At 41.3% G+C, this 72,089-nt stretch overlaps 1 protein-coding gene and 1 pseudogene across 3 annotated transcripts; both read right to left on the bottom strand.

Moving 5' to 3' along the window:
* Positions 1-33,515: 33,515 nt before the first annotated feature.
* On the bottom strand, positions 33,516-71,531 carry Gm3325 (predicted gene 3325). 3 transcript variants are annotated; one of them, XM_011244594.3, is made up of 4 exons: positions 61,045-65,682; positions 40,149-40,275; positions 39,903-39,963; positions 33,516-38,540 (listed from the first exon to the last, which is right to left on the bottom strand). In XM_011244594.3, the coding sequence occupies exons 1-4, from the start codon at positions 61,087-61,089 to the stop codon at positions 36,470-36,472; spliced, it is 2,304 nt and encodes a 767-aa protein (XP_011242896.1). In that variant the 5' UTR covers positions 61,090-65,682; the 3' UTR covers positions 33,516-36,469. The 3 variants fall into 3 exon arrangements, with proteins under 3 accessions (XP_011242896.1, NP_001365438.1, XP_011242898.1); NM_001378509.1 differs by lacking the exons at positions 39,903-39,963; positions 61,045-65,682 and adding an exon at positions 71,404-71,531; XM_011244596.3 differs by lacking the exon at positions 39,903-39,963 and having other exon boundaries at positions 37,574-38,540; positions 61,045-65,684.
* Gm6478 (predicted pseudogene 6478) lies at positions 51,473-52,307 on the bottom strand (annotated as a pseudogene).
* Positions 71,532-72,089: the final 558 nt, after the last annotated feature.

The following is a 72,089-nucleotide window of genomic DNA, read 5'->3' as shown; positions in this document are numbered from 1 at the left end:
AGATAAGTTATTGCACCTGGCCCCTCCTACAACCAAGAAAGAAGCACAACGTTTAGTGGGTCTATTTGGATTCTGGAGACAACACATCCCTCACTTGGGTGTGTTACTTAGGCCTATTTACCAAGTGACTCGGAAAGCTGCTAGCTTTGTGTGGGGCCTGGAACAGGAGAAGGCCCTTCAACAGGTCCAGGCTGCTGTGCAGGCTGCTCTACCACTTGGACCATATGACCCAGCAGATCCGATGGTACTTGAGGTGTCTGTGGCTGATAGAGATGCTGTTTGGAGCCTCTGGCAGGCCCCTGTAGGTGAATCACAGAAAAGGCCTTTGGGATTTTGGAGCAAAGCTCTACCATCATCTGCAGACAACTATTCTCCCTTTGAAAAACAGCTCTTGGCCTGCTATTGGGCCTTAGTGGAAACTGAACGTCTGACAATAGGACACCAAGTCACTATGCGACCTGAACTACCCATCATGAGCTGGGTACTATCAGACCCTGCAAGTCATAAAGTGGGACGTGCACAGCAGCAGTCTATTATCAAATGGAAGTGGTATATACGTGATCGGGCCAGAGCAGGTCCTGAAGGCACAAGCAAGTTACATGAAGAAGTTGCTCAAATGCCTATGGTTTCTACTCCTGTTACAATGCCATCTGCTGCCAAGCATGCACCTATAGCCTCATGGGGTGTTCCCTATGATCAACTGACCGAAGAGGAGAAGACTAGAGCCTGGTTTACTGATGGCTCTGCACGTTATGCAGGCACCACCCAGAAGTGGACAGCTGCAGCATTACAACCCCTTTCTGGGACAACACTGAAAGACACAGGTGAAGGGAAATCTTCACAGTGGGCAGAACTTCGGGCAGTACACATGGTATTACAGTTTGTTTGCAAGAAGAAATGGCCAGATGTACGATTATTCACTGACTCATGGGCTGTAGCCAATGGATTGGCTGGATGGTCAGGGACTTGGAAAGATCACAATTGGAAAATTGGTGAGAAAGATATCTGGGGAAGAAGTATGTGGATAGATCTCTCCAAATGGGCAAAGGATGTGAAGATATTTGTGTCCCATGTAAATGCTCACCAAAAGGTGACTTCAGCCGAGGAGGAGTTCAATAATCAAGTGGATAAGATGACCCGTTCTGTGGACAGTCAGCCTCTCTCCCCAGCCATCCCTGTCATTGCTCAATGGGCACATGAACAAAGTGGCCATGGTGGTCGAGATGGAGGTTATGCTTGGGCTCAGCAACACGGGCTTCCACTCACCAAGGCTGACCTGGCTACAGCTGCTGCTGATTGCCAGATCTGCCAACAGCAGAAACCAACACTGAGTCCCAGATATGGCACCATTCCTCGAGGTGACCAGCCAGCAACCTGGTGGCAGGTTGACTACATTGGACCACTTCCTTCATGGAAAGGACAGCGTTTTGTTCTTACTGGAGTAGATACTTATTCTGGTTATGGATTTGCCTTTCCTGCACGTAATGCCTCTGCTAAAACCACCATTCACGGACTGACAGAATGCCTTATCTATCGTCATGGTATTCCACACAGTATTGCTTCTGACCAAGGAACTCATTTCACAGCCAGAGAAGTAAGACAGTGGGCCCACGATCATGGAATTCACTGGTCTTACCACATTCCCCATCATCCTGAAGCAGCTGGTCTGATAGAAAGATGGAATGGCCTTTTGAAGACGCAGTTACAGTGCCAATTAGGTGGTAACAGCTTGGAAGGTTGGGGCAGAGTTCTTCAGAAGGCAGTATATGCTTTGAATCAGCGCTCGATATATGGTACAGTTTCACCCATAGCCAGGATTCATGGGTCCAGGAATCAAGGGGTGGAAAACGGAATAGTTCCACTTACTATCACTCCTAGTGACCCTCTAGGAAAATTTTTGCTTCCTGTCCCCATAACTCTAGGTTCTGCTGGCCTAGAAGTTTTGGCTCCAGAGAGGGGAGTGCTCCTACCAGGAGCTACAACAAACATTCCATTGAACTGGAAGCTCAGACTTCCCCCTGGTCATTTTGGGCTTCTAATGCCCTTAAACCAACAGGCTAAAAAAGGAATAACAGTGTTAGGAGGGGTGATAGATCCAGATTACCATGGGGAAATTGGATTACCTCTTCACAATGGTGGTAAGCAAGATTATGTCTGGAGTGCAGGAGATCCCTTAGGGCGTCTCTTAGTACTACCATGTCCTGTGATTAAAGTCAATGGGAAACTACAACAGCCTAATCCAAGCAGGATGACAAAGGACGCAGACCCATCAGGAATGAAGGTATGGGTCAATCCTCCAGGAAAAGAGCCAAGACCTGCTGAGGTGCTGGCTGAAGGTGAAGGAAATACAGAATGGGTAGTAGAGGAAGGTAGTTATAAATACCAATTAAGGCCACGTAACCAGTTGCAGAAACGAGGATTATAAAGTAATATGAATGCCCATTGTAAATTTACTAATGCGTTTGCGATTGTACGAGGGATAGTTATATCATGTTAGGCGTATTTACAACCTTGTTATTGTTTCATGTGAACATGAGATATTATTTGTGTCAAGTTGACAAGGGGTGGATTGTAGTGGCTATTCCTGGTTGTCAACTTGACAATATTTGGAATGAACTACAATTCGGAATTGGAAGGCTCACCAGTGACCCTTATCTGGAGGCTTGGAGATCCTTATCTGGATCTTGGTTTGAAGATCTTGAGCCATAGTGGCTATGGATTCCAGAAGATTGAATCTCCGAGTTTAAGGAACACACCTTTAATCTGGGCTACTCCTTTCATCTGGGATTAAAGGTGTGGTGGAACACACCTTAATCTGGGCTACACCTTCTGCTGGAGACAATATAAGGACATTGGAAGAAGGGAGTCTAGCTCTTGCTCCTGCTCCTTCGCCTGCTTGCTGCGTGAGACTGAGTAACTGCTAGATCCTTGGACTTCCATTCACAGCTGTGACTGAACGATTGTTGGGAATTGAGCTGCCGACTGTAAGTCATCAATAAATTCCTTTATTATCTAGAGACTATCCATAAGTTCTGTGACTCTAGAGAACCCTGACTAATACACAGGTTTTGCTTAATTAAAGAGATAAACAGCCCTTCGTATAGAAAAAAAAAGGAACAATCTTAGATGGCCTTAAATGCTCTTGAGACTGCCCTAATGTTATCCCCAGCTATGGGACTCCTAGATGTGACTGAGAACAAAGGTATTGCCAAAAGAAGTTCTTACTCAGAGATTGGGACCCTGAAAAAGACCTGTGGCATACTTGTATAAAAAATTAGACCTGGTGGCTGTAGGATGGCCTGCTTGTCTGCACATAGTGGCTTCTGGTCAAGGACGCAGATAAATTGACTCTGAGACAAAACTTGGCACATGTCCTAGAAAGTGTGGTTCAGCCCCCATGACCGATGGCTGACTAACGCTCTTAAAATCATTATCCAACTGTTCCCCTGACCGATGGACACATTGTCAGAGCTTTTTTTGACTGAACGAGTGACCTTCGCTCCCCCTGCTATCCTCGATCTCACTACTGCCTGAGACTTCACCTACTCATCATTGTGCTGACATTCTGGCAGAAGGAACTCATACTCGAAATGATCTGAAGGATCAGATCAGCCTTGGCCTGAGAGTTCGAGCTGGTACACGGATGGCAGTAGCCTCGAGGTTAAGGGTAAGCGGAAGGCGGGGACAGCAGTGCAGTGGTGGACAGAAAGCAAGTGATCTAGGCCAGCAGCCTCCCTAAAGGGACTTCAGCCCAGAAAGCTAAACTTGTGGCTTTAATACAAGCTCTATATATACAGACAAAGAGAGCTGTTGACATCTGCAGAGAAAGACCTAAGATGCTGTGGCTAAAAAAAAAAATCAGGTGGCAAATCTAACCGCCCAGGCATCCTAAAGAGCAATGATCCTGACAGTCTAAAGACTATCAAGTTATAGACAAATTAAGACTGGTAAAAGAAACCCTGTATGACATAGTAGAAACTGAAGAAAGAAAACTAGTCCTCTCATGAGAAGACAGACCTGACATCTACTGAAAAATAGACTTTACTGAAAAAATATGTGTATAAATACCTTCTGGTTTTTGTGAACGTTCTCAAGATAGATAAAAGCTTTTCCTTGTAAAAAAAACGAGACTGATCAGATAGTCATCAAGAAGATTGTTAAAGAAAATTTTCCAAGGTTCGGAGTGCCAAAAGCAATAGTGTCAGATAATGGTCCTGCCTTTGTTGCCCAGGTAAGTCAGGGTGTGGCCAAGTATTTAGAGGTCAAATAAAAATTCCATTGTGTGTACAGACCTCAGAGCTCAGGAAAGATAAAAAAGAATAAATAAAACTCTAAACAGACCTTGACAAAATTAATCCTGGAGACTGGCACAGACTTACTTGGTACTCCTTCCCCTTGCCCTATTTAAAACTGAGAATACTCCCTCTTGATTCAGTTTTGTTTTACTCTTTTTGAGATCCTTTATGGGGCTCCTGTGCCCATCACTGTCTTAAATAATGTGTTTAAACCTATGTTGTTATAATAATGATCTGTATACTAAGTTATAAGGCTTACAGGTGGTGCAGAAAAAAGTCTGGTCACAACTGGCTACAGTGAACGAGCTGGGTACCCCAAGGACATCTTACCAGTTCCAGCCAGAGATCTGATCTGCGTACACCTGCGTCATGCTGAGACCCTCAAGCCTCACTAGAAGGGTCCCTGCCTAGTTCTGTTTACTAATCCGCCTTATTCTGTTTTTGTTCCCATGTTAAAGATAGAGTAAATACAGTATTCTCCACACAGAGATATAGACTTCTGAAATTCTAAGATTAGAATTACTTACAAGAAGAAGTGGGGAATGAAGAATAAAAAATTACTGGCCTCTTGTGAGAACATGAACTTTTTACCTCGGAGCCCACCCCCTCCCATCTGAAAAACATTTTTGAGATAAAGGCCTCCTAGAACAACCTCAAAATGAACCGGGTACATTGCCAAATGATAGGACATGACTCCTTAGTTACGTAGATTCCTTGATAGGACATGACTCCTTAGTTACGTAGATTCCTTTGGCAGAACTCCCTAGTGATGTAAACTTGTACTTTCCCTGCCCAGTTCTCCCCCTTTGAGTTTTACTATATAAGCCTGTGAAAAATTTTGGCTGGTCGTCGAGACTCCTCTACCCTGTGCAAAGGTGTATGAGTTTCGACCCCAGAGCTCTGTGTGCTTTCATGTTGCTGCTTTATTTCGACCCCAGAGCTCTGGTCTGTGTGCTTTCATGTTGCTACTTTATTAAATCTTGCCTTCTACATTTTATGTATGGTCTCAGTGTCTTCTTGGGTACGCGGCTGTCCCGGGACTTGAGTGTCTGAGTAAGGGTCTCCCTTCGGGGGTCTTTCAGAAGTATATCTAATTTTCTCAGGAATTGACACATTGATTCCCAAAGTGGTTGTACCAGCTTGCAGTCCCACCAGAAATGGAGAAATATTCCTCTTTCTCCACATGCTTGCCAGCATCTACTGTTGCCTGAGTTTTTGAACTTACCCATTGTGATTGTTGTAAGGTGGAATCTCAGAGTTGTTTTGCTTTGCATTTCCCTGATGACCAAAGAATTTGAACACTTCTTTAGGTGCTTCTTGGCCATTCTAGATTACACAGTTGAGAATTCTTTGTTTAGCTCTGTAACCCATTTTTTACACACAGACCATATGGTACTCAGGGGAATGGAAAACAAGGGTGTGGATGCTTCAGTCCTGCATAGAAAAGGGAACAAGATGGTTCAAATCGGTAGAAGGAATAGGAACCTGGGAGGTAGAGATGACAGGGAAGAAAAGGGGAGAGGGCAGTGTGAAGTATTGGAGGGGACAGGAGAGAATTACAGAGGATTAGGAAATTGAATAATATTATGTACCAGTGGGGGATGAGGAACTGGGGGTAGCCACTGGAGAGTCCCAGAAGCCAGGGAAGCAAGAGGCTCCCAGGACACAATGGGGACAACTTTAGATCCAACAGGGATGACGTTAGCTGAAATGAGAAGCAAAAGAGAGATAGAACCTGTAGAGACCACTTGCAGTAGATTGGCATGGCCTCCAGTCTAAGGATGGAGCCACCCACCTATTTCAAAGTTTTTAACCCAGAAATGTCTCTGTCCAAAGGAAAGACAGGGACAAATATTGGAGTAGAGACTGAAGCAGGGCCATCCTGGGACCACTCCAACTGGGCATCCATTCCCTCTGCAGACACCAAACTCCGACTCTGGACATTGTTGCTGTAGCCAAGAGGATCTTGCAGACAGAAACCTGGTATGGCTCTTCTTGGGAGGTTCTGGTAGTCCCTGATGAGAGCACATGTGGATGCGCTCAGCAAAACATCACACTGAGCTCTGGACCTTGGTTGGGGAGCTCAGGGGAAGGTCTGGAAGAGCAGAGTGGGATTGCCACCCCATAGGAAGAACAATGTAGGCTGAGATGACCATTCACAGCTCCCAGGGACTTGACCACCAGCCAAGGAGTGTACCATGGCTCCAGATACACATGTAACAGAAGATGGCCTTGTCTGCCATCAATGAGAGGGGAGGGACTTGGTCCTGTGGAGGTTTGATGCTCCAGCATAGGGGGCTGATGGTGTGGTATAGCAGGAATGGGTGTATTGGTGGGAGAGCACCTTCATAGAGGCAAAGTGAGGGGGGAGAAGAATTTGGAATGTGATGGTGGTGGAGGGGGAACCAGGAAGGGTGATATCATTTGAGATGTAAACTAATAGAATGATTAATTAAAAATAGTTAGTTATTAAAATACAAAGAATTCTCAACACCCACAATAATAACTCAAAATAGACCCGAGTTTGGCAGATTTCTTACCGTCCAGCAAGTACTCATCTTTCTTTCAAGTAGACCCCATCTCATCCTGTGAATCAATTTCTAAAGTATTTGTAAAATTTGTTACACAAAACTATCTTTGGAATGCAATGTTCAGAACCAGAAATTCCTTTTCTAAAATTGTCTTTCCCCTACATCTACAAAGCAGTGTCTTGGTGTGTGCCCTGGATAGTCATTTTGTAAGAACCACAGGTTTCCACTGCCAAGACTGCAGAACCTTTCTCCACCACCCCCCTCCCAGCAGGAAATTCAAACTCAGGAAGGCCAAGGGCCAAGGGCCTCTGTCCAGGTCACCACATACATGTATGAACAGAACCATAGAGTGCTCACCATCCATCCCAGTCCCAACAGATCAGATTCTGATAGTTTAGCCAACCTACTCTTCCTAGTCCTGAAAGTGACCTTCCTGGACAGGAGCTGCGACACTCAGCTTATGGTCTAACTCACAGCTCCCTAGTGCTACATCAGAGTTGAATCCCAGAAGGAAGACACAAAGTACTTCCTAATGTTGCTTCTAGTGACTATGTCTACCCAGAGTTCATCACAATCTAGTGTCATCCTGCTGGGCCTCAAAACTGTGGCCTCACTCCTACTGGACCAGAAGAGATCAAATGACTCAGACAGCACAGGCCTGCCCAGCTCTCTGCTTCCACAATAGGGGCACACAGAGCCTGAGTGTGGGAAATTTGTAGTTATCAAGAAATTCTTTCAGTCTCCCAGAACACATTTTCTTATTCAATCAAGGGACAGAGTACCTTGTGTGTACAACTCCTTCCAATTTTCTGAGGATGGCCAGATTGACTTTCAGAGTGGTTATACAGTTTTACAATCCCACCAGGAGTGGAGGGGTCCCTTTCTCCACACCCTTGGGAGCAGTTGCTCTTACCTGAGTTTTTGACCTTAGCCACTTTGATTGTTTAGGAGAAATCTCAGGATTGTTTTGATTTGCATTTTCCTAATGAGTAAGGAGTTTCAACATTTCTTAAAGTGTTTCTCAGACATTCTAGATTCTTCTGTTGAGAATTTTGTCTCCAATTATAAGGTTAATTTTGGAGAATTTTCTGTGAGGTGCTTAGAAGCAGGCATATTCTTTTGTCTTAATGTGAAATGTTCTTTAGATATCTGCTTTTGAAAGAATTCTAAAAGAGCTAGAAAATTTTCAAAAAGAGTTGTGTTTTCTCTCCATAGATTTTCCAAACAATATCAGAAATTCCTGACCCGTCCAGCAGGTCCAGTTATTCGAGGATCTCGAGGGGACCTCCTCCTAAGAACCAAATGGGGGGTAGAGAGAGTCGAGGGTCTTGTACGAATAACGACAGGGAAACCGTTCTGAAGTTGTATCAAGACCCCCATGTATTGAGAAAGGTCCAAGGTTTAAATGCACAAGCAAAGGGGGAAGTACAGATACTTATCAGCGGGAGGGGTGGGGCAATACAAGCAAAAGGAGAAGTACTTATGGGAGCGGGGGCAATAGAAATTCTTTCTTTTGGCAGCTAAACCCGGAAGCAGGAACTTGGTGGTATCAGGGTGTGGTCAGGACAAGGTGATGACCTAGGGCTGGAACCTCCCGTGGTTCTCGGAATCCATGTGTCGGTGGCCCGCTTTTGACCCCCTTTTCTTCTCAGGGGGAGAGGCCCAATTCAGAGATCAGGACAATAGGGTTGCCTTAATGGCTCCCAACAAATTCCCACTGAAAATTTTTTTTTTCAAGAACTGTTTAGGTTTTCGAGATATGTCCAGACTGCAGACTGCTCAGGTCTAGCTAAAGGAAAAAAAAAAATTTAAACAGGAAGTGCTGCAGGTTTTTGCTAGTTGATCTAAAGCAGACCAAAAGCCAAGGTTTTAATTTACACGTCAATTTAATTCTTTAATGTAGGGATGCTTTTGATTATCCTATGAATCAGCATCCAGTGTCACCAGAACCTTGACAACAAGCATTTTTTTTTTTTAAGCACTGCAAAAGATTTCAGAGGTCGGTCTTCAGAGCATAAATTTAGCTGGGTGAGACCTTGTCCTGAGATTTCCATTCTGACCACACCAGGACCTAAATTCTCTTTGTTGCAGGCTGACTTTAAACTCAGGAATCTGCCTGCATTTGCATTTGCCTGTCTTTGAATCTTTCTGATAAGCTGGTTCATAGTATAGCTGCCTCTGTTCCTTTAGATCTGTGAAGACCCTTAAACAATTTATATTGCATCTTTATATTTTTGTGTAGACCAGAAATGATATATTTTTAAACTCATGACTTTAAAGTTCTTTTTCACAGCCTTAGGTCTTTCTTGATTCATCATTTATCATTTTGATGAGATGTTAGCCACACCTTTTCTTCCCAGACTAATTCTGTCTCTGATTATCTTGGAGTCATTAACATTAACAGGGAGGAGACTCCTCAAGGAGGAATGTGAGCACATGTACATTATAATACAAACAAGCCTTACCTCTCCAGCATTCATTGACTCCAAATGGCCCACGCCTTCTGGTCCTGTCCTAGGAACAGGAACCATGTCTTGCTGTCCCTACCAAGGCCATGCTGGGCTCTGGCAGTATCCATTTCTGTTGCTTGTGTGTATATTTCAGGGATGAACATTTCCATTGAAAATGACAGTATGGAGCTCATCACTGCCTGAGGATAACCTTCCCACTCACAGTGCATTCTGACCCTGAAGTAACCTAGGCTATCTAGGACAGGAAATATTATCAACAATAGAGCACTTGGCATGGTGAATACGTGTGCTAGAAGTTACAGGTGTCATGGCCCTGAAGTTCTGCAGCTGCAGGGAAAACTATCCATATTGGCCTGAGCCAATCACTCACAGGCGCTCTTGGCTCTCTGGGTCTCCTACCATACAACGCTAACCACTGTCATCTTGAAATTTTAACAGTGCTATCTAAGCACCATGTATACAGGCCTGTATCACCATGCCTGGTTTAGTTGGCTTCCACTTCACAGAGCTGGTCATTACAGTTACAGGATGAATAAGATGAACAGTTACACTGAAGTATAATCAGATACGACTTAGCTCTGTGAGCCTGGTTTTCACCATCTATAGAAAAAGGAATGAACTCTGCCCTAGTTCTTTGGTGAGTGTTAACAGATGCTGTGAAAAAGCATAAACAATACTGCGTGTGTTTGGAAGACAGTGAGGCAGGAGGGCTGCGTTTGATAGGAGCCTTCTTCTGTTACTTGAGTTAGGACCACTGCCTGATCTCTGATGTCTTCACACAACCTATTCCACATACTAGATTCCAGGTGAGCCCGAAATTAACAGTCAGACAATTCTTTAAAATAAAACAAAAATAACTGAAAGAACACAAGAAAATATTAATGAAAATTGAAAATATGTTAACATATTTATTTAGTGTGCCTAATTTGGAATGCTGATAAAGACATAAGGTAACTTATCCATCCTTGGGGACCTAACATGTTTTTATATGCACAACTTAGTAATATAACCAATCGATAAAACAACTATTTTCCCATCTGTAGATGTGTTCCTGATTTTTAGCTCAATTCTCTCCTGTAAAGTATTCAGACAATGACTAAACGTTTATTCAGAAGATAAGTTCTCATCTTGAGTAATCAGACTTTTTCCAGCTGTGATCCCAGGGAAATTCTAATTGAATGGGATGCACTGTTTCACTCGACTTTAGCCAAAGGGAGGGATATGAATGTCTCTTTAGATATGTATATTTCTTTAGAATATACAATTCCTACCATGTTGGCATATGGCAGGAATGTCACAGTGAGGACTGAGGAGCAAGGAGCTTTAGGAGAGTGCCAAATGGGACCTGCAGGATGCTGTCATTGACAGCTACAGGTAGCTGCCAAGAAAAAAAAAAAAAGAGTGGAAGACCTGGTGGTGCTGAAGAACCACAGCTGAGTGGATACAGAGAGTACAATAGGAGACAGCTGGTTCTCAGGTACACCCCAAGAACTGGACTCTAAGCTGTTCATCCCTAATCCATGGCTCTTTTGTAAATGCCTCATGTATGTAGCCTTACAGTGACTTCTGTTTGAGGTTCAGGTTCCTCAGACCAAAAACAAAAAACAAAACAACAACAACAAAAACAAACAAAAGAAAAAACAAAAAACAAAGAACTTGATGTCATTCAGAGTCACCACCACTCAGGGCTCCTAAGTACATCAAGAAAGCAGAATATGATCCTATTCAGACAAATCAATCTTCAGGCTTGCATGTTCCTTTTCTCTCCTTACAGGAAACAAAAATTACATTAACTGACATGTGTCCTTGCCGTCTCACATGAAATCGGATAATAACAATAATTTCAACTGTGAATCATTTTGTATGTTCCCAATAATTTTGTGATTTTCTGTGCTTTGCTAATTTCACCATACAAATGGTACAGTGTTTGTGGATATAAACCTGTGACATGGTGTTTAGCTGGCAGTGAGAGATACCTTACAGGTATCTGTTATCTGGTTCTACTAATGAGGTCTACAGATAAACCCCAAGAAGCCATTTGCTCTGAGTGTCCCTTATTTGGGCTTAAAATGTATTGATGTAAGTGCCGGGGTGCGAGCATCCATATGCCAAAGTGTAATTGTAGAAACACAGGGAAAATTTGTACAAGTAATATGCGTTTCTAAGAGATTAAACTCAGGCTTCCAGGCATAGCTGCAACCGACTTTACCCATTAAAACAATTCTCTGCCACTCATTTGTGATTCTGAGAAAAGTGTTATGAAGAAGTGCTTACTCCGGGTGTTATGACTCCTCCTCTGAAGGGCCTGAGTTCAATTCCCAGCAACCTCATGGTGGCTCACAACCACCCGTGATGACATCTGGCGCCCTCTTCTGGTGCATCTGTAAAAAGCCACAGTGTACTTACATAAAATAATAAATAAATTTAAAAAAAAAGAAATGTTTACTCCAAGAATAAACTTAACACATTGCAAAAAAAAAAAAAAAGAAAAGAAAAAGAAAAAGAAAAAAGAAACAACAGTATATACTTTTCATTGGCAAATAAGATTTATTATCCTTTGATGACAATATGTTTGTATGTTGAGAAAATATTTTACTGATGGAATCTTTTATTTACTCTTATTTGAGGATCAGCAAGAAGGCTTAGTATAAACATTTGTGGTATGCAAAACTAGCAATCTGACCTTGATCAAGGTCATGATGGCCAAATGTAGACCCTACAAAGTTCTCTTCCATTTTCCAAATATATGTGGTGGCCTAAAAACCCATCGGCATATTACACACATACACACATACACATAGTCACATAGACACAGAGAAACACATACATACATACACATAGACACACACACAAGCTTACATCACAAAAAAATGAAATCTCATTGTTCTTACATAATGTAGCATCTGTACATAGTTGCCACTGAAAGCTCTACTTGAAGATGAAGTACAAAAAGGATACGTGATACAGGCATGAAGAATTATGGGTCATCAAATAATACATATATATCCATAGCACAGAAAGCTATATTATAAGATACACATTTGATTGTTGATTATCCTACTTTATTACATGTGTGAGAGACAGTTGAAAATTATGATTTGGATACACACACAAGTGTTTATCATAGTCGCATGTATTAAGCATTTTAACATTAATATTATTAAAAATTGTTGACAAGGGCTGGTGAGATGGTCAGTGGGTAAGAGTACCCAACTGCTCTTCCAAAGGTCCGGAGTTCAAATCCCAGCAACCACATGGTGGCTCACAACCATCTGTAATGAGATCTGACGCCCTCTTCTGGTGTGTCTGAAGACAGCTACAGTGTAGTTATGTATAATAAATAAATCTTAAAAAAAATTTGTTGACAAAACAGAGCATATTGAGGGTACATCTTCTACTCTTGGACTTGTCCTCAAAAGGTTGTCACATGAGAATGAAGAGTTAAAATGTAGCCCTGTCTAATAGCAGACCTCCAAGCCGGGCCGCATAATAAGCAACAAGCAACAACTCAAAGGAATTTGATTTGAAAAAAAAAATGTACAAGAAAACCTGCCAAGCAGTCCACAACACTTGCCCAGGCATCCTTACTTGAAAGGTATAATCAGACACAGCCTGATATTTATATAAACAGTGAGGCACTTAGATGATGAGGATGGGAATCTCATTGTATACATTGCAGCAGAAAAGTACTTATCACCAGGTAAAAGCATATTCCAAGATGAAGAGTAGCCACAGAAGGACTACAGGAACTGCTGAAGAAACTTCTGACCCGTCCAGCAGGTCCAATTATTCGAGGATCTCGAGGGGACCTCCTCCTAAGAACCAAATGGGGGGTAGAGAGAGACGAGGGTCTTGTACGAATAACGACATGGAAACCGTTCTGAAGCTGTATCAAGACCCCATGTATTGAGAAAGGTCCAAGGCTTAAATGCACAAGCAAAAGGGGAAGTACAGATAATTATCAGTGGGAGGGGTAGGGCAATACAAGCAAAAGGAGAGATATTTATCAGTGGGAGGGGTAGGGCAATACAAGCAAAAGGAGAGGTATTTATCAGTGGGAGGGGTAGGACAGTACAAGCAAAAGGAGAAGTACTTATGGGAAGGGGGGCAATAGAAATTCTTTGTTTTGACAGCTACACAGGGAAGCAGGAATTTGGTAGTGTCAGGGTGTGGTCAGGAGAGCGGTGATGACCCAGGGCTGGAACATCCCGTAGTTCTCAGAATCCATGTGTAGGTGGCCCGCTTTTGACCCTCTTTTCTTCTGGGGGGGGGGGAGAGGCCCAATTCAGAGATCAGGACAATAGCGTTGCCTTAATAGCTCCCAACAAACTTCTTTGATGGAGTTGCCACACACAGAGCAACATTAATATCTAGTACAAATGTTTCAAAATATAATCAACAACCATAACTAGAGATCTCTAAAAATACTTGAGTGATCATGGTAAATAGTTTCCTTCCTCCAAGGCTATGATGAAGAAGAGTTGAAACAAGATGTTCTGTTCTTGAAATTGAAAACAACTGTGATGTCTATAGTTTTACAAAGTCATCAAATGAATAAGGTTTTTCTCTTGTATACGTTTTATCCCCTTTACTGATATTAAGATGGTATAAAAAGACTTGAAAATAAATACAGTGCTATAGACATAGAGAAGCAGTAAAGGACAGGTTTGGGGACAAATTCAGGTTTTGACAACATCCTATAGTTCCTGCTAAAGAAGAGCCAATGCTTTAATCTTCTTGGACCTCAGCATGCACTTCCTCTCACAGAGACATTCACACGTCTCAAAACCAAAATTTAGTTTTTGAATAAATAATTTTGTCCTCATGAATGTTCTTCTTTTATAAGCATTCATTCCTATTACCCAGGAGTTGAGGTATCTGAAGGCCAACTGACAAGAGTTTTTCTTCATCATGAATTGGTTCATGTAACATAGTACAAACATGTGGGCTGGAAGTTAGAGACATTAATCCTTCTCAGTTGGTGGTATTTTTGGGAAGTTTTAGGAAATGTTGCCTTTCTGGAGTAAATAGTGTCAGGGCATGAGAACTGGAGAAGGAGAGGGAGAGAGGGAGAGAGGGAGAGAGGGAGAGAGGAAGAGAGAGGGAGAGAGAGGGAGAGAGATCACACCTCCCAACTCAAAGCTCAAAGGCACAGAGAACTAACAACAAAGGCATAGAAGAAAATTTCCCTAACATAAGAAAGAAATGCACCCTGGCAGTGAGAGGCAAAGGCAGGTGGATTTCTGAGTTAGAGACCAGCCTGGTCTACAGAGTGAGTTCCAGGACAGCCAGGGCTATACAGAAAAACCCTGTCTTGAAAAACAAAAACAAAACAAAAAACAAAGAAGAAAGAAAGAAAGAAAGAAAGAAAGAAAGAAAGAAAGAAAGAAAGAAAGAAAGAAAGAAAGAAAGAAAGGAAGGAAGAAAGAAAGCACAATAGAGACAAAATTATTTCCTGACACAGAAGTTCTACTATCACTACCAAGTCATTTTAGAAGGAAACCTAATAATGAGGTTCACCTCTGTCTTTTCTCACATTTTGAGTAAGATGTAGCCTTTCTAGAGATACATCAATTAATAGACATAAAGAGGAGACAAGCTCCACAAGATCAATATTTACCACACATTTAAGAAACTGTATGAACAATTACTAACTATGAAAATTAATAAACAAGCTGGGTCTACTGGCTTATGCCTTTAACGATGCAGTCAGGAGACAGAGGCAGAAGTATCACATTGAGTTTGATGCCACTGTGCTGTTAACAATGAGTTCTAGGACGCCAGTGTTGCATAGTAAGACCCTATGTCCCCTGCCAGAATTAACCAACCAAACTGGAAAGAGAGAAAGAACTCATAGGTTTTTATTTAAATTCCTAAGAGAATGGTACATACAATCAGTCTGTATTCAACTTCCACAAACTTGAGCTGTACTGGCTCAATCCATATTTTTTAGTTTTGTTTTTTGTTTTGTTTTATTAGATATTTTCTTATTTACATTTCAAATGCTATCCCAAAAGTTCCCTGTACCCTCCCCCGGCCCTGCTCCCCTACCCACCAACTCCTGCTTCTTGGCCCTGGGGTTCCCCTGTACTAGGGCATATGAAGTTTGCAAGACCACGGGGCCTCTCTTCCCAATGATGGCTGACTAGGTCATCTTCTGCTACATATGCAGCTAGAGACATGAGCTCTAGGGGTACTGGTTAGTTCATATTGTTGTTCTACCTATAGAGTTGCAGACCCCTTCAGCTCTTTGGGTACTTTCTCTAGCTCCTCCATTGGGGCCCCTGTGTTCCATCCAATAGATGACTGTGAGCATCCACTTCTGTATTTGCCAGACACTGGCATAGCAAATACATGAGACAGCTATACCAGGGTCCTTTCAGCGAAATCTTGCTGGCAAATGTAATAGTGTCTGGGTGTGGTGGCTGATTATGGGATGGATCCCCGGGTGGGGTAGTCTCTGGATGGTCATCCTTTCGTCTTAGCTCCAAACTTTGTCTCTGTAACTCCTTCCATAGGTATTTTGTTCCCTATTCTAAGGAGGAATGAAGTATCCACACGTTGGTCTTCCTTCTTTTTGATTTTCTTGTGTTTTGCAAATTGTATCTTGGGTATTCTAAGTTTCTGGGCTAATATCCACTTATCAGAGAGTGCATATTAAGTGACTTCTTTTGTTATTGGGTTACCTCACTCAGGATGATATCCTTCAGATACATCCATTTCCCTAAGAATTTCATAAATTCATTGTTTTTAATAGCTGAGTAGTATTCCATTGTGTAAATGTACCACATTTTCTGTATCCATTCCTCTGTTGAGGGACATCTGAGTTCTTTCTAGCTTCTGGCTATTATAAATAAGGCTGCTATGAACATAGTGGAGTTTTTGTCCTTATTAGCAATTGGAAGATCTTCTTGGTACGTGCCCAGAAAAGGTATTGCTGGATCTTCTGGTAGTACTATGTCCAATTTCCTGAGGAACCGATAGACTGACTTCCAGAGTTGTCGTAGTACAAGATTGCAATCCCACCAACAATGGAGTAGTGTTCTCTTTCTCCACATCCTCACCAGCATCTGCTGTAACCTGAATTTTTTATCTTAGCCATTCTGACTGGTGTGAGGTTGACGCTCAGGGTTGTTTTGATTTGCATTTCCCTGATGATAAGGATGCTGAACATTTTTTTCAGGTGCTTCTCAGCCCTTTGGTATTATTCAGTTGAGAATTCTTTGTTTAGCTGTGTACCCCATTTTTTACTGGGGTTATTTGAATTTCTGGAGTCCAGCTTCTTGAGCTCTTTGTACATATTAGATATTAGTCCCCTATCAGATTTAGGATTGGTAAAAATGCTTTCCCAATCTCTTGGTGTCCTTTTTGTCTTTTTTTTTTTTTTTTTCTCTGAGACAAGGTTTTTCTGTACAGCCCTGGCTGTCCTGGAACTCACTCTGTAGACCAGGCTGACCTCGAGCTCAGAAATTTGTCTGCCTCTGCCTCCCAATTGCTGGGATTAAAGGCATGTGCCACCATGCCCGGCATCCTGTTTGTCTTAATGACAGTATCCTTTGCCTTATAGAAGCTTTGCAATTTTATGAGGTCCCATTTGTCCATTCTTGATCTTATAGCACAAGCCATTGCTATTGTGTTCAGGAATTGTTACCCTGTGCTGATATTTTTGAGGATTTTCCCCACTTTCTCCTCTATACGTTTCAGTGTCTCAGGTTTTATGTGGAGTTCTTTGATCCACGTAGACATGAGCTTTGTACAAGGAGATAAGAATGGATCAATTCCCATTCTTCTATATGATAATCGACAGTTGTGCCAGCACCATTTGTTGAAATTGCTGTATTTTTTCCAGTGGATGGTTTTAGCTCCCTTGTCAAAGATCAAGTGACCATAGGTGTGTGGATTCTTTTCTGTGTCTTCAATTCTATTCCATTGATCTACCTATCTGTTGCTGTACCAGTACCAAGCAGTTTTTATCACAATTGCTCTGTAGTACAGCTTGAGGTCAGGCATGGTGATTCCACCAAAGGTTCTTTTATTGTTGAGAATAGTTTTCGATATCCTAGGTTTTTTGTTATCCAGATGAATTTGCAAATTGCCCTTTCAAACTCAGTGAAGAATTGAGTTGGAATTTTCATGGGGATTGCATTGAATCTGTAGATTGCTCTCGGCAAGATTTTCACTATATTCATCCTGCCAATCCATGAGCATGGGATATCTTTCCATCTTCTGAGATCTTCAATTTCTTTCTTCAGAGATTTGAAGTTCTTATCATATAGATCTTTCTCTTCCTTAGAGTCACACCAAGGTATTTTGTATTATTTGTGACTATTGTGAAGGGTGTTGTTACCCTAATTTCTTTCTCAGCCCCTTTATCCTTTGTGTAGAGAAAGACCATTGATTTATTTGAGTTAATTTTACATCCAGCTACTGCAGTGAAGCTGTTTATCAGGTTTAGGAGTTCTCTGGTGGAATTTTTAGGGTCACTTATGTATATTATCATATCATCTGCAAATAATGATATTTTGACTTCTTTCTTTCCAATTTGTATCCCTTTGATCTCCTTTTGTTGTCAAATTGCTCTGGCTAGGACTTCAAGTACTAAATTGAATAGGTAGGGAGAAAGTGGGCAGCCTTGTTTAGTCCCTGGTTTTAGTGGGATTGCTTCAACTGTCTCTCCATTTAGTTTGATGTTGGCTACTGTTTGCTGTATATTGCTTTTATTATATTTAAGTATCGTCCTTGAATTCCTGATCTTTCCATGACTTTAATCATGAAGGGGTGTTGGATTTTTTTTCAAATGCTTTCTCAGCATCCAGTGAGATGATCATGTGGTTTTTGTCTTTGAGTTTGTTTACATAGTGGATTATGTTGATGGATTTCCAAATATTAAACCATCTCTGCATCCCTGGGATGAAGCCTAGTTGGTCATGATGGATCATTGTTTAGATGTGTTCTTTGTGTGGTTTAGGTATCAGAGTAATTGTGGCTTCATATAAATCCATATTGTTAATGGGATGTTACCAAAGGGGAATATATGTTTAAACAGTTACAATTGGACAGAAGAAAACAACATAGGGCAGGAGACATAACTCAGCTGTGAAATATATGGGGTTGTTTTGAAGCTCTGATTGGGAACCTGCATGTAAACTCTAAAGGTCCTTTTCCCCAATTGCTTTATGATCAATCAACAAAGTTGACAGCAGCTGCCTGGTAGTGGTGGCACTTACCTTTAATCCCAGCACTTGGGAGGCAGAAACAGGTGGATTTCTGAGATTGAGGCCAGCCTGGTCTACAGAGTGAGTTCCAGGACAGCCAGAGCTACACAGAGAAACCATGTCTCAAAAAACAAAAGAAAACATAAAAGGTAAAAAGGTAACTGGACAATTAAGCTGATGGTTGGTTTAAGATGTTGAACAAGGAGATGTAACTAGATAACTAAGCTATCTCTAAAGAGATATAGAGTGTTGAGCTAGGAGTAAAGGAAAGGACACACTAAGTGTGAGAAGCTTGGAAAAGCCCAGCCACTGAGCCATAAGGCAGGGTAAAAATATTAATGTGTCTGTGTTTGTGTGACTTTCATCTGCTGATCCAAGGCAACCAGAGCAGGAGCTGGATGTGTGCCTGTCTGGAACTTAAGGCAAGGTAGTTAAAAGGCTACATGCCACATGAAGAGCTCTTGCTGCTCCTACAAATGAGTGAACTCAATTATCTCTACTTACAGAGGTTTCACAGTTTTCCCTTGTTCCACTTTCAGGAGGTTTCAGGCCATCTTCTGTCTACTGTGAGGGCTGGACACACATGAGGTGTATATTAATGCATACAGACTAAAGACTCATAGTGTTCCCAACATAAGTCACAACAAAAACAACAACTATAAAGAAGGTCAGTACCTGTCATCCAATAACTGAGAAGTCTAAGCAGTATTAATGCCATGCATACATGCCATGCTGGGAAATAGGATGATAATGTCTGTGAAATTTCAAAAACCAGGAGGTGGATAAAGCTCAGCACAAAAGCATGTGCTTGACATCACACATACGAAATACACACACATTACAGGCCCATCTGTCAATAAAACAGGCCAGGCTAGTTGGCCCACATTTGGTCCCAACATTTGAAGTCAGAATCAATTTGATCTCTATGTTCAACGCCTGGCTGGCATACAAGACTACTAGGTAGGGCGACAGAGAAACATTATCTTCAAAGACAGAAAACAAAAATAAAGTATGAAAACTTTAGTTGAGTAAAATAACTTAAGACTGACCAGCTAGCTATTGCTTCCACAGCATCTTAAGGGATTTAAAGACAGCGTCTATTATGGGGAAGGCATGACAGGAAGGAAGGAAGGATGTTTGAAGGAAGCTACAGGATGAATTTCAATCAAAACCAAATAAACAGAAAGAAGAGGAAATGGATTAAACCAATAGACACTCAAATACCATCTCAATAAGGAATTGCAACTAGTGTGGCTTCTTCTACAAAAACCTCCATATTCTCATCAAGGAAGGACACCGGGAAGAGACAAAAGTTTAAAGCTAACTTGCTATCTGGAAGCTCTTTGATACACCTAACTACCCAAGTCACAGTCATTCCATGATAAAATTGCCTTGAATCTAATTTCATAGACCCTTAAAATCTGCAACAGCATATACACTGTTCCAATGTGCAAAGTCTCTTTTGACCCTCAAGGCAATTTTTGGACTGTCACATATTCTAAAGTCTGAATACAAGTTATATTTTTATAACATAAAATGGCACAGAATGCCCTTTCCCATTCCAATAGACAGGAATGAATACAGTGGGTAGATGGGGCAAAGGAAGAAGCCAGCAGGAGAAACAGCAAGTCCTGTTGCTCTGTCTCAGACACATGTAGCTTCAAATTTTTTTTGTTTTTTTGTTTTTTTGTTTTTTTTTGAGACAGGGTTTCTCTGTATAGTCCTGGCTTTCCTGGAACTCACTCTGTAGAGAAGGCTGGCCTTGAACTCAGAAATCTAACTGCCACTGCCTCCCAAGTGCTGGGATTAAAGGTGTGTGCCACCACGCATGGCCTGTGTGGCTTCAATTTTAAGGGGCAACTTCTCCTATGTCTCTTGGGTTTGTTACTTCTCCTCTATATATGCAGCTGTCCATAGCAGATGTCTCATACCTTGTGTATCTCAACATCCTGAGTTCAGATAATGCAACTAAGTATTAATCCTCACAGCTTCAAGCAGTGAGCTCACCCAGGTTTGACATTGGGGCTCTGATGCTTAGGAAGAGAGGAACTGGAACAGTGCTGAACTGAAACCACAGACCAAGCATCCTTGACCTTAAATTTTGCATCACTCTTCTTTCCAGAACCCACAAGACATAAGTGGTTGTCCTGAGTTTGGCTTCTAAACTGGGATTGAAACCACTATAGGTGAACCAGAGTTGTAGCAGATTTTTTATGAAGTTATTTACTGGGACTGGGAATCACTTTGACTATTCCCACCATTAATTAGAAATTTTGTAGGAAAGATTTTAATCTCATGGCACCTTCTAAAATTTCCAGTCCATAGAAAAGACCCCAAACTCAGAAATCTGCCTGACTTTGCCTCCCAAGTGCTGGGATTAAAGGCTTATGCTACCTGCCTGGGTAAAGACCTTTTCTTTTCTTTTTTCTTTTTTTTAAAGATTTATTTATTTATTATATGTAAGTACACTGTAGCTGTCTTCAGACACTCCAGAAGAGGTCGCCAGGTCTCATTACAGATGGTTGTGAACCACCATATGGTTGCTGGGATTTGAACTTTGGACCTTCAGAAGAGAAGTCAGGTGCTCTTAACCACTGAGCCATCTTACCGGCCCAAGACCTTTTCTTTAATGGTGACAATGTTCTTGCATTTCAACTTATGTATTTCTTTCAGCACTTGATGGTCATCTCAAACTATCTGATGTTCTTCTATATAACCAACAAATTTGCTTTCGTTTCTAACCCACTTGTTGAGTTATTTCACTTTTCTCATGAATGAGTCATTAGAAATAACTGTTCTAAAGATTTATTATTCAATCTAGGAACTCAGCACCCTTATCTTTTAATCCTGCCTTAGTCAATATCCCAGAGCATAGGCAAAACAAGAAGGTTTTGAGGCCAAAATATCACACAAATGGCCCAATAGCTCAATTTTTCATGGAGTCTCTTTCCCACTGAAAACTTATGACATTGATTTCCTTTGTATGCATGTACTGGCTAGTTTTTTGTCAACTTGACACAGGCTGGAGTTATCACAGAGAAAGTAGCTTCAGTTGGAGAAATGCCTCCATGAGATCCAGCTGTAAGGCATTTTCTCAATTAGTGATCAAGGGGAGAGGTTCCCTTGTGGGTGGTGCCATCTCTGGATTGGTAGTATTGGTTCTATAAGAGAGCAGGCTGAGCAAGCCAGGGGAAGCAAGTCAGTAAGGGCCATCCCTCCATGGCCTCTGCTTTAGCTCCTGCTTCCTGACTTGCTTGAGTTCCAGTCCTGACTTCCTTGGTCATGAACAGCAGTATGGAAGTGCAAGCTGAATAAACCCTTTCCTCCCCAAATTGCTTCTTGGGCATGATTTTTGTGTAGGAATAGAAACCCTAAGACAATATATTACTCTTTTCTTTTAATGTTTTTTGTTTGTTTTTTATTATTATTTTTTTTAGATTTATTTATTATTATACATAAATTCACTGTAGCTGACTTCAGACACACCAGAAGAGGGCATCCGATCCCATTACAGATGGTTGTGGGCCACCATGTGGTTGCTGGGATTTGAACTCAGGACCTTTGGAAGAGCAGTCAGTGCCCTTACCCGCTGAGCCATCTCACCAGCCCCCGGTTTTTGGTTTTTTGAGACAAGGTTTCTCTATACAGCCCTGGCTGTTCTGGAACTCACTCTGTAGACCAGGTTGGCCTCGAACTCAGAAATTCGCCTGCCTCTGCCTCCAAAGTACTGGGAGTAAACTCATGTGCCACTACACCCAGCTGTATGCATATAACAGAGCCAATCTTTTGGGTTCTATGAGGACAGTCAATTAAGATAAATATATATTTCAATGCCTTTACCATTTAAAGATCCTATATTTTCAACCTAAATGGAAATGACAACATTCCTAGGTTCTGTCAAGCTGCAAATTCATGTTTTACTTAGCATTTTATTTTTCTGACTAGCAAGCTAGATCTGTTGTGATTAAATCCTAAAACCAAGTGTCTCAATTAACAAGGAATTTTATGTGGCTGGTTCTTACAAACTTCATTCCCTTGATCTTCCTGCCTGTCACTGGACCCATACCAGGCAGTTTTATTACAGCTTGAGGTCAGGGGTGGTGATTCTTCCAGTAGTTCTTTTATTGTTGAGAATAGTTTTCAGGAACCTGGGTTTATTGTTATTCCAAATGAATTTCCAATTGCTTTTTTACTCTATGAAGAATTGAGTAGGAATTTTGAAAGGGACTGTATTGAATCTGTATATTACGTTTAGAAAGACGGCCATTTTTACTTTATTAATCTTGCCAATCCACAAGCATGGGAGATCTTTCCATTTTCTGAGGTTTTCTTCAATTTCTTTCTTCAGAAACTTGAAAGTTTTACAAATCTTTCACTTGCTTAGCTAGTGTTACACCAAGGTATTTTATTATTTGTGACTACTGCGAAGGGTGGCATTTCCCTAATTCCTATCCCAGCCTGTGTATCCTTTGAGTAGGGGAAGGCTACTGATTTAAGTTAATTTTATATCCAGCCACTCTGCCAAAGTTGGTTAGCCTGTGATTCTTTAAAAAAATGAGAGGCAGGCGGATTTCTGAGTTCCAGGCCAGCCTGCTCTACATAGTGAGTTCCAGGACAGCCAAGGCTAGACAGAGAAACACTGTCTCGAAAAACCAACAACAACAAAAAAATTATAAATTAATGCCAAAAATGGACTTTGCAGGAATATATATAACACACAGGATTATTGACATTGAAAAAGAGCAGGACATTCCTTGGCAGAGGCAATGGTATTAATAAAATACTTTTTGATCTTGCCTGTATGTGGATTGGTAGTTGCTGAGTCCTGTCACCTGACACACACAGCTGCACCTAATGAGTGGCCTGTGTCTCAAAAATCTGAGCTGACTTAACCATGTCAAAGAGGACCACACAAATCCACATAGGACAGTACCCTAACTGGAAATTCAGTATTCATTGGATCAACCTAAATACTTCAAATTGTACACCCACCAGTCTTGTGTGTTTATATTAAAATGTACAAATTAACCTAGGCTAGAAAACTACAAAATCAACCAACTTGTGCGAATCAGGTCCTTCTTCATATTGGTGAGCAGCTGAGTGCCTTTATCTTAAGTTAGTCTATGATCTAGCTTCTGCCTACCCTGTATCACTCTTGACTGTACTCAGGGTAACTGACACTACAGCCTGAGGCATCTCAGGAGATCTGCTACTCACAGGGCAACTGAGAAACCGATAGCCAACTGGTATGACCCCCTGAAGACACCACAGCTTGAAGGGACCTCAGTGGTTCCTCTGTATACAGGGCAACTGGGCACCAACTCCTGGGGGCTCTGTGGCATGCAGGGCAACTGACCCAACAGACAGAAAGCCTCCCTGGAGTTCTGCTGTACACAGGGAAACAGAAACCACAGTCTACTGTCCATCCTGGAGAACAGCTTCACACAGGACCACAGCGGGACTGCTCCTCTGAAGACCCAATAGTCTGAAGTCCTCCCAGGAGATCTAGTGCAGCCAGGGCAACAGATCAAGAGCTTTTCTGTCCCTTTGAAGACTCCCCACTTCAGTTGGAACGTCCCACAGGAGGTCTGGTACTAGGAGGGCCTCAAGCCTACCAGGAGACCTGAAGCAACCCAGGGACAAAAGAGGCAGACTCCAGACAAGTCACCCAGACCAGCAAACACCAGGGATAACCAGATGGAGAGAGGCAAGCAAAAGATCATAAGAAACAGAAGTCAATATAGGTGGACACCATCAGAACCCAGTTCTCCCACAACAAGCCCTGAATACACCAACACACCTGAAAATCAGGAAGCTGACCTAAAATCCTATCTCATGAAGATAATAGATTTCTTTAAGGAGGATATAAATAACTCACTGAAAGAAATACAGGAAAACACAGGTAAACAGGGAAAAGCCCTTAAGGAGGAAATAAATCTCTTAAAGTAATACAGAAAAACACAACCATACAGGTGAAGGAATTGCAGAAAGCGGTCCAAGCAAAAAAGTAGAAGGAGAAACAATAAAGAAAACACAAATAGAGGCAAACCTGGAAAAAGAAAACCTCAAGCATTGCTACAGAGAAATAGTGATAAAAACTACATGGTATTGGTACAGAGACAGACATATTGATCAATGGAATAGAATTGAAGACACAGGAAATAAATTCACACACTTACCAAACACTTGATCTTTGACAAAGATGCCAAAAATAAACAATGGAATAAGAAAGCATCTTCCATAAATGGTGCTGGTCTAACTAGCTGTCTGTTTGTAGGAGAATGAAAATAGACCCATATTTGTCACCTTGTACAAAGCTCAAGTCCAAATGGATCTAGGACCTTCACATAAAACCAGATACACTGAATCTAAGAGAAGAGAAAGTGGGAAAGAGCCTTGAACTCACTGGCACAGGGGGAAATTTCCTAAACAGAACTCCAATGGCTCATGTTCTAAGATCAAGAATTGATAAATGGTACCTCATAAAACTGGAAAGCTTCGGGAAGGCAAAGTACATAGTTGATAAGACAAATCAGAAAACTACTAATTGAGAAATAATCTTCACTAACCCCACATCTGATAGAGGGCTAATATCTAAAATATATAACAAACTCAAGGAGATAATTACCAAAAAACCAAACAACCCAATCAAAATATGGGGTACAGAATTAAACCAAGAATTCACAACTGAGGAATCTCGAATGGCTGAGAAACACCTAAAGAAATGTTCAAAGTCCTTAGTGATCAGAGAAGTGCCAAAAGGAACCCGAGATTTCACCGTACACCAGTCAGAATGGCTAAGATCAGAACCTCAGGTGACAACACATATTGGAGAGGACATGGATAAAGAGGAACATTCCTCCATTGTTGGTGAGATGGCAAACTGGTACAATCACTCTGGAAATCAATCTGGAGGTTCATCAGAAAATTGGAATAGATCTACCTGAAGACCCAGCTATAACACTCTTGGGAATATACCCAAAAGATGCCCCCCACCATGCCAAAGGGGCAGGGGTTCCACTATGTTCATAGCTGTCTTATTTGTGATAGCCAGAAGCTGGAAACAACCTAGATGTCCCACGACAGAAGAATGGATACAGAAAAGGTGGTTCATGTACACAATGGAATACTACTCAGCTATTAAGAACTAGGACATCCTGAGTTTTGCAGGCAAATGGATGGATCTAGAAAATATCATTCTGAGTGTGGTAACTCACACCCAAAAGGACATGCATGGTATGTACTCATTGATAACTGGATATTAGGGGCTGGCAAGATGGCTCAGTGGTTAAGAGCGCCTACTGCTCTTCCTAAGGTCCCAAGTTCAAATCCCAGCAACCACAAGGTGGCTCACAACCATCTGTAATGAAATCTGATGTCCTCTTCTGGAGTATCTGAGGATAGCTGCAGTGTACTTACATATAAATAAATGAATAAATAAATGAATAAATAAATAAAATAAATCTTAAACAAAAATAACTGGATATTAGCCAAAAAAATAGAAAAAGAAAAAAAAACCTATACAGAATACACAAGACACAGTCCACAGAATTCAAAAGGCTCAACAAGCTGAAGTGTCCAAGTGAGGACGCCTCATTCCCACTTGGAAGAGAGAAGAAAGCAATCAATCACAAGTGGGGAGGGAGGGAGCAACTTGAGAGGGAAAGTGGACAGGGTTGGGGAACAGTGGGAGGTAGAGGGGAACCTGATCTGCTATTGGGTGAGAGAAAAGGACTGAAGAGTTGAGGGCCAGCAGAATGAATGTAAACAGGCAACCTCAGGAAATAGGAGGTGGGGGGACACCCCACACACACCCCCAGAATGCACCAGAGACTTGGGAAGTGAGAGATTACCAAGATTCATAGGGAGGGACCTTTGATGAAATTCCTGACAGTAGGAAGAGGGAAATTATAGAGCCCACCTCCAGCAGGAAGACAGGACATCAAATGAGGGATGGGGTTGCAATTCCACAGTCACATCTCTGTCCCATAATTGTTTCTGCCTGAAAAAATTACAGGGATGGAAATGGATAGGAGCCTGAGGAGAAGAAGGTCTAGCAACAGGCCCAAAGTGGGCTCCAGCTCAAGGTGCGGTTCCAAAGCCTGACACTATTACTGGGGCTACGTAAAGCTTAAAAAAAGAGTTAAAGCTCACAATAAGAGATCATGAAAGACCCAACAAGCAGCTTGACCCGTCCAGCAGGTCCAGTTATTCGAGGATCTCGAGGGGACCTACTCCTAATAACCAAATGGGGGGTAGAGAGAGATGAGGGTCTTGTACGAATAAGGACAGGGAAACTGTTCTGAAGTTGTATCAAGATCCCCATGTATTGAGAAAGGTCCAAGGTTTAAATGCACAAGCAAAAGGGGAAGTACAGATACTTATCAGTGGGAGGGGTAGAGCAATAGAAGCAAAAAAAGAAGTACTTATGGGAGGGGGGCGCAATAGAAATTCTTTCTTTTGGCAGCTACACCCGGAAGCAGGAACTTGGTGGTATCAGGGTGTGGTCAGGACATCGGTGTTGACCTAGGGCTGGAACATCCCGTGGTTCTCGGAATCCATGTGTTGGTGGCCCGCTTTTGACCCCCTTTTCTTCTCAGGGGGAGAGGCCCAATTCAGAGATCAGGAGTTGTCTAAATAGCTCCCAACAGCAGCTGAAAGAGTCAGATGCAGCTTTTTATACCCAAGCAAGGGACCGAAGCAGCTGACCCCTGTTGTTGAATTAGGGAAGGCTGAAAGAACTTGAGGAGAAGGGCAATCCTGTAGGAGGACCAGCAGTCTCATTTAATCTGGACCACCAAACAGACAACATATATCAGCTGATATGAGACCCCCAACACACATCCAGTAGAGGACTTCCGGTTCTGTGTTCATTCCGAGATGATACACCTAACCCTCAAGAGACTAGGTGTTTAGAGTTCAGGCGGGGTTGGCGATGGAAGCATCCACGTGTAGATGGGGTGAGGTGGGGAGGAAGTGTGGGATGTGGAGCACTCAGAGGATGGATGGGGAAGGGCACAGAATAGAATATGGAGTGTAAAAAATGAATTAGAAATAAAACATTTTTAAAAGGATGTTTCTACAGGAAATCCCGTGTTCCAAATGTTTTTGTAGATCCAGCTCCCACAAAAAAGTTATTAGGATCCTGACAGAAGGCTGCTGGTTTCTACTCCGCCCAGGGGAGAGTCACCACCTCATCTCCCACTTCTCAGTCCACTAGGAATTCAGGTTAGGGGGCAGTGGTCACGGCTGCCACTTGCCTAAGGCACTCAGCAATAGAAGTCAAAGCATATCACACCAACTGCAAAAGCCTGCTCAGCAATGGAGGTGAACAGAACAATGCATATGGAAGAACCCTCCTCCTCTTCTGACTGGAGGGTCTTCCTGGTGTTTCTGATTGGTCAGTGAATCTTGAGTGACACTAGCACCTTCCTTAGGGTTACACTGTGCTGAAGGACACACAGCAACATTAGGTTTCCTGGCCCAGCTTTCTTGTGCAGGAGCTGACCCATTATCACAATGGCAAGTTTTGCCTTTCAGTATCACTTTTGCCTATCTTTCAATAGCCTACCTTTCTGTCTTCCAACACTAAGCAAGGATTTCTTCACCCACCCCAGCTCCTCCTCCTCCCTTCTCCTCCACCTTCTCCTCATACTGTTGCACCTCCTCTTTCTGTTCTATTTCTTCTTCTCCTGCTCTTCCTTCTTTTCATCTTCTTCTTGGTCTCCTTCTTGTTCTTTCTCTTATTTTTCGTCGTCTTTTCTCTCTACCCCTCCTCCTCCCCCCCTTCTCATGCTAAACCTTGAATCAAGATGGAGAGCTTCAAAAATCCATTAGTCATTATATGACCCATTTGCAGAAAGATTCTGAGGATATTAAAAATTGTTAGAGATTTTAGGACACAAAATATGATATGTGATTCTCTGATTTCACACTTCCACCAGGAAAACTAGGTAATATTCATCTGCTACATAATGTATGTGTCTGAAAATCACTGAAGGAAGACCCCAGACTCAGATACTATGCAAGAACAAAGAGGGCTTACTGTGCAGAAACAATCATCATACAGGAGTCAATCATTCATTGAAATAGCTACCTCAGACAAAGGCATGAAAGCTTTTTTTTATAGGAACCAGGGAAACAATCTAGGGGATCAAAAATTTCATTGGTTGGTGCTAGGGGGTCACAGGTTGTCAGTTGTCTGCATGCCTCTGTCATGGACTTCTAACCACATGATGAAATAGGGCTGCCCAGTGCAGATGGCTCATTCTGAGAGAGGATATCACCCCTTGTTTTTTGGGCTGGTCTCTGTGGGTTATGAATTTGTTCTGGACTTAAGATCTGTTCCTAGAGTTGGTGTCTTACGACTTTTCTTCTGTTACTGTGGCCTGTTCCTGAAGCTGGTGCTTTATGGCTGTTTTCAAAACCAGGCCCTGTCTTCCAAATGGAGACAAATGGGCTCCTTAAAGGAGATAAGTGGAGTTTATCACTCCCTTTCATTATGATTCTCCAGAAGTGAAGTTTATTTTGCCCTTTCAACATGAGATTCCAGACAACCCTTGGAGAAAAGCAGGGGATGGATTCCAATCACTATGGAGCACTATTGTTCGCCAGCACATCTTCCTACGAAGGAAGGTGAAAAAACATATTTGTATTATTAAAGTTTTTCCATGGGAACAGAACTCATAGCATGGATCTCTCTATGCATGCAGATAGTGAATTTGTAAGAATGGCTCACAGCAGAGCTGGAGACATTGCTCAGCAGGTAAGAGACACTGACTGTTCTTCTGAAGGTCCTGAATTCAAATCCCAGCAACCACATGGTGGCTCACAACCATCTGTAATGTGATCTGATGCCCTCCTCTGGGGTGTCTGAAGACAGCTACAGTGTATTTACATTAAATAAATAAATAAATAAATAAATAAATAAATAAATCTGTGGGCCAGAGAAAGCAGGGCCAGAGCATCTGAGGCCGGGAAGAGAGATAATGTGTCTGAAAACAGCTACAGTGTACTTATACATAATAAATAAATAAATCTTAAAGAAAAAGAGAAAAGAATGGCTCACAGAATGTGGTCCAACTAGTAAAACAAAGACTATATACGAAAGAAAAGTTGAAGAATACAGTAGTGCTTGTATGTCACAGCTGGTCCACAGCATATGCCAGAATTCCAAAGAAGGAATCTCTAATGCTAGAAAAATAAAGTGATCTCTCTTACAAGATACAGCAAGCAGAAAAAGAGAAAGTTACCATCTTCATTATCCTTTATATATATAAGCTGCCACCAGAAGCTGTGTCCTAGATCTAAGTATTTTTTCTGTCAAATCAAAAGCTCCTGAATAAAGGTCGGTTTTCCCATGGTAAGGATTGCAAATTGTAAAACGTCCTCATGGTGCCCACCTGTTCAGTGTTACGTCATTAACTACAGTAATTCGAACTGCAGTGCATTTTACCTCATCCTGATTGCTGTCTGTCTCAAAGCTGTGACATCCACATAGAAGACTCCATTTTTATACTTTATTTTCATTTTATGTTTGAGAAGAAAGATGGTGGGAATGCTGTAAGTATAATGGAAAATACAGTTTTAAAGTGGAAAAGGCTTGATGATTATGTGCTCCAGAGAGGAGGGAAGTGTATTAGAGCACACCAAGTGTTACTCAGGCCTAGTCTCTCAGGATAAAGACTGATTTATTATTATATATAAGTACACTGTAGCTGACTTCTGACGCACCAGAAGAGGGCGTTAGATCTCTGGTGGTTGTGAGCCACTGTGTGGTTGCTGGGATTTGAACTCAGGACCTTAAGAAGAGCAGTCAGTGCTCTTACCCACTGAGCCATATCGCCAGCCCTCAGGAGGATCATCTTAAAACTGTAAAAAAAAAAATTGTCTTATTTTGTAGCAAGACAATCATTACCTAGATATTATTCTTGGTAGAACAAGTATAAGTACAGTAATTTGACATTTTAGCAAGTTCAGCTTCTTATCCAGATTCTTGATTGCCTGGGGTTGGATAGAAAAATGGGTCAGCAGGACAGTTATTAATCATCTAAAATTGATTACCTCAATGTGAATCTTAAGTACTGTCAAAAAAGAGATATTATCAACCTCCTTTTGTAACGACCCTTTCTGGGCTGTGACTAATAATATTTCAAAGTTGGTCACAAAATTCAATTCTTGCACTGGTGCAGCTTCATTGGACAGTCCCAACAGAAAACAGAAGTTGGATGACAACCATTCACTGGCCTATCTTTCCTTTCAATGCAGTCAAGGCCCAGGCTGGGAGAGGTGCAGGACTGACATCCAAGCTTGTGGCAGCAGAGACAGGACTGGAAGATCACATTAATTCTAAATTACAGAGTATGAGCCAGCCTATGGTATAGAGGTAATGCTCTAAACAGAAATAAATAATCTACAGCACTCTTTAAAAATGAAAAGGAATTTTTAATGACTGGAAAGTACTGGAGAATGAAAACGATTAAGAGACAATAGCAGAGGTACATTTTAAGGAAATCACATTCAAAAACTGAAATCACAGGGGGTGGTGGCGTACGCCTTTAATCCCAGCACTTGGGAGGCAGAGGGAGGTGGATTTCTGAGTTTGAGGCCAGCCTGGTCTACAGAGTGAGCTCCAGGACAGCTAAGACGACACAGTGAAATCCTGTCTTGAACAAACAAACAAGCAAACAAACAAAAAACTGAAATCAATTATTAACTCTTTAAAAAGATAAATATCATTGAAAAGTTCTCACATATCTTCACCAATTTTCAAAAAAAAGGAGAGCATTCCCTGGCAGAGGGAATGCTGTTAAGAAGATAGGGTTTTACATCACCCCATGAGCAATGTTAGCTGCTGAGTTATGTAACTTAACACATGCAGTGAAATCACTGGCCTGTTTCTCAGCCCTTGGAGCTGAAGCAAATTTGCAAGTGGATTGGACATATAGGCAATATTGACATCTAGTGGGAAATTCAATATTCATCAGACCAAGCTAATCATCCCAATGTGTATGTCCACCAGTCTGATCTGCTTTCTCTCACATGACATGAATTAATAAATGCTGGGGAACTACAAGTTCACTCACCCTGGCATAACTAGGGACTTCTACATAATGGTGATACTAAGAGTTGTTTGTGTGCCAAGTATCTTTCTGTGAATTACACAAGAATCTTGTCCTCCTACTCTGGTCTGAAGGCAGAAGCCATGCTCCACATGCAAATCCTTTCCCCCCTCACTGCAGTGGAAAATTGACTACATGGCTCGAACAGGTCATTTAAAACTGAGTGGTGCTGCAGGCAGTTCATTTAACCATTTGGCTAGCTTAATCAAGAAGACAATAAGTTATTGCCCTCAGGAGCAAGAACTGAGAGCAAGGCCACCTGAGTGTAAGTGGGAGAGTTTTTATCAGAAACATCTTTCTAGGCTGGAGGTACAGCTGCTCTAGCACTGATGTGTTTTGATAAGGAAATCACTGAACAAAAGTAAATGATTATTTTGAAAAATCTCTTTATAAAGAGTGTGTATTCAGCTCAAGAGAAACCAGCCAAGAACAGATTTTGCATTTCACATATGCTACCATTTTAATTCTTTTTAAGTTTTAGGACCCAGGTTATCCTTTGAACCACAGCAATAGGGAAAGGAGTCTGCAAGTCTAGCCACTGAGGAACATGGGGATTTGTAACTCAAGTGCACATTTTAACCATGAAGGAGGATTTCAAAGATAGAGTTAAAAGATGTATCAGTGCCACAATCCTCACACATACAAGGGACACAAAACAAATATACAATATTGGAAAAGTCACCTAACAGTACTGTGGTTGCTGCTCTTACATGAACAATTCTGCTGAGCTACTCTAACCTCAAAGAAACCTCGGCCTTGGCTCTCCGGACCTTGCAACACACTCTGTTGACCACTTTTAACTTGGATGACTGTGAAATCCTGGTGTCCTCACTCTGTAAGCACCATGAATATAGGCATGTGCAACCATACCTGGTTTAGGTGGCTTCCACTTCAATTACTAATGCATTAGAATTATAGCATGTGAAAGACGAACAGTTCCAATTAAGTAGATTCAGAAGCAACTTAACTGTGTGACCCTCAGTTTTACCATCTGTAGAACAAAAATAGAAGTCTACCCTAGTTTTGGTGAATTATAACAGATGCCACCATAAACCAAAATAATAATGTTCTTAGTTCACAGAGAGTGGCTTTTAGGTAGCAGAGCTACATAGGATGGGAGACTTCTGTTAATAGTGTTAGGACTAGGGACTGTGTCCTAACTACTCTAACCAGCTAGGCTGAACCATTCAGCCTCATTAAGGCAAGAAAAAAAAATTGTTATCTGGCGACAACGTGCCCACCTATGTGTGAGATACGTAGTTGATTGCTGACTATTCTACATTATTACATCTCTATGAGAGAGATGAATAGGATGCTCTGGGTGTATACCTAAGGTATTACTGTTCTTTCTATTTTCATATATTAACCATTTTAAAATTAATATTAAAGTGTTTTGACAAAAGAGGACCCTCTGACTGTATATCTTCTATCTTTGGACTTACACTCAGAAGGCTGACACATGTCTATCAAGAGTAAAAAGACAAGGCAGGCATGAGGGAGCACAAATTTAATCCCAGCACTTTGGAGGTAGAGGCAGGCGGATTTCTGTGTTCGAGGCCAGTCTGGTCTAGAAAGTGAGTTCCAAGACAGCCAGGGGCTATACAGAGTAATCCTGTCTCAAAAACTAAAAAAAAAAAAAAAAAAACCAACCAACCAACCAACCAACCAACCAACAACCCCACAAAAAACAAAACAAACAAAGAAAAAGGATAATGATTAGTGACTGACACAAAAGCTAGGATGCATAACAAACAACTCTCACATGAATTGGTGAGAAAATGAAACACAAAGCCGTGCCCACTATGCTTTCACCAGCAACCTTACTCGAAATGTATGATCTCACTGCCCTCATATTTAAATAAAAAATGGACCACTTAGAAGATGAGTATCTAACTCATTTTATTGCAGTAGAAGAGTACCTATCAACAAGAAAAGTGGGATTAAAGCTGAACAGAAATCACAGAAGGAAGTCAAGGATCGCATAATATACGTTTGTAAATGGATTTGAAAGACATAGAACAAACTTTAATATCTATTCCAAATGTTTGAAAATAAAACCACCAGCACAATTGGTGATCTCGACTACAACACTCGAGGGACCATGGGAAATAATTTACTTCCTTCAAGGCTCTGATGAAAAGAGAAGAAACAGGATGTTGTCCCTGATATGGAAAACATCTGTGATGTTACAGGCTATAACAAGGTCATCAACATGGATAGGGTGTTTCTCTTCTATTTTTTTCTATTTCCTGACATCATAATGATATAAAATACTTTATTTATTTAGATGGCTAGAGATATGGCCAAGTAATTAAGAAAATTTCATTCCCAGGGACAAAGTCAAGTTTGGACATCTTGGTGTATCTTCTGCTAGAAGAAGATACAACAACTTAATGATCATGGAAATCTTCATAGACATGCACATACTCACCCAAAGATGCAGACAAACCCCATAAATAAAATTAAACGAAATTGGTCAGCAAAGAAAATTTTATTCATGATGTCATTCTTGTATAAACATTGACTACTATAACCCAGGGTTTGTGGCAAATAACGCTTATCCAGAGTTTTTCTTCATCATGAGTTGGCTTATATAACAAAAAAGCAAGCATAGAGGATTGATGGCAGAGAAATCAATACTTCTCAGTTAGTAGTGTCATATGGGGAGATGTAGGAAATGTCTGCCTGCTAGAGAAACTATGTCACTAGGTTGAATTTCAGAGTTTACTTCCTCAAATCATGTCTAGTCCTAACACATTCGAACACATTCATTCTCTCTCTCTCTCTCTCTCTCTCTCTCTCTCTCTCTCTCTCTCTCTCTCTCTCTCGGTTTTATTGAGACAGGGTTTCTCTGTGTAGCCCTGGCTGTGCTGCAATTCACTCTGTAGACCAGGCTGGCCTCAAACTCAGAAATTTGCCTGCCTCTGCCTCCCAAGTGCTGGGATTAAAGGTGAGTGACACCTCACCTGGCTCTAATACTCTCTTTGAGGCTATAGGTTGAGGACGTGAGCTCTGAGCTCCTCCTTTAGCTGCCACAAATGACCTTGTTGCCCTGACAATATCATGGTGATCTTATATCCCTTTAGAACTCTAATGAAATTTAAATGCTTCTAAAAATTGCCTTCATGTTGGTGTTTCGTTTCTTGCTATGACCTGTAATGTTAAAAGCAGGGAACTAAAAAAATGATTGCTCCATAGAAGACAAGATCTGCACACAGACCTAAGAGAAGGTGTGTGACCTTGCTCTCAAGTTTCTTCTGACTGGCTATTAAAGATGACAACAACCAATAGCTGGACAGTAGCTGGGCAGAACAGACATAGACAGGGATTAGGGATACTGGACTTGGGATCAGTGGAGAACCACAAGGACAAGAAAGCAGACAGAGAAAAAACAGCCTTAAGTTAGGTCAACAATAAAATAATGGAGTTAAGCATAACCCAGAAGAAATAAAGCAAAACAATATGACAAAATTACTGGCTGGCAAATAGACAAGATAGCATAGAGGATAGATATTAGCCAATATTGGGTGTTGATTAAGGTTTATTACAAATATAAAAGTTGTGTGTGTTTTACCTGGAAAAAAATTGGCCAAAGCTGGGGTGGAAACCCTGGTTTGGGACTTCAGTATTCTACAATACCTTAGACATTTTATCACAACAACAGAAAAGGCACTAATACTCACCAACAGTGTTTCACACCTGAATGAGTTATTTTACGGACTTAAAGTGAACTGTGAATTTTAAACCAGTACGTTATCAATGAACCTCACAGGGCTTTTGTCCCTATGAGTTTCCATGTATGAACAAAATAGACATCATCATGCTTGAGCAGATAGTTGACATTTGCTAAAGGTTTTCTCAAGAATGATTAATGTTGTGTGAATTAATGTAACTGGGTTGGCACAAGATAGAACCATGTCCATCAGAGTCATAGATTGCCTTATTTTTGAGTTCTTTAAAGTCCTAAAAGATTATTGTGACATGCAAACTTTAAGCGATCCAGTCCATGCTAAAGGTTTTACTCTCGCATACAGATACTGTGACATACAAAATGTTTCCACAGTGGCTCCATTTCCAGGGTTAACCTGCAGCATGGATTTTTCTCAAGAAAAAAAACGACTGGTCCACACACAAGCTTATGACATTTCTTATTTTTATGAGATTTCTTACAAGTCTGTGTTAATTTATACATGATGAGATCAATGTCAATGTCAACTGCAAAGGCCTTACCACATTATTCACACAGTTTCTCTCTTCAGTGTCTTCTTTTATGTATTCTGAGATATATTGTGTGCTCTTTTATGTATTCAAAGATAACTGTGATACGCAAAGGTTTACCACACTGTGTATATTTATACGGTCTCTCTCTGTCTCTCTCTCTCTCTGCAGTATGTGCTCCTTGCTGCATTAGGAGATAACTGCCTGACATAGATTTTTCCACATTCCTTATACTCAGAAGGATTCTGGCCCCTAAAATATGTTCATGACGATTAAGACTATGATCACATCCATAGTCTTTCTCTTCAGTACGTTCACTTATACATTCGGAAATATAAATTGTAAAAAATTGTAAAAAATTTGCTCACAATCCAATTCCTTCGTAGCTTTTTTCTCCAGTGTGGATTCTTTTATTTTTTGAAGATGAAAATGTTTTGAAAAGACTTACACACACTGAATACACTTGTAAGGTTTCTCTCTAGTATGCCTTCTCTTATGAATTTGTAGATTATAATGCTGGGAAAAGGCTTTATCATATTCATTAAATTTGAAGGGTTTCTCTTAGGTATGTGTTTTTCTATGAATTTGAAGATGACAGTATTGGGAAAAGCCTTTATCTCATTGATTACATTTGTAGGGTTTTTCTCCAGTATGTATCCTTACATGGTTTTGGAGATTACATTTCATAGAAAAGGCTTTATCACACTGATAACATTTGTAGGGTTTCTCTCCAGTATGTGTTCTTCTATGAGATTGAAGATTACTGTATTGAGAAAAGGCTTTATCACATTGATTACATTTGAAGGGTTTCTCTCCAGTATGTGTTCTTCTATGAGTTTGAAGAGTAGAGTGTTGTGAAAAAGCTTTATCACATTGATCACATTTGAAGGGTTTCTCTCCAGTATGTATTCTTCTATGAGTATGAAGAGTACTGTATTGAGAAAAGGCTTTATCACATTGATTACATTTGTAGGGTTTCTCTCCAGTATGTATCCTTATATGTTTTTGGAGATGACATTTCTCAGAAAACGCTTTATCACATTGATTACATTTGAAGGGTTTCTCTCCAGTATGTGTTCTTCTATGAGTTTGAAGAGTACTGTATTGAGAAAAGGCTTTATCACATTGATTACATTTGTAGGGTTTCTCTCCAGTATGTATACTTATATGTTTTTGGAGATGACATTTCTCAGAAAAGGCTTTATCACATTGATTACATTTGTAGGGTTTCTCTCCAGTATGTGTTCTTCTATGAGATTGAAGAGTACTGTGTTTTGAAAAGGCTTTATCACATTTATTACATTTGAAGGGTTTCTCTCCAGTATGTGTTCTTCTATGACTTTGAAGAGTACTGTATTGAGAAAAGGCTTTATCACATTCATTACATTTGAAGGGTTTCTCTCCAGTATGTGTTCTTCTATGAGTTTGAAGAGTACTGTATTGAGAAAAGACTTTATCACATTGATTACATTTGAATGGTTTCTCTCCAGTATGTGTTCTTCTGTGAGTTTGAAGAGAAAAGTATTGAGAAAAGGCTTTATCACACTGATTACATTTGTAAGGCTTCTCTCCAGTATGTGTTCTTCTATGAATGTGGAGGTGATAGTTATGGGAAAAGGCTTTATCACACTGATTACATTTGTAGGGTTTCTCTCCGGTATGTGTTCTTCTATGAATGTGGAGGTGATAGTTATGGGAAAAGGCTTTATCACATTGATTACATTTGTAGGGTTTCTCTCCAGTATGTATCCTTACATGGTTTTGGAGACTACATTTCTCAGAAAAGGCTTTATCACACTGATTACATTTGAAGGGTTTCTCTCCAGTATGTGTTCTTCTATGAGATTGAAGAGTACTGTATCGAGAAAAGGCTTTATCACACTGATTACATTTGTAGGGTTTCTCTCCAGTATGTGTTCTTCTATGAGTTTGAAGATTACCGTATTGAGAAAAGGCTTTATCACATTGATTACATTTGTAGGGTTTCTCTCCAGTATGTGTTCTTCTATGAGTTTGAAGAGTACTGTATTGAGAAAAGGCTTTATCACATTGATTACATTTGTAGGGTTTCTCTCCAGTATGTATACTTATATGCTTTTGGAGATGACATTTCTCAGAAAAGGTTTTATCACATTGATCACATTTGTAGGGTTTCTCTCCAGTGTGTATCCTTATATGGCTTTGGAGATTACATTTCTCAGAAAAGGCTTTATCACACTGATTACATTTGTAGGGTTTCTCTCCAGTATGTGTTCTTCTATGACTTTGAAGATGATTATGTTTTGAAAAGGATTTATCACACTGATTACATTTGAAGGGTTTCTCTCCAGTATGTATGCTTATATGTGTTTGGAGATGATGTTCAAAAGAAAAGACTTTATCACATTCATTACATATGAAGGGTTGCTCTACGGTATGAATTCTTTCATGCCTTTTAAGATGACTGAGCTTTGCAAATCCTTTACCACATTGTTTACATTCATAGGGCTTCTGTCCAGTTTGTTTTCTTTTATGTACTTGGAGACTCTTGTAAGGTAAAATGTCTTCGACACAGTGAGTATCTTCAGAGGGGATCTTTTCTGTATGAATCCTTTCATGCCTTTGGGCATGACTGTGAGCACATAAAGCAAAGGCTTTATCACGTTGAGTATATTCAGAGGGTTTCTCTGCACTCTGACTCCTTTCACACCTGAGAAGAGAATTGGCACATGTGAAAGCTTTACCCCACGGATGAATACTTTCTTTTTGTTTTTCTGTTTGGTAGTTTGATTACTTATTTTATGTAAGTACACTGTAGCTGTCCTGTCTTCTGACACTCCAGAAGAGGGAGTCTGATCTCACTAGGGATGGTTGTGAGCCACCGTGTGGTTGCTGAGATTTGAACTCAGGACCTTCAGAAGGCCAGTTGGTGCTCTTAACTGCTGAGCCATCTCTGAAGTCCCAGAATACTTTCATCTCTAGGATTTAATGTTACTATTTGTCTAAATGTAAAGAGGCATCAGACCTTTTATCCCTTTGCTTACATTCATGCTGTACTCCTTCATTATGGGTTGTTTCTCATGGTTAGAGACATCTGAGAAGGTATGAACATTGATTACATGGCTCAGTTTTAGGTATTCTTTTTCTATAAAATGTTGTTCCCGTACTTGAAGAAAAGTGGAGCAATTCAGAGCTTTAATGCACTAAGTGTATTCTAAATTTTACTGTACTGTGGCTCATAGTATATTTGCAAAGTGAACCAGGAGAAATAGGAGCATTTCCACATCCCTAGGACTCAAGAAAATTTTCTCCAGAATGAAGTTGCTGATGTATTGCCATCAAACGTGGATATGTAATTAACTGTTAACTTGTATTATGTTCAAATATCTACTCTATAACTGCAACCCACTATATATCTTCTAATAGTTATAGGAGGCAAAAGAAAAGAGAGAGAGAAAGAAAGACAGACATAGTTTTTTGGGATATCTGTTTGGTATACATGGTGTGTATCCATTATAAAATATTATATACTTATGAAAGGAAGTCCAATACATAAAATGTTGAAATTTGCATTCACAAGGTTTGACTCAGTGTTCTCATAGACATGTGAAATATGGATTAAGGTTACTGCAAAGCAGCCTACTCACCTCCCAAATGCTGCCCTTCTAACTAAACTTAGCACTGACACTGCTAATAAATGAGTACAACCAGCTTAAATATAGACTATTTACTTCTTAGAAGCTTTTGGACACATATTTATCAACTATTCAATTCCTGTAGCTTTTCCAAATTAAGCAGAAACAGACTGGTAGTTGTACTGTGTTGCGCTAATAGGGCTATGTTTCAAATGGGGATACACACTAAGGCATTGTTTCCTTGTCCTCTTTCTTAAAGGAAGATCTTTCAAAAAATCAGATACAGGACATTAAAGGTGATGGTTTTGTTGGAATGTAACAATCAGCAATACACTTAAAGCTGTGCTAACTTAAACTGCTCCTTTTCTTATCAATTTTCAGCACAAATTAACATATCTTTAGAGGTAGATTTATATGAGCTTGCACATGAAAATTACCTTCTGTTTCTTCTAGAACTTTGACAATGTTCTTCAACATTTTGGGCTTCCCAATTAAACCCTAAAACAGAAAATGTATGCCTTGAAATTTGGCAAAGTGTAAGTTACTATCTTCAGTGAACCTTATAGTCATGCATGATTTATTCACCAAATCCTTCCTTCATTTTTATTGAAAGTACAGAAGTGCATCAAAAGAAAAATTTTTTTCTTGAATTTTAAATCAGGGAAGGGAATTCATAGTCTTACCTATAGCATTGAGGTTCCTGTAGGTCTCTAGCATGACATCTTTGTAGAGCTTCTTCTGAGAAGGATCCAGCAGAGCCCACTCCTCTTGAGTGAAGTTCACATGCACGTCCTCATAAGTCACTGCATTCTAGAGCATCCCATAAACGTGTACAAAAGAAAGCACAATAGAAACAACATCGGGCATCTATTCTTCATAGGCAATGTGTTCATATAATTCTGGGGCCTGTAAAACTTATTTACTCACACCCAAGTTCTACTGTAACTACCAAGTCATATCAGAAGGAACCTTAATAATAAGGTTCACCCCTGTCATTTCTTTTTTTTTTCTTTTTTTAAGAGTTATGTATTTCATATATGTGAGCACACTGTTGCTATCTTCAGACTCCCACATGAGGGCATTGGATCCCTATTACAGGTGGTTGTGAGCCACCAAGTGGTTGCTGGGAATTAAATGCAGGACCTCTGCATGAACAATCAGTTTCCTAAGTGCTGAGGCATCTCTCTAGCCCTGTCACCCCTGTCATTTCTCAGCCCTTTGAATAGGATGTAGCCTTTTTAAAAAATGTCAATTACACGTATAAAGAGAAAAGCTCTACAAGAGCAATAGTGTTTGGCACACACCAAAGAAATTGTATTAATATTAACAAATACAAAATATAAAACTCAATAAGCATGCTGGGTCTACTCGCTTATGCATTTAACAATGCAGTCAGAGCCAGGCATGGTGGCACATGCTTTTAATCTCAGCACTTGGGTGGCAGAGGCAGGCAAATTTCTGAGTTAGAGGCAAGCCTGGTCTACAGAGTGAGTTCCAGGACAGCCAGGGCTACACAGAAAAATCCTGTCTCACAAAACCAAACCAAACCACACCAAACTAAACCAAACCAAACCAAACCAATGCAGTCAGGAGACATAGGCAGAAGGCATTGAGTAGGATGTCAGTGTGATGTATACAATGAGTTCTAGGACAGCCAAAGATACATAGGAAGACCCTGTTCTCCTGCCACAATTAACCAACCAAACCAGAAACATAGAATGAACTTATGTGCTTTTATTTAAGTTCTTATTTAAAAAAAAAAAGATTTTATTTATATATTTTATGTATATGTTACTGCAGCTTTCTTCAGACACATCAGAAGAGGGCATCAGATCCCAATACAGATGGTTGTGAACCACTATGTGGTTGCTGGGAATTGATCTTTGGAAGAGCAGTCAGTGCTCTTACCTGCTATGGGATCTCTCCAGCCCTTTACTTAAACTCTTTTGAGAGTGATACATACAATAGAGTTCTGTATTGATCTTCCAGAACCTGAGGTACACCAGTTCACAATATAACATTAATAAGATATTACCAAAAGGGAATATATGGTTTAGCAGTTCCATTTGGATATAAGAAAATATTGGCAGAGTTCCTGGGTGCCTGGTTACCTATGGTCCCAGTACTGCAGGTATTGGGGCACATGTTTTGTGCTCCTCACCTCTAATCCTATGATCCAGGAAGTGTTAGAGCACTTGAGAGTGGTGCTTCCTCTGGGTGTTGTGGGACAGGTTACAGAATTTACACCCAATGTCCACTCATGGCACCAGTCCATAGTGGAAGCAAGTTGATCCATTCTGATCTCCTTGTACAAAGCTCAAGTCCACATGGATCAAGGACCGCCAAATAAAACCGGATACACTGAAACTAATAGAAGAGAAAGTGGGGGAAGAGCCTCAAACACATGGGCACAGGGAAAAATTTCCTGAACAGAACACCAATGGTTTATGCTCTGTCTTAGTCAGGGTTCCTATTCCTGCACAAACATCATGACCAAGAAACAATTGGTCATGATATGCACTCATTGATAAGTAGATATTAGTTGAAAAGCTCAGAATAACCAAGGTAAAATTAATAGACCATATGAAGCGAAAGAAGAATGAAGGCCAAAATGTGGATGTTTCAATCCTTGTAGAAGGGGGAAGAAAACACTCATGGGAGGGAAATTGTGGCAGGACTTGGGAAGAAGTGAGGAGTGGAAGGTAGGAAAAGGGGGACAGGACAAAGTATGGGAGGAAAGAGGGATGATTTACAGAGGATCAAAAGTTTGAACACAGGTGTGTAGCAATGGGGAAGGGTGATCTGGGGGTAGCTACCAGCAAGTCCAAGATGCTATGAGAGCAAAAGGCTCCCAGAACGTAACAGGGTTGAGATTAGTTGAAATGCCAAACAAAGGAGGGGAGAATCATTAGGGAACATATCCAGAGGTTAGGCAAGGCCCCCATTTGGAGGCTGGAGCCACCCACTCATCTTCAAATTCCTAACCCAGAATGTCCTGTCTAAAGGAAAGAATGGGACAAAGTATGGAGCAGAGTCTTAGGGAAAGACCATCCAGAGACTGCCTCACTTGGGAATCCATCCCCTATACAGACACCAAACCCAGACACTACTGTGCATGCCAAGAAATGCTTGCTGACAGGAGCCTATTATACCTGTCTCCTTAGAGGCAATGCCAGAGCCTGACAAATACAGAGGCAGATGATCACAGCCAACCACTGGACTGAGAACATGGACCCCAACGGAGGAGTTAGAGAAAGGACTGAAACAGCTGAAGGGGTTTGCAACCCCATAGGAAGAACAACAATATCAACCAACCAGATTCCTCAGAACTCCTAGTAACTAAACCACCAAACAAAGAGTACAGATATTGGCACCCATGGCTCCAGCACAATGTGGAGCAGAGGATGGAATTGTCTGGCATCAATAGGAGGAGAAGCCGTTGGTCCTGTGAAGGCTCCATGCCCCAGTGTACTGGAATGCCAGAGCGGTGAAATGGGAGTGGGAGGGTGGGAGGGGCAGTATCCTCATAGAAGCAGGAGGAGGGTGTATGGGAAAAGGGGGTTCCAGAGGGGAAATGGTGAACAGATATAACATTTGAAATGTTTTATGTATTTGAAATACACAAAATATCCAATTAAAAAAAATTCCAAAACCTCCTTCCATTATTTGGGAATCTTATGATAGAAAACCAACTTCAAGTATAAAAGCAAAAACCATGAGCAAATATTGTTTCCTGGCTTGCTCTCTCACTCATCCAGACCAGCCCTACTCACTTAGCAATTCTTCCACACTCAGTGGATGAGCCTTCCCTAGTCAAGGGTCAATGCCACAATCTCTCACCAAGTTAGCAAACAACCATTCTGACTGTGTACCGCCTCAACTGTAGTTCTCTCAAATGATTGTAGGCTCTGAAATGCTGACAAATTAAGTAACTTAGGAGGCAGAGACAATAATATATGAAAATGATTTAAGAACCCCCATACCAAATCAGTCACTGAAGGATTAAAAATCCAAACACTGATGACTGCAAGGACTGGAAAACACAGATTTTCCAAGAAAGGAGGAGAGGCAACCTTTTCAGGTCAAGAAGAGAAAGCTAACACTGTTTCTCCACAGAAAGTTCCCAAACCAACAAAAACTCAAGGAACTGATAGTAATTTATCAGAAGAAGAAGAAAAGAGGTGAAGGCTTATTATTTCTTAGACAAACAATAGTATAATTAGATTATAATTAATGAATCATACAACATAGATGGCAGCACTGTAAAAAGGAAACATAAACAGGCCTGTGAATCTAACATGGTCATTTAAATAAGAACTGCAAAACTATAATCAGAATGAAAATTACAAACTCAGTGGCCAGCACTCTTCCTGTTCATTGCTATTGTCTGCTTTGACAATAATGTGAGATGGATTGGGAATGGAGGCTAATCCAAAAAACTGAAGAGATTAAGCATTCTAATATTATAAAAGTGTGTACTACATTTATGAAATGGAAACTCTAAAAAAATACAAAATACCAGGTTAAAAAACACTGTATGATTTCTATTATACACATAAGCTTGCTTGATTTGCTTACCTTGCATTATAAGATATTAGCACCTTTGAAGACAAGTCTGTCCCTATGTTCATGTGTATGATTTTTTGTGAGAGAGAATGTTTTCCATGTATGTGTGAGTGGTACACCAGAGAGGAGGGTGTCAGACCCCCTGGATCTGGAGTCGCAGGTAGTAAACATGGGTGGTGGTATCTAAACTCAGATCATCCCAAGCAAAATGCTTCCTAAGTTACCTGCCCAGGTACAGATTCTTTTCACGCAATAAAAGAAAAGACTTAACATAGATTAATAACAACAAAAATTTAAATTAACAAAGAAGTGAATAAATTAGTTCAGAGAACCTGAAGCTCAGTGTTTAGATGTGAGTTATAGGGCCAGGGTAGAGGCACGTGGACCATCTCTAGTAACTGTTATCTGAGACCCAATAATCATGGCTATCCCTACTGCTGAGTCTTCTACTGCCCTTATACTTACCTGCTGTGTGTAGAGAAAAAGCCAAAAAAAAAAAAAAAATCTTTATTAGTAAATGTTTTCCACTTGAACAGAACAGATAGTTTGGATCTCTCTATGTATGTAGAAAGTGGATATATAAGAATGGCTCACAGAATATGGTATAACTAGGAAACCAATAACTGCATACCAATGGAAAGTTGAAGGATATAGTAGTGCCTGTATGTCTCAACTGGCCTTCCTCATATACCATAATTCCAAAGATGGAACCTCTAATGGTAGAAAAATCCACTGATCTCTCTTGCCACAGTATGGCAAGCATAAAAAGAGAAGGAGAGAGCATCTTCAATATCCTTTATAAATGTAGGATGCCGCCAGAAGTTGTAGCCTAGATTAAAGACTGTTTTTGTCAATTCAAAAGCTCCAGAAGGAAGCAGGGTTCTCCCTAGCCAGGCATGGTGGTGCACGCTTTTAATCCGAGCACTTGGGAAGCAGAGGCAGGCGGGTTTCTGAATTGGAGGACAGCCTGGTCTACAGAGTGAGTTCCAGGACAGCCAGGGCTACAGAGAGAAACCCTGTCATGAAAAAAAACAAAAACAAATAAACAAACAAACAAAAAAAAAACTACTTTCACAATGCTCACCTGTTCCAGTTTTAGCTAAGTCAACTTGTTTTAATACAGTAATTTGAACTACTTGAAGTAGTGTTAATTACAGTTGACAATAAGTTCAGTTCTTTATCCAGATTCATGACTGCCTTTTCTGCAGCCAGAGTCATGGCCAGTCAAGGTGATTATCGACCAGGTCAAATTGATTACCTCACTTCTCACTGCTAATGTCAAGTACTGCCAAACCAGGAAAACTTTCCCCTTCAAAGCCTAGGCTAGAAGAGATGCAGCACTGCCTTCCCATCATGTGGTCTTAGGGACAGGGCCAGATGTTCAAAGCAGTTATCAATTACATAGCATGAGCTAGCCTAGGCATCAAGAGACCTTGTCCTAAACTGCCCTTGTAATAAAATAAAAGAAAATTTTATATGTGGGAAACACTACAGAATTGCAAATAGTAACAGATCAGAGCAGTGATGAATTTACAGAAATTACATTGAAAAGGGAACCAGTAATTGTTTTGTTTTGTTTTTTGGTTTTTGTTTTTGGTTTTTGAAGATAGGGTTTCTCTGTATAGCCCTGGCTGTCCTGGAACTCACGCTATAGACCAGACTGTCCTCAAACTCCAGAAGATGTTCCAACTGGTAAGAAAGACACATGCTCCACTGTGTTCATAGCAGCCTTATTTATAATAGCCAGAAGCTGCAAAGAACCCAGACGCCCCTCAACAGAAGAATGGATACAAAAAATGTGGTACATTTACACAATGGAGTACTACTCAGCTATTAAAAAGAATGAATTTATGAAATTCCTAGGCAAATGGATGGACATGGAGGGCATCATCCTGAGTGAGGTAACCCAATCACAAAAGAACTCAAATGATATGTACTCACTGATAAGTAGATATTAGCCCAGAAACTTAGAATACCCAAGATATAAGATACAATTTGCGAAACACATGAAACTCAAGAAGAACGAAGACCAAAGTGTAGACACTTTGCCCCTTCTTAGAATTGGGAACAAAACACCCATGGAAGGAGTTACAGAGACAAAGTTTGGAGCTGAGACAAAAGGATGGACCATCTAGAGACTGCCATATCCAGAGATCCACCCCATAATCAGCTTCCAAACACTGACACCATTGCATACACTAGCAAGATTTTGCTGCAAGGACCCTGATATAGCTGTCTCTTGTGAGACTATGCCCGGGCCTAGCAAACACAGAAGTGGATGCTCACAGTCAGCTATTGGTTGGATCACAGGGCCCCCAATAGAGGAGCTAGAGAAAGTACCCAAGGAGCTAAAGGGAACTGCAACCCTATAGTCGGCCATCACTGGAAAGAGAGGCCCATTGGTCATGCAAACTTTATATGCCCCAGTACAGGGGAACGCCAGGGCCAAAAAGTGGGAGTGGGTGGGAGGGTATGGGGGACTTTTGGGATAGCATTGGAAATGTAAATGAGGAAAATACCTAATTTAAAAATATATATATATATATATATATATATATATATATATATATATATATATATAAAGCGCACACCACCAAGCCCGGCATTTTTTTTTTTTTTTTTTTGAGACAGGGTATCTCTCTGTAGTCTCAGCTGTACTGGAACTCGCTCTGTAGACCAGGGTGGCCTCAAACTCAGAAATCCGCCTGCCTCTCAATAATTGTTTTTTTCATACTTAAAAAATATTGAAAAACTGCATAGACATACTGACATCCAAAATTTGCAGCCTATACCCTCATATCAGGAATAGCATTAATGAAACACTATTTGAACTTGCCTCTATGTGGACTCTTAGCTGCTGACACCTGTAACTTGACACACCAACTACAACCACTGGCTTGGGTTTCAATTCCTGAGCTGACTTAATGATGTCAGTTAAGATTGCACATATATCTGTAGAACAGTACCCTACGTGCAAATTGAATACTCATTGGCTTAACTGACGTTCACAAATCAAACACCCATCAATATAGGCTGTCTTCATCACAGAACATGATTAATACATGATCCAAAATTAAAAATCACCTCCCTGCCATAATCAGGTCTTGTTCATAATGGCAACTCCAGCAGCTGATTGCCTACCCTGTTTCCCCAGCAGGGATTGCAATAAACTCTCTTCTCTTCTAATGTGAATGCAGAAGCCATGCCCTTCATGCAAATCCTGTTCCTCTTACTGTAATAAAAAACTTGATTACATACATGACTCAGCAAGTAATTTAAAAACATGGTGGTGGTATTGATTTAGACTTAAGTATTTAGTTGGTTTAGTCAATAGGAGAACAATGTCACTGTCCTGGGGAAAAACAGAGCGGAATCAATGCTACCTGACTCAACATAGGAAAGCTTGTCTCAGAAACATTATTTAAAACCTGCAGGTACAGCTGGTGTGGATTAACATCTTTCCCAGGGTGAGATCACTTATTCACCTCTGGCTGATGCCCAAAGAAGACCCAGCCTAGGAAACAGTAAGAATTCCACATATGATGTCATCAATAAGTCCTTGTAGGATCAGCCCCCAGGTTACACTTTGAATAATTTACTGGGGGACAGGACATTGCAAGTCACTGAGGCTGATGGAGATTTACAGAGCAAAACTATCTTCTAGTCCATAATGTAAGATCTAGAAAAGAGGTTTTGTTGTTATTGTTGTTGTTATTTGTTTTTTTGTTTTGTTTTGTTTTGTATTTTCATGACAGGGTTTCTCTGTATAGCCCTGGCTGTCCTGGATCTCAATTTGTAGACCAGGGTAGCCTTGATCTCAGAAATCTCCCTGCCTATGCCTATCAAGTGGTGAAATTAAAGGCGTGTGCCACCACTATCCGGCCTAGAAAAGAGTTTTAAAAGATAAGATTCATGCCAGAACTCTCCCATACATAAAGGACAGAGAACACAAATACAGAAAATATCAAGGAAACATCACCTAACAGCACTGTGGTTATGGTTCTACATGATCATGTCTGCTGACCTTCTCTAACCTCAGAATAAGACTGTTTGAAGGTTCTGACTCACCCACCCGTCCGTCCGTCCGTCCATCCATCCATCCATCCATCCATCCATCCATCCATCCATCCAAATATATGGGTGTAGCTATTTTCCACTTTGCCCAGTGTATATGTGTCTGTGTGAGTGACTCCTTTCCTCTCCTCTCCTCTCTCTCTTGAAGAGAGTTAACAAACTCCCTGGCCAGAAAGTAGCTTTTAGCAATAAAAACTTGTATTTAATACTCCCCAGGCTAACCAGCAGGTTTTAATCCCCAGATATTAGTGTTTATTTATGTAGAAATAATAAAGAGTTAAGTTTATAGCAATACTAAGACATAACAGACGTAAAGAGTTAATAAAGAATAGTTTCTCCAGCACTTAATGTACCACAGAATAATGAGAAAGAATGTAGATTTTACCACAAGATTATAAGAAAGAGGTAAGATTCCCCAGCACGGCATGAAGCACAGGACACTCATAAAGTTAAGAAGGAGTTAAGTTTTCAGGGCTTAATAAAGCACACAATAGTAATAGAGAGTTATAAAGTGAAGATACAGCAATTAATAAAGCATAGAGTTTTATAAAGTAAGAATAATGCACAGCAAGATAAAGAGGAAAAAAGCCAGCCATTTTCAGCCACAATATGAGTAAGAGAGTGGCAAGTCTCTAGAAGCCATTAGTGGATAGCATCCAGTACACTTGGAGAAAGTTACCCGGCCAGAGATCATCAGTCTTTTGACCCTCATCCAATGCTGTGTACCATCCACCTGAGCTGTAAACCCCAAAACCTGGTACACCCCCAGCAGCAGGGGCTGTCCCTAAACCTGTAGCCTGATGTGGTATCTGATGCACCTAATCTGGGGAAGACTTGATGAGCAAAGGTGGGAAGATACCTGGGGCCAGGAGAAGCACTGGGAAAGGTCTCTATGACAGGGAGGGGAGATCAGCAGATGGGACAGCATTTGAAATGCAAAAAAACAGCACCTAAGTTTAGTAAAGGTTTCACCAAGAACCTAAGGCAACTCTGACAGGCAAGATGTGAACTTGATCAGTGTTACCAAAGGCTTTATGTGTAGAAAATTAAAACAACACAGACTTCTCAATGCCCACAACAATGACTCACACTGGACCCTAATCTGTTATATTTCTCACCCTCCAGCTACTACTGATCTTTCTTCCAAGCCTGATCCCCATCACCTCCTCTCTCAGTTTTGAAACTATTTGTAAAATTTATCACACAAACATGTCTGTGGAATGCAATGATCAGAAACCCTAGAAACCAGAAATTTATTCTGTAGAATTGCCTTTCCACTACATCGACAAAACAATGTCTCAGTGTGTACACTGTATAGTAATTTTATAAGCACCACAGTTTAACACTGCCAGGACTGCAGACCTCTCTCTCCCCATGAAATCCAACCTCAGGAAGGCTGAGAGGCCAAGGGTTTCTGCTCAGTTCACCACATGGACGAAGAGAACAACTGTCTGACTCACAGTCCATCCCAGTCCCAGCAGATCAGATTCTGATTACTCAGCCTAGCTGCTCTTCCTGGGCATGGAATTTCCTGTTCTAAACAGTGGCTGCCACACTCAGCACAGTATTGCTTGTGGTCTACCTCACAGACCACTCGTGCTGCATCACAGGAGAATCCCAGCAGGATTCCACAAAATACCTCTTAATGTTGCTTTTAATGACTAGGTCTCCCCAGAATTCATCTCAACCCAGAGTCACTCAGCTGTACCTCAGGACAGCAGCGACATTGCTACTGGATGAACAGAGAACAAATGACTCAGACAGCACAGACCTACCTAGCTCTGTACTTCCTCAACAGGGGCAGACAGGGCCCTAGTCTGGGAAATTTGTAGTTATCAAGAAATTCTTCCAATCTCCCAGAGAACATCTTCTTATTTAATCAAGGGAAAGAATACCTTGTGTGTGCATTCTATTACACTCCAATAGTCCATTTCAGCCATTAACTCACTTCATAGTTGGAAAGTCCTGCAGGCAGACGTAGGTCACATTCAAACAGTAACCATTGTTCAAGCAAAAAGAGCTCTTAGATGATAAACAATGAGTCGCCTATGCAAGGATTGGAGGCAGAAGATGGATGGTGGAAATGCCATAAGTATAGTCAGAAAATATTGTTTAAAAGGTGAAATGGGCCTTATGGGCATGTGCTCTAAGAAGCCGGCCAGTTTGCGTCTCAGTCATGATGTTTGTGGAGGAATACCAACTGTGACTAAGACAGTGATGCTAACGGTTGTTTGCTTGCACTATTTCTCTCCGTGAATTACACAAGAATCCTGTCCTACTCTGGTCTGAAGGCAGAAGCCATGCGCCACATGCAAATCCTTTCCCCTTACTGCAGTGGAAAGTTGATGATATGAGTCAAACCGGTAAGTTTAAAACTGAGTGGTGGTGCAGGCAGTTCATTTAAGAATTTAGCTATAGCTTAATCAAGAAAACAATGTTATTCGACCAGGAGCAACAACTGGGATCAAGGACACTGGAGTATGTGTGGGAAAACTTTTCCAAAAACATATTTCTAGGCTGGAAATACAGCTGCTCTAGCATTAATACGTGTTTTTTTTTTTTTTTTCTTTTTCTTTTTTTACAGTAGTTAGTTTTATTAAGTACTCTGTAAACTGAGACTAATACGCTGACATCAGAGGATACCATTTTTTCACATTATCTCACCATCGTGGCATAGGTTATGCCAAGTGCCAGAATGCCCCTTTCTACTTGTCCTAAGGATTGGGTGAAGGTGGGGACAGATCCTTCCACTTTAGGAAAGTCATGTTCATGTCACAATACACCTGGTTTAAATGGAGCAACAAAATTCCAAAGGACATTCTACCCACTTTTGAGATGTTCTAAACCCAAATATTTCTATTCAGTTGAGTGCAATGGGGTAGACACAGAAGACACCTCACCTCAACTTACATCTTTGGGGTTAAACAGCATTTAACAGGGTAGGTGATTTACAGCCAAAATCAAGCAAAGATTTTCAAAGAAGCATCAACAGAAATGTTAAGAATGACATTTGAATTCAAATCCAGAAGAAGTGCTGCTGGGAGATACTGAGGTCTTAGCCAATATCAGAAAGGGTTGGGAATGACCTTTTAGACACTGTTCTGTAAGAATGCTTTGGCCAATAAAGTCTGGGTCTGCTGAACCAGATATCTCGAGTACTGCAAGGCTGGCACGTGTGCAGCTCCATCAGAGTGCTCTCCAGTGTGTTATAGTTGTCTGTAAAGCTCTTCAGTTCTAGGAAGTGATTAGGGCGTTTGCTCTTCTGACTGGAGGGCAGGTATGTGACCTGGATTGTTGTTGGCGACTGAGTTAGGTCTTTGGCTGCTGACTGGTGTTGTCTCTGAGAACTTCCAATTCGTGCTTTGACCACAGTGGCCAGCTCACTCAAGGCCTCTTGATAACGCAAGTACTCACTCTGGCCAAAGACCCCTGTCCCATAGCGAGCTGTCTCATATCCATCCAGGAGAGTATCAATGAGGGCCTTGCCAACACCCTTGAAAAGAGTGCTAGTGTTTCTCAGATCTAGCAAGTCGGAGTGGAAATTCTTACCCATGAAAGAACAGGGGTGCCAGCCTTCAGCATGGAACGGGATCTCAGAGGCACAGATAGCATCTAGAGCTTTCATTCTGTATAGATAGTTGTAGCAACTTTGATTCCCCTGGGTTTCCAGCTGCAGTAGTCTGGTATCATCATCTGCAAGGAGCTGGGGTTCATACTTGATATCTTGAACCCTGGATAGTCGAATATCGATCTCTTTTAAGTCCTTGGGGGCATTGTGTCCTACAGGAACATGAGGTCCCCTTCTAGATTTCATTGCAAAGCGCATGATTTGTCTCTTCACAAAAATAAACAGCAGTACGAATACCAGGCTCCCGTACGCTATCACCAGCACGACATTCACTCCAGAAAGCCAGTTACTACTAGATGCCATCGCCTCTCTCTCCGGGAAAACCTGCTAGGACAGTCACGCCGCGCTCGACTGTTAGCCCAGGTTCTGCCGAAGTCAGGGCACCTAGGTTCCCTGGAGCTTACCAAACATTTCCATATGGTTTTCAATTAAAGAAAACAAAAACAAAACAACAACAACAACAAAAAAACAAGCTAGAGTCCGTCGGAAAACATGGTGGATGGGGGCGCTAGTTAAGCATAGGACTTTCCTGTCCCATTTCCCCAACACCCCTACCCCCTCCGACACGTGACTTATGTCCGCAAAGGAACCTGGGAGTCAATACGTGTTTTGATAAGGAAATAATTCTACACAATTAAAAATTATCTTTAAAAATCTTTTTTTAATCAGATATTTTCTTTATTTACATTTCAAATGTTATCCCCTTTCCTAGTTTCCCCTCTGAAAATCCCCTTTCACCTCTCCCCCTGCTTATCAATCCACCCACTACCACTTCCTAGCCATGGCATCCCCCTATATTGGGGCAGAGAACCTTCACAGAACTAAGGGCCTCTCCTCCCAGTGATGACCTACAAGGCCATCCTATTCTACATATGCAAGGGGAGCCATGAGCCCCACCATGTGTTTTCTTTGACTGGTGATTTAGTCCCAGGGAGCTCTGGGGGTAATGGTTAGTTCATATTGTTGTTCCTCAGCCTGGGACTCTCAGCCCCATAAAGAATAGGGGAGGTACAGGAGGGAAGTTAAGTCAAGAGGGTGGGTTTTCTAATCTCAAAATTATCAGTCCCTCAAAATCAAAGTTGCCCCTTAACAAGAAACAGAAAACGAGAGTGGACAAAAGAGAGCAAAAATAAACAAGACACCATGTGGCGAGGTTCCACATCCACTCAGTCTTTCCCAGAAAGTAACACCAGGCACATTCTGTTCCCTGGGGTCCTTGGAACATCTCTCAAGGCCCCATGGCTATGAGGAACCAGCACATCTGCTGCAGCGAGATTCCACATCCTCTTTTGTCATTTCTTCCATGAAATACAAAGTTTTAGGCTTCTTCAGAACAGAATTACAGAATTATTTAGAAAAGAATTATTGTGGCACATAGACACAGACATTACTGGCATTGAGACCTACTGTGTTGGGTCCTGGTGGCCTTGGAGTTCCTGTGCCAGAAAGCATTCCTTAACCCCAAAGACCACCAAGGAGCCATTTCTGAAGTAATAGAATTTGGGTAGCTTAATTACAACTCAGGCTTGGGCTCTCCTCCAACCCAACTCTGACACAGTAGGACAGGAAGGAAAGGTGGATGAGCCCCAAATCTCAGCAGGACAAGATTTTATAGGACAATAGAACCCAGTGAGGGGGTGAGGGAGGAAGTCCAGTCTGACAAATATCTATTAGAATAACTATTGTAAGCCAACAGGTGGGTGCTCTAAGGCAAGATCATATACAATCACCACAAGTCTGAAAGTACATCTGAAACAATCAGACTACCTTTGATTAACTGCTGCTCTGAAGTAGCTAGGGAGGAACTCATGGCCAAGGACAAACAGTGGGGTCCTTGCTGGAACAGGGGTGGGGCTTGGGTACTCCTGCAGGTCAAGTTCTCAGGCTTTTTTTCTTTTCTTTAAGATGGAGGACGGTCCCAAGATGGAGTAGATATAATCTCTCAAAACAACTCTCAAAGTAATTTGTGAAAATATGAATGACAATAGCAGGCAAAACTGCTCCGAACAAGCAGTCTTCCTTGAAAAGTATGATGAAGCACAGCTTGATATTTGTATAAACAGTGATGCACTTAGACGATAGGAGTCCCTTTCTATACATTGCTGCAGAAGGCTACCTATCACCAGGTGAAAGCATATTCCAAGATGAACAGGAGTCACAGAAGGAAGACCGGAACAGCCAAACAACCTCTCTGAATGGATTTGTCACACACAGAGCAAATGTTAATATCTACTACCAATGTTTCAACAACCACATTGGTGATCTCCCCAAAAGCACTTGAGTGAATGTGGTAAATAATTTACTTCCTTCAAGGCTATAATGCAGAATAGATGAAACAAGATTGTTCTTTGAAACAAGATGTATTGCTCTTGAAATTGAAGACAACTCTGATGTCTACAGTCTTTACCAAGTCATTTACATGGATAGGATTTTTCTCTTGTAAAACCTTTTCCTATTTCCTGACATTAAGATGATATAAAAAGACTTGAAAATATTTACAGTGCTATAGACATAGACAAGCCATACAGAAAAGTTCATTTCCAGAACAAATGAAGTTTTTTGGCAACATTTTATAATTCCTTCTAAAAGAAGATCTAATGTTTAAATCTTCTGGGAAACCAGTATGTATATCCTATCACAAAGACACAGAGATGTCTCTTAATAAAAAATTAAAAGAAAATCTATAAATACAGTTACTGTGGTAAATGTCAACACTTCATGGTCTCTTTAAAAGTATGAGAGTGTACTCAGTCTATCAAAGCCTTTGCATAATACAGAAGTCTTTGAGGACCAGAGAGAATTAATACTGAAGGAACTCTAAGACTACAGAGAATATGGTATGATCTTTAGCTAGCCCGCTTATGTTAAGTTCCACAGGATTGTATTTTCTTGAGAAAAACTCTAACAAGTATCATGAGTCTTCTTAAGTATACAGATGTCCCTTCTGTTGTTTCTGTATTTGCAAACTCATGGAAAGAAACCTATGAATTTCATTGATAAGGCAACCTGTTTAGATTTCACACTTCTCTTTACTTCCATGATATAACTCATTTAGGTGTAAAAGGTTATGGCTATGTACCAGTGACATCTCAGCTGCTGGTGATAAAACAAAATATCTAAGGCAACTTTTAAAAGTGTTTAACTTGGGGCTGGAGAGATGTCTTAGAGCATCAGACCACTGGTTCCCACCCAGCCACGGGAAGTGCCCACTTCCCCAGCTTCAAATGTTCATGCCCCTGCTCTTTCAAGTAAGAGGCAGCTGTCACAGACTCACCATAGAGCTGAACCTCCAGTATGGCACAAAGTACTGGGAAGAACCCTCCTATTCTCCTGATTGGCCTGCCTGGATGCCCTGATTGGCCAGTGATTCTTGAGTGACATAAGCATGCTCCTTAGGGTTAGAGTGTGCTGAAGGCACACATTATATACTTTCAATGCTCAGGAATCTAGTTCAGGACCTTTGAAAGTAGTGTAGTCACAGCCCAGAAAGGGACAGGACAAAAGGAAGTAGATAACTTCTCTGCTTTGACAGTACATAGTATTACGAATGAACAGTGATGCAATCAATTTTAGGTCATTGACAAGATTCTGACTGGCCCGTTTTTTGGGGTCCACACACCAGGCAATCAAGAATCTGAATAAAAATTTGAACTTGCTGTGAAACCAAGATACTACATGAGTCCTACCAAACCTATTAATACAATGTGGCCCATCGACTCAGAGGAAAAGGGGAGGGGGAACTGGGGGAAGAATTGTGCGAGTGGGGTGACTGGGAGGAAGGCAGTGAGCGGGATGTAAATTGAATAAAGAGAAATCGATTTATTAAAAAGCAGGATAGTGCTTTTATAGTCAAGCTCAAGGCCTAGGTACATAGCATGTGCTTACAAAGGTAGAAACTTTTTCAGTTAGTAATTTAGTTCACTATCACACAGTTAACAGAACATACCAGGAACACTGGAATCCATTTCTGATGTGGAAATCACAAAACTATAAATAAAGAACAAGTCACACACACACACACACACACACACACAAAGAAGGTGACTTTTAACTTGGAATTAAACTGTTACATTAAGATTAATTTGTAAAAGAAAGAAAAACTGGAGTCTGCAAGCCTATCACCAATATAATCCTGATTATTTCCTGTGTTTGAGACAGGGTCTAATTCAGATGCCCAGCTGACTTTGATTCACTAAGCATACCCCAACGTATCATACATATTAAAAGTATAATAGATAGCAGGATGTATCTAATCTTGTGCCTTTGAGCAAATATTCTGAGCACCAGAATCTTCTATAGAAGAGAGAGCTGAGAAGTCATTTGGCGTAGGTCTGGTTATTGGTAAAGGAGAGTGATTTTGAAAAATAGCAGGCCATTCCCTGGCAGAGAGAACAGCATAAGAAGATACAGTTAGATCTCACCCCTATGTGCAATGTTAGCTGCTGAGAGATGTAACCTAAAACACAGCTTCTCAACACTCTAAGCTGAAGTAACTGTGCAAGTGAATTGGACATATCTGCCAAGGAGTCCCCTTTAGTTGGAAATTCAACATCAAAGTATATGAATTTGTATATGAATTTATGTGAATTTATCCATATTTGTTTGTGTAAAAGTCTTTCCTTCTGTGAGGGTGGCTCTCTTCTCCTGGTTTAAGAGAACTTTATTGCTCCAAACTTCCCCCAAGCTTAGCAAGCAAGAGGCATCTGGACAAGAGGGAAAGGTTCTAGCAATGACTCCTTTACTTAATCACTCACTCCCTTTCCTTGGAGAACTTTCATAGGAAACTTTTTAGAAGAACTTGGAAATAAAGATTAAAGACATGTTTAAAAGTGTCCCACTTTTCTTCCTGTGACTTCAACTAACAGCTGGAAGTTAGAGCAGCCCAGTTTCTGTGGAGATAGAACAAAAGCTACTCATTTAATCCCCTGCCATTTTAAGAGGAGGCTCTAAATACTAGAGAAAACAGCTTCCAGCCTTGCCTTAGAGGAACTCTGGTAGGTCAGCTTCAACTGCAAAGCGAATGAGACTCAAGACAGGCAAACGTCTTAATACTAAACAGCAACCCTAAATATCCCTGAAGACCAAGTCTTGTCACCTCAGAAACTCTTCCCCCTCCGGAGGCCAAAGAGGAACCAAGAATGGCCAGGGCTGGTCCCCTGCATCCCATCACCCCGACTCCAGCGCTTAGACCCCTGCTCCTTCTGATTAAGGGCAGTGGTCACATGCTCACCATGTTGCCACGTTGAAGATCACTGGCAATTCACTAAGGCCCCTGGCAGCAGAGATCAAAACACATCAGACCAATCTTTCAGCCTGCTCCCAAAGGTGAGGACACAGAAAAGAGAAACATGGCACAGGGAAGAACACACCTCTACTTCTATTGGCGGGCCTAACCAGAGGTGTTGATTGGCTATTGAATCTTGATTGACGTGACCACCTCACCTAGGGTTAGAGTGCTATGTAGGCACACTGCATTGGGCTTCCCAGCTCGGGTTTCTTATCTAGGAGCTGACCCTTTTCAGATCTGCAAGACTTTCTTTCAGTCCTGTCCTCCAATAGTCTATCTTTCTGTCATCCAGAACTCAGCAGGAATTTCTTCTTCTTGCTCCTCCAAGGCCACCACCTATTCTCCTCCTCCTTGCTCCGCCCCCTCCTCCTCCAAGGAATCAAGAGCCACACCTTGCACAGTACATTATTCAACTTGGAGCAGAGTGAACCATAGGTTCCAAGGATAATTACAATTAAAGAGAGATTTTTAGGACATAAAATATGATGTTTGCTTCTCTCATTTTACACCGACATCAGGAAAACCGCAGCTAATATGAAATTGCTACAGATGAGACTCCAGACAACCCTGGGGGAAAAGCAGGGGATGGATTCCAATCACTATGGAGCACTGTTGTTAGCAGCACATCTTCCTACGTGGGAAGGTGAAAAAACATATCTGTATTAGTAAAGGTTTTCCAGATGAACAAAACTCAGAGCATGGATCTCTTTAAGTACGCAGAAAGTGGATAGGTAAGAATGGCTCACAGAATGTGGTCCCACTAGTAAATCAATGACTGTACCAATGGAGAGTTGAAGAAAACAGTAGTTCCTATATGTCTCAGCTGGTTTTCAGCATTTATCAGAATTCCAAAGATGGAGCCTTAAGGCTAGAAAAAATAAAAAGACCTTGCTAGCCACTATGTGGGAAGAAGAGAAAGAGAAAGAACTACCATCTTCAATATCCTTTATATATATAGGCTCACAGTAGAAGTTCTGGCCTAGATTAATTATTTTTCTTCTCAACCTAAACCTCCAGATTAAAGAAGGGTTTTCCCAAGTTAAATGGTGAAAATAATAAAAACCCCTCACAGTGTCCATCTCTTTGGTTTTAGGTAACTAAACTCCTGTAACTACAGTCATTTGAAATAATTGTATTGGTGGCTACAACAGTTGACAGGAAGTTCAGTTTTTATCCAGATTCTTTGTTTTCTTTTGTTTTGTTTTTTTCAAGACAGGGTTTCTCTGTACAGCCCTGGCTGTGCTGGAACTCACCCTGTAGATCAGGCTGTCCTCAGACTCAGAAATCCAACTGTCTCTGCCTCCCGAGTGCTGGGACTATAGGTGTGGGCCACCACCATCAGGCTTCTATCCAGATTCTTAATTGTCTGGTCTGCAGACTAGAGTAATGGCCAGTCAAGGAGACTATGAATATGGAAAATTGGTGACCTCACTACTCATTGCTGATGTCAAGTACAGCCATACCAGGAAAACGTTCACCTTGAAAGCCTAGCCTAGAAGAGGTGCAGGAAGCTGGGATGGAGTAGTAAGTTGCTAAGGCTTCTGCTAAGGAAGCTTCATAAGAATGGCAGCTTGTGGCTGGGTGTGGTGGCGCACACCTTTAATCTCAGCACTCAGGGGGCAGAGGCAGGTGGATTTCTGAGTTTGAGGCCAGCCTGGTCTACAAAGTGAGTTCCAGGATAGCAGGGCTACACAGAGAAGCCCTGTCTTGAAAAACAACAAAAAGAATGTCATCGTGTATACTACCTACAGGGAAATGGAAAGATATGGGAGACTTCCATGCTGTCAGCAGAAACTAGCGTACAATGGGACAGAGGAAGAATCCAATCAAACACTGCTGCTCAGGGAGAACACAAGTAATCTCATCAATATCACTGTGCATGCCTACGGTGGTTTGTGATTGACATCATCAGCCCTATGTGGTAGGAACTGTTAGATTCTCAGGATAAGAAACCACCCCTCTTACAAACTCAGTGGCCAGCACTCTTCCTGTTCATTCCTATTGTCTGCTTTGACTATAAAGTGAGATGGATTGGGAATGGAGACTAATCCGAAAAACTGAAGAGATTAAGCATTCTGATATTTTCAATTTGGAAGAAGTAGGGTTACTTACTGAAACATCTCATTTATTATGTTAAGAAAAAAGGATATCTATTAGGATCACATAGAATCAACGCTTTTTCCTATGATTGATGATTAGATATTAAGTGTGTACTACATTTATGAAATGGAAATTTTAAAAAAATACAAAATACCAGATTTAAAAAAACACTGTATGATTTCTATTATACACATAAACTTGCTTGATTTGCTTACCTTGCATTATAAGATATTAGCACCTTTGAAGACATCTCTGTCCCTATGTTCATGTATATGATTTTATGTGAGAGAAAATGTTTTCCATGTATGTGCGAGTGGCACACCAGAGTAGAGGGTGTCAGACCCCTGGATCTGGAGTTACAGATAGTAAACATGGGTGTTGGTATCTGAACTCAGGTCACCCCAAGCAAAATGCTTCCTAAGTGACCTGACCAGGTCACAGAGTCTTTTCTTGAAATAAAGGAAAAGATGTACAAAGATTAATGAGAACAAAAATTTAAATTAATAAAGAAGTGAATAAATTAGTGCAGAGAACCTGAAGCTCAGTGTTTAGATGTGAGTTATAGGGCCAGGGTAGAGGCACGTGGACCATCTCTAGTAACTGTTATCTGAGACCCAATAATCATGACTATCCCTACTGCTGAGTCTTCTACTGCCCTTATACTTACCTGCTGTGTGTAGAGAAAAAGCCAAGAATAAAATGCCCAAATATATTCAAGTCTTCATCAAAAGCTGTGAAGAATCTCAGCCAGGAAAAATTAGAGTTTCAACAATGTTAACTGTGATTGTAATTGCTTAGAAAAAAAAACAAACTCAAAACTCACAGGAAAAATAGCTCAAACTGACCCCTAAGTTGTTATATTTCTGCCCCTCCACCTACTTCTGATGTTTCTTCCATATAGAGTGGCCCCATTCTCTAGAGCTCCCTCTGAAAATGGAAGTGATCAGAAAGGTGGGCTATGGCTTTATAACTTCTCATGAGCTGTTGTGGTTTTAGTCAAACCCAGACCCTCTGATGCCCACACAAAAAACAAAGTTGAGGAATAATTTAATGTCTGCTTCCTGTCACATGACTTATGAACCAAAATGCAGAATCTACCCTATTGACAGCTCAACATGATGAACACATCAAACACCTCTGTATCACAGAAACTCTCTTTGTACCATGGAGCTGAACTTGCCTGAATCATGCCATTGGGACTGGTAGGAGTAGAAAGTAAAAAGCATTCTAATGAAGTAAGGCTCACAGATGATCAGCACCTCCATTCTACCAGTTCCCAAACTATTTGTAAAATGTATCCCATGAAACTGAAGTGTGGAATAGAACATTTAGAACTTCTACAAACCAGACCTCAAGTTTCCCTACCTGTCCTCGAACTGCACACCAAAAGCCTCTGTGTGCACACTGCACAGTGATGGTATCAGCACCACAGCATCCAATGGTGACAACTGCAGAGCCTCCCCTCCCCAAGGAATTCACTCTCAAGGAGGAAAGAAAGCCATGTGCCTCTACCCAGATCAACACATGTATGAACAGAAATGTGTGGCTCAGAGTCCATCCTAGTTCCAGCAGATGGGACTCTGATAGCTCTACCAACATGCTCTTCCTGGTCTGGGGTCAGTTGTCCTTACCTTCTCCATGGTAGGACTGTGGTCTTCCTCAGAGCTCCAAGGCATGTGGCTGCGGAAATCCTAGAAGAACCTGCATGCTATCTCCCACTGGTGTCCCTCATTAGCTTGCACCACCTACCTGAGCCTCATGACCTTAGCATCTCCCCTACTGGAGGTTTACTGATCAATAACTAAGACAGGACAGGTCTCCCCACATGCACCCTTCCATACAAGTCAATGAAGTAAATTCTTAAGAAGGTTCCTCTTTTTTTGTAATTACCCCCAAAAGGACAGAGACCTCAGAAAACACTCACGCATGGTCTTTTTTCCTTTTCATTGACCGACCAGTCATGGCACATCCTGGAATGTGTTTCAGGTCTATCGTTCAGGAACTGGGTGGCAGCGTCAAGATTGAGTTTCCAAAGTAATTCTCTATTATACAGGGTAAGTCAAATCTGAGCTACAGAAGATACTACTATAAATAAAGACAAATAAGCAAAACAATTGGGAAAAAATTGAAAATATTATTGATTGGGAAATGTTGGAGAATTCAAACAAGTCAGCGTGTGGTTCTTTAAAAAATGAAATTTATAAATTAATGCCAAAAATGAACTTTGGGGGAATATATATAACGCACAAGTATACTGGCACTGCAGGTCATTCTCTGGCAGAGGCAATGGCATTAATAAAATACTTTTGATGTTGTCCCTGTGTGGACTGATAGTTGCTAAGTCCTGTAACCAGACACACACAGCTGCAACTAATGAATGGCCTGTGTCTCAAAAAATCTGAGCTGACTTAACCATGTCAATGAGCATCACTCAAATCCACATAGGACAGTACCCTAACTGAAAATTCAGTATTCACATGATCACCACATAATATAGCACCCTAACTGGAAATTCAGTATTCATTGGAATAACCTAAATATTTCAAATTGTATATTGTAAATATTTCAAATTGTACACCCACCAGTCTTGTGTGTTTATATTAAAATGTACAAATTAACATAGGCTAGGAAATCACAAAATCACACAACCTGTGCAACTCAGGTCCTTCTTCATATTGGTGAGCCCTGCAGCTGAGTGCCTTAAACTTGAGTTAGTCTGACATATAGCTATTGCCTACTCTGTTTTACTCTGCACTGTACACAGGACATTGCTCCTCCTGTTCTGTTCTGAGGGCAGAAGCAATGCTTCATGCAAATCCTTTCCCTGTTACTGCAACGCACAGTTCATTCACGGAGCCAAATGGGTAACATTAAAACTTTGTTGTGCTTCTACCCTTTAACTTAAGAATACAGAAACTTTAATCAAGAGGAAAGCAAGGCCATTGCCCTGGGAAACAACAGACTGGGATCAGGGCCCTGTCAAGCAATATACCTCTTGTCAGAAAAATGTGCCAGGAAGGCTGAAAATCCAGCTGTTCTAGAATCAGTATGCCTTCCCTAGGAGGGAAAAACTCAACACACAATTCAAAGATTAATTAAGAAAAAAAAAAATCTACCTTTTGCCTGGTGATTTCTGCCTGGCTAGCTAGTCTGCTCTCCTGAAGAAACCATATCCTGAGGCATCCCAGGAGATCTGTTTGCTTAAGCCTCTGACACCACAGCCAGAGACCTCCCAGGAGATCTGCTTCACTTAAGCCTCTGACACCACAGCCAAAGACCTCCCAGGAGATCTGCTGCACACAGGACAATTGAACAACTGATCACCAGCTTGTGTACTCCCCTGAAGACAACACAATTTGAAGGCATCCCAGGGGTTCCTCTGTACACAGGGCAACTGGGCAACCAACCTCACAGTCTGAAGACCTCCTGAGGGCTCTGTATCATGCAGGGCAACTGACCCAACAGATTGAAAGCCTTCCTGGAGTTCTGCTGCACACAGGGAAAATGAAACCACAGTCCACAGGCCCCCCCTGGAGAACAGCTTCCCATAGGACAACAGCTTGACTGATCCTCTGAAGACCCAAAAGTCTGATGTCCTCCCTGGAGATCTACTGCAGCCAGGGCAACAGATCAGGAGCTTCTCTGACCTTCTGAACCCAACACCCACCCCCCAGTTGGAAGGCATCACATAAGGTTTGCTAGAACTAGACCTACCAGGAGACCTGAAGTGACCCAGGAACAAAAGAGCAGACTACAGACAGACACCAGGGATTAAACAGATGGGGAGAGGCAAGTGCAAGACCATAAGGAACAGAAGCCAATGTAGATGAGCTTCATCAGAACCCAGTTCTCCCACCACGACAAGCCCTGAATACACCAACACACCTGAAAATCATGAAGCTGACCTAAAATCCTATCTCATGAAGACAATCGATTTCTTTAAGGAGGATAAAAATAACTCACTGAAAGAAATTCAGAAAAACACAGGTAAACAGGTAAAAGCCCTTAAAAAGGAAACAATAAATCCCTTAAAGAAATACAGGAAAACACAATCAAACAGGTAAAGGAACTGCAGAAAGCACTCCAAGACCTAAAATTGGAAGTAGAAACAATAAAGAAAATACAAACCTGGGAATGGAAAACCTAGGCAAGAGGTCAGGCATTACAGATGTAAGTCTCATCAATAAACAAGAAAATACAGGAGATAGAAACAAGAAGACTGAAATAATCCCGCACATCTTATCAGATCACCAAGGCATGAGGCTGCTGGGTCTGGTTTCACTCAGAGAAGATGCACAAAACCCTCAAGAGACTGAGTCCCCAGGAAGTTTAGAGCTTTGGTTGGGGTGGGAGGACATCCTAGGGGAGACAAGGAAATAGGTAGTAGGTATAAAATGTGGAACAGTCTGAGGGTGGATCAGAAGAGGAATAAAATCTGGAGTGTAAAAAAGAAAGAAAAAAATAAAAAAGAAAAAAAAATCTCTGAAAATACCAAGTATCTAGCTTTAGTTAAAGCTAAAAGAGGAGCCAACCTAGAGAGATTTTCCATTATTCTACATGTTTTGCTATCCTTAACTCTTCTTTAGGTTCTCACCCCAGGTTATAATGTGAACAATTTAACAATGGACTGAACACTACTGGGGATCTGACCAGCCACTTAGGCAGATGGGAGATGAACATAGCAGAGATATTCCAGACTCATTTCTTAAGTACACCAATACCCTGAAGCATCAGGTCATTCTGCACGGGCAGAGTCCTAAGTGGAAAGTCCCAGACGAGGCCAGAGATAGGAAAAGTAGGAGGTAGAAAGCACAAAAGCTGGGGTGGGGGAGCAAGTTGCTAAGGCTCTGCTAAGGAAGCTTCTTAAGAATGGCAGCCTGTGCACTACCTACAGGGAAATGGGAAGATATGGGAGACTTCCATGCTGTCAGCAGAAACTAGCGTACAAAGGGACAAAGGAAGAATCCAATCAAACACTGCTGCTCAGGGAGAACACAAGCAATCTCATCAATATCACTGTGCATGCCTACGGTGGTTTGTGATTGACATCATCAGCCCTATGTGGTAGGAACTATTAGATTCTCAGGATAAGAAACCACCCCTCTCCACAGGCTCTGCCCCAGACCATTACCAGCTCTTCCAGGAATATGCCTGGTTTTAGAGAAGGAGCTCTTTTTCTCTGTTTCTTTGTCAATACCTCATGGCCTTAGGCAAGGATCCCAAGGCCTAGGTCCCAGGCTGTTACAGGCCCAACCAAGAATGTAGCTGAGTTTAAGAGGCTATGTCGTTTTCCATCTATGAAGGCCTCAGGGATGGCCTTGCTTGATCAGGACAGTCCTCACCACAACAGTGTTTTTCCTTTCCAAATGGTATTGACAGATGTCTTGACCATGTGGCAGAACTATGCTTTTTCAAGAAGAAAAATGGTCTTTTATGGCACACCAGGCCTTAGTGTTGGTTGTGAGCCTGCAATACTTAATTGAGTAGCTTGTTAAAGGGCTGGTCTGTGACCTGGGAAAGGGCCTATTTGTTAATCAGGATTGTCTCCTTTGTTATGACCCGGAGCGATATTTCCCCACAATCCTGATGAACAACCTGGTGTATCCCAGCATCCTAATCTCTCAGATGCTTGGTTACTATACTACTTCTCTGTGGGTGTTTAGGAGGCAGTCCCTCCCTCAACTAAATGTGACTTCCCATTTTCTTATCATTGGAAAATCTTTTCCATCAGCGATTCTACTCTATGCTTCTTATCACAGCATAAATTTAGAGTTCATGGAATGGGGTTTACAACTACCACAAAATTAACTCCAAATGGATCTTAAATGGCGGCCAGGGCACAATGTTTAGAAGATACCAGAGAATCTCGGACATCCAAATTTGGCATCTAGCTAAGGATGTTTCTACATGGCTAGCCCTTGCTCCAAATGCTTTGTGCAGATGAAGCTCCCATAATGAAGTTGTTAAGATGCCACCACTGAGTACATCTAGTGGCTAAGACCTCAAGGAATCGCACAGCTGGCTGTTAGTTTCCACCTAACCCAGGAAAGAGCCCACTATCAGGATTCCTGCTTCTCACACCACTGCTCTTTCAGGTTAGTGGCAGTGGTCACATGCTCACCATAATGAGACTTAGTAGCTCGCCTGCACTCTGCAAAAACACCCAACATCAGAGTTCAAAGCACATCACACCAACCATAGAAGCCTGCTCTGCAATGCTACTGAACCTGCAACAGGGAACAAAACACCTGGAAGAGGCCTCTCTTCATCTGATTGGATGGTTTTCCAGGAGGCCCTGATTGGCCAGTGACTAGAGCACTGACCTTAGGGATAGACTGTGCTGAAAGCTTGCCTCTTAGGACTTCCTACCCCAGGAAATCAGTCCAGGACTTGACACTTTTCAGATTTGCAAGATCTTTGTTTCAGTATTGCAATGTGCCTGTCCTCCAATAGCCGAGCTTTCTGTTACCACCACTGAGCACAAACAGCTTCTCCCTCCATTTCGTAATCCTCCCCCTCCGCTCCTCCACTTCCCAATCCTCCTCCTCCGTTCTTGCTCCTGTTCCTCCTCCTCCTTTATCTCCTCCTCTTCATCCTACTGTTCTTCCTCCTCCTATTCCTCCTCCTCCTACTGTTTTCCTACTGTTCTTCCTCCTCGTCCTCTTCTTCTGAATGTTCCCTCACCCCTCCTCTTCCTCCCGCTCCTCTTCCTCCTTTTCTTCTTCTCCCTGCCCTCCTCTGCCTCTCCTCCTCCTCCTAGAATCGAGATGGGTAGCTTGCACAGTTCATTATTCATCTTGGTGCAGAGTGAACCATATGAACCACATGCAGAATGCTTCCATGCATATTATCAATTACTGCGTCATTTTAAGATATAAAATGTGACATTAGTTTCTGTGATTTTTGCACTGATCTCAGGAATACCTCAGTTAATATTCACCTACTACATATTGAAAGGGTCGAAAAATCACTGAAGACCCCAGATCAGATAATATATAAAAAGAAAAAGCAGTTATTTTGGAGAAACAACCAGCATTCTTTGAAATGGCGACCCCAGACAAAGGTACAAGGACCTCCTTATAGGAAACAGGTGGAACCCTCTAGAAGGATAGGGTAGTCTAAAATTTCATTGGTAGGGCTAGGTGTCACAGGTTGTCAGTGATCTACATTCCTATGCCATGAACTTTTCACCATATGATGAAATAGGGCTGCACAGCCCGGATGGACCATTCTCAGATCGTTCCCCATTTCTGTGGTTATCCCCAGTCTGGTCTCTGGAAGGGGGCTCTACAATCTTCTGGATCTTATGGTCTGTTCCTAATCCTGGTGTCTTATGCCTTACTTTTGGGATTTACAGTTTATTCCTGAAGCTGGCACCTTTTGGAAATCAGGACTGGTCCTCAACTGGCAACAAAAGGGCTCCTTAGATGGAGAAAAATGGGGTTTATCTTGCCCTTTCAATATGATTCTCCAGACAACCCTGGGAGAAAAGCAGGAAATGAGGATATGAATTCCAATCACTGTGGAGCACTACGGTTAGCCAGCACATCTTCCTGAGTGAAAAGGTGAAAAAAAATCTGTAGTATTAAAGGATTTCCACTTAAACAGAACTGATAGTATGGATCTCTCTATGTATGTAGAAAGTGGATATATAAGAATGGCTCACAGAATGCGGTCCAACTAGGAAACCAATAACTGCGTACCAATGGAAAGCTGAAGGACACAGTAGTGCCTGTATTTCTTAACTGGCCTTCTGCATATACTGTAATTCCAAAGATGGAACCTCTAATGCTAGAAAAATCAAATGATCTCGCTTACCAGAGTATGGCAAGCAGAAAAAGAGAAGGAGCGAGCATCTTCAATGTCCTTAATAAATGTAGGCTGCCACCAGTAACTGTGGCCTAGATTAATGACATTTTTGTCAATTCAAAAGATCCAGAATAAAGAAGGGTTCTCCCATGTTAAATGTTGCAAATAATAAAAAACACTTTCACAATGACCACCTGTTCCAGTTTTAGCTAAGTCAACTTGTTTTAATACAGTAATTTGAACTACTTGAAGTAGTGTCAATTGCAGTTGACAGTAAGTTCAGTTCTTTATCCAGATTCATGACTGCCTTTTCTGCAGCCAGAGTAATGGCCAGTCAAGGTGATTATCGACCAGGTCAAATTGATTACCTCACTTCTCATTGCTAATGTCAAGTACTGCCAAACCAGGAAAACTTTCCCCTTCAAAGCCTAGGCTAGAAGACATGCAGCACTGTCTTCCCATCATGTGGCCTTAGGGACAGGACCAGATGTTCAAAGCAGTTATCAATTACATAGCATGAGCCAGCCTGGGCATCAAGAGACCTTGTCCTAAACTGCCCTTGTAAAATATGAAAAGAAATTCTTATACCTGGGAAACACCACAGAATTGCAAATAGTAAGAGATCAGAGCAGTGCAGAATTCACAGAAATTACATTGAAAGGGGAACCAATAATTGATTTTTTTCAAACTTAAATATTACTAAAAGACCACATAGTCACACTGACATTCAAAACTAGCAGCCCATATCCTCACATCAGGAATAGCATTAATCAAACACTACTTGAACTTGCCTCTATGTGGACTCTTAGCTGCTGACACCTGTAACTTGACACACAACTTGACACACACACAACTATACCCGATGGCCTGGGTTTCAATTCCTGAGCTGACTTAATGATGTCAGTTAAGATTGCACATGTATCTGTAGAACAGTACCCTACATGCAAATTGAATACTCATTGGCTTAACTGACGTTCACAAATCAAACACCCATCAATATAGGCTGTCTTCATCACAGAACATGATTAATACATGATCCAAAATTAAAAATCACCTCCCTGCCATAATCAGGTCTTGTTCATAATGGCAACTCCAGCAGCTGATTGCCTACCCTGTTTCCCCAGTAGGGATCGCAAAAAACTCTCTTCTCTTCTGGTGTGAATGCAGAAGCCATGCCCTTCATGCAAATCCTGTTCCTCTTACTGTAATAAAAAAGTTGATTACATACATGACTCAGCAAGTAATTTAAAAACATGGTGGTGGTAGTGATTTAGACTTAAGTATTTAGTTGGTTTAGTCAATAGAAGCCAATGTCATTGTCCTGGGAAATACAGAGTGGAATGAATGCTACCTGACTCGACATAGGAAAGCTTGTCTCAGAAACATTATTTAAAGCCTGCAGGTACAGCTGGTGTGGAATTAACATCTTTCCCAGGGAGAGATCACTTATTCAGCTCTGGCTGATGCCCAAAGAAGACCCAGCCTAGGAAACAGCATGAATTCCACATATGGTGTCATCAATAAGTCCTTTTAGGTTCACCCCCCAGGTTATACTTTGAACAATTTAATAGGGGACAGGACCTTGCAATTTTAGTCACTGAGGCTAATGGAGATTTACAGAGCAAAACTATCTTCTAGTCCATAATGTAAGATCTAGAAAAGAGTTTTAAAAAATAAATCCATGCTACAACTCTCCCATACATAAAGGACAGAGAACACACAGAAAATATCAAGAAAACATCACCTAACAGCACTGTAGTTACGGTTCTAATATGAACATGCCTGCTGATCTTTTCTAACCTCAGAATAAGACTGTTTGAAGGTTCTGCCCCACCTACCCACCCATCTACCCACCCATCTACCCATCCATCCATCCATCCATCCATCCATCCATCCATCCATCCATCCATCCTTCCATCCATCCATTCATCCAAGGCAACTTTTTAAACTGTTTAACTTGGGGCAGGAGAGATGGCTCAGCACATCTGGAAAATGGTTCTCACCCAACCAAGGGAAGTGCCCACTTCCCCAGCTTCAAATGTTCATGCCCCTGCTCTTTCAGGTTAGCATAGAGCTGAACCTCCATTATGGCAGAGAGTACTCAGAAGAACCCTCCTATTCTCCTGATTGGCCTGCCTGGACGCCCTGATTGGCCAGTGATTGTTGAGTGACATAAGCATGCTCCTTAGGGTTGGAGTGTGCTGAAGGCACACAGTATAGACCTTCAATGCTCAGGATTCTAGTTCAGGAAAGTAGTGTAGTCACAGCCCAGAAAGGGTCAGGACAAAAGGAAGTAGATAAGTTCACTGCTTTGACAGTATGTAATATTAAGAATGAACAGTGAGGGTTGGCGAGATGGCTCATCAGGTAAGAGCACTAACTGTTCTTCCGAAGGTCCTGAGTTCAAATTCCAGCAACCTCATGGTGGCTCACAACCACCAGTAATGAGATCTGATGCCCTCTTCTTGTGTGTCTAAAGTCAGCTACAGTGTACTTATGTATAATAATAAATAAATCTTAAAAAAAAAAAAAGAAAAGAAAAGAATGAACAGTGAGGCAATCAATTTTAGGCCATCGACAAGGGTCTGACTGGCCCATTTATGGGGTCCACATACCAGGCAATCAAGAATCTGAACAAAAATTTGAACTGCAAAACTAAGATACTACATGAGTCCTACCAAACACATTATATTACCAAATCTAGGTAATACAAGGTGGCCCATCGACTCAGAGGAGAAGGGGAGGGGGAGCTGGGGGAAGAATTGAGGGAGGGGGGTGACTGGGAGGAAGGCAGTGAGCAGGATGTAAATTGAATAAATAAAGAGAAATCGATTTATTAAAAAGCAAGGGAGTGCTTTTATAGTCAAGCTCAAGGCCTAGGTACATAGCATGTGCTTACAAAAGTGGAATCTTTTTCAGTTAGTAACTTAGTTCACTATCACACAGTTAACAGAACATACCAGGAACGCTGGAATCCATTTCTGATGTGGAAATCACAAAACTACAAATAAAGAACAAGTCACACACACACACACACACACACACAAAGAAGGTGACTTTTAACTTACAATCTAATTTTAACCTTAATATTAATTTGTAAAAGAAAGAAAACCTGGAGTCTGCAAGCCTATCACAAATACAATTTTGATTATTTCCTGTGTTTGAGACAGGGTCTGATACAGACACCCAGTTGATTTTGACTCACCAACCACACTACAATGTATAATACATATTAAAAGTATAATAGATAGCAGGATGTATGCGCCTTTGAGCAAATATTCCTAGCATCAGAATCTTCTGTAGAAGAGAGAGCTGATAAGCCATTGGGCGTTGGTCTAGTTATTGGTAAAGGAGAGTTATCTTGAAAAATTGCAGGCCATTCCCTGGCAGAGATAATGGCATAAGAAGATAAAGTTTGGCCAGGCAGTGGTGGCACAAGCCTTTAATCCCAGCACATGGGAGGATGAGGCAGGCGGGTTTCAAGTTCGAGGACAGCCTGGTTTACAGAGTGAGTTCCAGGCCAGCAAGAGCTATACAGAGAAACCCTGTCTCAAAAAATCCAAAAAACAAAACAAAACAAAACAAAACAAAAAACAAAAACAAACAAACAAAAAACCCAAAAAAGAAGATACTGTTAGATCTCACCCATATGTGCAATGTCAGCTGCTGAGAGATGTAACCTAACACACAGCTTCTCAACACTCTGAGCTGAAGTAACTGTGCAAGTGGATTGGACATATCTGCAAAGGAGTCCCCTCCAGTTGGAAATTCAACATACATTGGATCAAACTAACTTCTCAAAAGTATATGAATTTGTATTATTAATTTATGTGTCTTTATCCATATTTGCTTGTGTAAAAGTCTTTCCTTCTGTGAGGGTGGCTCTCTTCTCTTGGTTTAAGAGAAGTTTATTGCTCCAAACTTCCCCCAAGCTTAGCAAGCAAGAGGCATCTGGACAAGAGGGAAAGGCTCTAGCAATGACTCCTTTACTTAATCACCCACTCCCTTTCCTTAGAGAACTTTCATAGGAAACTTTTTAGAAGAACTTGGAAAAAAAGTTTAAAGAGATGTTTGAAAGTGTCCAACTTTTCTTCCTGTGACTTCAACTAGCAGCTGGAAGTTAAGAGTATCTCAATTTCAGTGGAGATAGAACAAAAGCTACTCAGTTAATCCCCTGTCTTTTTAAGAGGAGGCTCATAATACCAGAGATTGCAGTGTCCAGCGTTGCCTCAGAGGAACTCAGGCAGGTCAGCTTCTGCTGCAACGCGACTGAGACTTAAGATAGGCAAACGTCTTAATACTAAACAGCAACCCTAAACATCCCTGAAAACCAAGTCTTGTCGCCTCAGACACTCTTCCCCCTCGGCTGCCTGAGCAAAGAACGGCCAGGACTGATCCCCTGCATCCCATCACCCCGACTCCAGCTGCTTAGCCCCCTGCTCCTTCCGGTTAAGGGCAGTTGTCACACGCTCACCATGTCGCCACGTTGTAGATCGCTGGCATTGCCCTAGGGCCCCTGGCAGCAGAGATGAAAATAAATCAGACCAATCTTTCAGCCTGCTTGCAACGGAGAGAAACAGAGAGCAGAGGAACAAGGCACACGGAAGAACACGCCTCTCCTTCTGTTGGCGGGCCTATCCGGAGGCCCTGATTGGTTAGTGAGACTTGATTGATATGAGCACCTCCCTTAGGGTTAGAGTCCGCTGAAAGCACACGGCATAGGGCTTTCCAGTTCGGGTTTCTTATCCAGGAGCTGACCCTTTTCAGATCTGCAAGACTTTCTTTCAGTCCTGTCCTCCAATAGTCTATCTTTCTGTCAACCAGAACTCAGCAGGAATTTCTTCTTCCTGCTCCTCCAAGGCCGCCGCCGGTTCACCTTCTCCTTGCTCCGCCCCCTCCTCCTCCAAGGAATCAAGAGCCACACCTTGCATAGTACATTATTCAACTTGGAGCAGAGTAAACCATAGGTTCCAAGGATAATTACAATTAAAGAGAGATTTTTAGGACATAAAATATGATGTTTGCTCCTCTCATTTTACACCGACATCAGGAAAACCGCAGCTAATATGCAATTGCTATATATGAGACTCCAGACAACCCTGGGGGAAAAGCAGGGGATGGATGCCAAACACTATGGAGCACTGTTGTTAGCCAGCACAT

This window comes from Mus musculus, chromosome 13 (assembly GCF_000001635.26).
Source record: "Mus musculus strain C57BL/6J chromosome 13, GRCm38.p6 C57BL/6J".
Classification (NCBI taxonomy): domain Eukaryota; kingdom Metazoa; phylum Chordata; class Mammalia; order Rodentia; family Muridae; genus Mus; species Mus musculus.
Note: the sequence above shows the minus strand (reverse complement) of the source record. Positions and strands in the feature narration are given on the sequence as shown.

Coding starts and splice junctions, on each gene's coding strand:
- Gm3325 (XM_011244594.3), bottom strand. CDS start 61,089: ATGTGCCATGACTGGTCGGTCAATGAAAAGGAAAAAAGACCATGC. Junction 40,276..61,044: donor AAAAGGAAAAAAGACCATGC/GTGAGTGTTTTC, acceptor GGGATGCTCTAG/AATGCAGTGACTTATGAGGA. Junction 39,964..40,148: donor CAGGAACCTCAATGCTATAG/GTAAGACTATGA, acceptor TTTCTGTTTTAG/GGTTTAATTGGGAAGCCCAA.